The sequence below is a fragment of the Triturus cristatus genome, chromosome 5_1, assembly GCF_964204655.1.
Source record: "Triturus cristatus chromosome 5_1, aTriCri1.1, whole genome shotgun sequence".
NCBI lineage: Eukaryota > Metazoa > Chordata > Amphibia > Caudata > Salamandridae > Triturus > Triturus cristatus.
The window spans coordinates 467,231,357-467,303,445 of NC_140587.1; positions in this window are offsets into that span (position 1 = coordinate 467,231,357).

Below are 72,089 nucleotides of genomic sequence, written 5' to 3' on the forward strand. Positions count from 1 at the left end.
CTGAAGATTTGAATTCGCTGAAGGATAACCGCAATATTGTCATTAAATCAGCCGACAAAGGTGGGGCAATTTTTATCCAAAACACCTCATGCTACAAGTTTGAAATTTACACACAAATAAGAGATGGAGCCATCTGCACTAAACTTATCTCTGTACCCACTGGGGAACTTAGCAAGTTGATCATGAAAGTTACGGATGCAGGACGCAAACGGTTTCCTGTCCGACAATGAATATATCTCAACCAAAAGCAACCATGTTCACCTACCATCTACACTCTCCCTAAAGTTCACAAGAACTTGGAACATCCACCTGGCCACCCTATAGTTTCCGGTTGTGGGTCATTCCTGAAACCATTGTGTAAATATGTAGATTTTTTTCCTCAAACCCTGTGCGGAGGCCACAAAATCGTATTTGAGAGATACCATGGAGATCATTAGATTGGCGGTCAATCAGCCTTTCGACCCCACAAATCAACTCCTAGGGACATTAGATATCATATCTCTTTATAAGAGCATCCCACAACTGCCAGCTCTGGAAATCATCAGGAGTGTAGTCAACAAAAGATCACAACCGGTCCAGGTCCTAACAGACTTCATCATGAAGCTACTGGAGATAGCCATGATGAAAAATGTGTTTGTTTTCCAGGGAGAGTATTTCTTACAAACTAAGGCCGTGGCAATGGGCGCAACCTTCGCACCAGATCTAGCCATTTTGTCTATGGATGACTTTGAAAACTCCTTCATCTTTAACGAGACCAATCCACACATTCTTCATATAATGCTCTGGAAACGTTATATACATGATGTCCTACTCATCTGGACAGGTGATGAAATTGAACTTAGGAACTTTCACACATGGTGAAACGATAGATCTACAGACATCCAGATCACAATACACTCCAATTCACTAACAATAGACTTCTTGGATATTACCATTCAGGTGGAAAACAGTCTCCTCTATACCAACCTTTTCAGAAAAGGCATAGAGAGAAACACACTATTGAGATACAGCAGTCATCATGCCTGAGAGATAATTTACCCTCTGGGCAATTTCTTAGAATACGTAGAAATTGTTCACACAAGAATGATTACTTTGGAGAATCTGAAGGAATACTATATCGCCTACTTGAGAGGGGTTATCCATAAAGACTTTTAAAACGTGCACAGAAGAGAGCCTGGTTCAACCCAAGAGAAACCTTACTGACACCCAAACCACACACTGATTACAGCATGAATAAAATGATATGTGTGACCACATTCTGCACTCGTAGGAATGACATCAGACGGATAGTGAACAAACATTGGCCGCTAATCTCAGATGACCTAAATCTCAGGGATCTGCCAATCCACTCATTTAAGAAGGGCAAGAGTATCAGGGATAATGTAGTCCTATCCCTCCTGGACACCCCCACACAACCTTCCATTATGGCACTTTACTACTCCTAAACTGAGACAAAATCCTGACTTTACGACTCCTAAATGCCTTTTGTGGATACCGAAAGTCATAAAGTTAGGATTTTGTCTCAGTTTAGGAGTAGTAAAGTTAGGAATCCTAACTTTACTACTCCTAAATGCCTTTTGTGAATACCGAAAGTCGTAAATTTAGGATTTTGTCTCAGATTACTTTTGTGAATCGGGCCCTGTATCTTTAAAAAATGTTTACCGTGACTTAACTTTGTTCGCTGAGTTAGACAGACAGGTCTTTGTGTATAGACTGTAAATATTGTACATTCTACCTATCTTTCCCACTGATTCTTTCACATGAGCACTATTCTCAGCACACTATTATCACTTTTCCCTGGAACACCTTGTATGCTAAATTGTATTGATTACTTGCAATGTTGATAAAATACTCTTTAGAATTTGAAATCTAAGTGATTTATGTGGTTTTTATGGGTGACATGACTAGATTGAAAAAGGTTTTTCCACTGTGACCACATATTTCTGCACTGTACCTGATCCGTGTCCGGGGGATTGTTGGGTTTTCCTCATTATTTTGTAACAGTCACGCAAATGGTGCAGTGTTTTTATTGGCACAAGTGGGGTAATGCTGGGTATTAGGAATTTTGTGGATTCCTGAACATTCCAAATGTTACTATCACAGAAATGTAAGGAAAATTCATCATTTCAGGCAAAGTTCGAGGTTTGCATGGCATTGTGGGTAAATGTATGTTCGACCTGGACCTTTTGACAGGTTTATCCCCAAATGTTTTGCCTTTTGCCTCCTGTTTTTCTGACCCTGTTTTCATTGGCTATAGGATTCTGGGCACTGTATCACTGCTGATCAGTGATAAAGTGCATATGCTCTCAGTATTAATTGTCACAATGATTGGTTATCCATGATTGACATATTTAATTTACTAGTAAGTCCCTAGTAAAGTGCACTGTGTGTGCCAGGGCCTGAAAAACAAATGCTACTAGTGGGCTTGCAACACTGGTTGTGCCACCCAGATGAGTAGCCCTGTAACTGTATCTTAGACCAACCACTGTAGTGTCTGTGCACTCAGTTGTGAACTGCCATGTTGTCCTGGCAAGTGCAGCCACTTACCAGGCCCAAATCTTCCCTTTCTTTCCATGTAAGGCATCCCTAAAGTAAGAGTAAGCGGTTACCAATTGGATTTCACTGCATTTGGTTTTTTCAAATGTACGTCAGTGTGTAAGAAAGAAGACATTTTGACCCTCTAGATCATATGCTTGTACTGGTACCCACAAATTCAGAGATGTACAAATAACCACTGCTTCTGAAGTCCATATTTTGAGCACATCTCAGAAATACATAGGTTACCTTGCTACCTATGTTTCACTCGACATATTTCACCAGATGAATTGGGCTATACTCAGTACACAATGAAAAACCATTGTACGGTGAAGCTCAGTTGTTGGCTCTGAGTACCTCGGGTTCTTTGAGAACCTAAAAACCCTATATACCCCCACAACCAAAAGGGTCTAGTAAATGTAATGGTGCATTGCTTTTATAAATTGGCCATTGTGACAAAAAGCTACAGATAAAAACATTGTCAGAAATGAGTGTTTTGCCCTACTTGTTTTCAATAGTTTCTTTGGGAAATCCTTGAGAAATCTACACATATGACCCCCTTCATGAACTCGGAATTTTCTCTACTTTTCAGAACTATATAGATTTTTCTGATTACCCATGAGTTTCACACTGGTTTCCAATTCAAATCACAAATAGGCTGAAAGCACAAAAAATAGGACAAATGGGCTACCTCTTTCGAAATTGCCAAAGCCGTGTTAAATTTTTTTTGATTCAGCTCCACATGTTCCTGGAAGCCAGGAACATGGTGAATTTAGCACAACAAACCATTTGTTGATGCCATTTTTATGAATAACACAGACAATATTTATCCAGAGCACTTTTTTCCCATTTTTCCCAAAACACTGAAATGTTAGCTGTACTTTGGCTATTTTCTTGGTCCCCTCCAAGGGAATCCACAAACTCTGGGTACCGTTTTTTGGATGGTGGATTATTAGTATGTGTAGGTAGGTTCCCTTGCTCACCCCTTGGTAGCTGGCTGCAGGCAGGCAGGCTTAACTTAGGAGGCAGGCGTGTAAAGCCTTTAAAAACAATGATATTAAACAAGTAAGACACAACGCATGATAAAAATCCAGCAAGAGATTAAACGGAGATATGCATTTTTAAAGAATAAACACTTTCTAGTGCCTAAAAGCTAAAAGCGCCAACTTGGGACATCTGGTCGCACTTGATTGGGACAAAGTCAAAGTTTCAGGCTGACCGCGAAGGAGCACAAGTCGGATCCAGTGATTCAATCACTTTTTTTTAGCGTTTTCTCCCAAAGTCAAGGGAGGCTCCTCATCAGGTCAACTTGCAGTTCAACGAATGGGGCTTGGCTCAGTGAGTAGCCTTGGTCAACACCTGAAGTGTTGTTGTTGACAAAAAGCTACTCACCTAAATCCCAGGCGGGTTTGATAGGGTGATGCCAGATCCCTTTATTTCTCCAAGAGTCTACCTCCAGTGACAGGAAATGACACTGTACTGGTACTGGTCACAGGCCCAAAGTGGGAAGGGGAATGGAATTGAGAAAAACAAACAAGATGCTGTGGTACTCCTCCGTGACAGCTACAGTGGGGTCTCAAAAAGGCCTGCTACCCATCTTTTGTGAACACCTGATCGGAAGAGTATCTGTGAATTGCAAGATTAGTGTTTTATCTTAAAATATAGCTATTAAACAGAATCATCAAAACCTATTTGTATGTTCTTTGTTCATACCTCAACAGACATCTAGTAGTACTCTGTCTCTCCGGTCAGAAGACTTGTGTCATCGCAAAGTTGTAGCATGGATTCTTAATGAATCGTTTGCAAATGTCAACACAATTATCCTGTAGCGTCCCAAGTGCAGAAATCTCTGGACACCCACTTATCATGTGCTGAATCTTGGTCTCCCAATTGTAGTCCGTGTGTTAAGCCAGAATCCACCCAACTTGTACTCTTAGGGGGAGCTGAAAGTTTTACTACCAGGGAGGGTTATCCTTGGCAGAGCCCTGCCAGTGCAAGAGTCTATTGCGAGCTTCAAATATCAAAGGGCCATTCCGTATCTTAGAATCTAATGCTACTGAAATCAGCACAAGAAAAGATTTTCTTTTTGTGCAAAAATACCTGATGTCAGATTGTTTCTTTTGTTGTCTTTGTCTTCTTCTAGGAAATCCGATACTGGAGTGGTCGCCGGGTCAGGTCCGAATCTGGGAGCAGCTGTAGCATGAAGCGGAGAACTGAGGATGGCTAGAAAAGCGTGAAGAAGGACTTGGCGAAGGGAAGAAGGTGAATGCAGGACACAGGGTCCAAGCAGGAAACTGGGGTGGGATCAACCTTTTAACAGAAGCCTGCCACGTGATTCTAGAAAACACCTGTTGATTCTTGGCAGTTACTCCACGTGAGCTTGATTGGTATGTGCACCTACTATCAGGGTCATGTAAAATTCTGCTTGAGAAGAGTAATTAGTCTTGGAGTGCTCCTCTTGCTGCTGCCAGCGTCATGGAAAGGTCAACTTGAGCAGATTAATAAGTCTTGAAGTGCACCTGCTGCTGCCCCTAGGGTCATGGAATGTTCAGATTGGGCAGAGTAATTACTCTTGGCAGTTTCTCCTCATGAATGTGATTAATAGGTGCACCTGTCACTGTTGCCAAGATGGTGGAGCCTTCTATTGGAGATAGGAGTTGGCCTAACGGCTAGGGCGGTCGACCTCCAATCTGGGGAACTGTGTTTGAGTCTCGGCAATGACATCCTGTGATTCTGGGTAAATCACTTAATCTCCCAGTGCCTAACAAAAATGAATGTGTCCTCATGTAATGCAACTGGTGCTATGTAAAGTGCTCTGATACCCGATTCGGGTCAAGTTCACCCTATATAAAACTTTGTAAAATTAAAATTAATGGATTTTTAATGAGCAGACTATTGACTATTCAGTTTAGTCAACTGACTGCTAAGGCCAATAGTCCCCTCCATGTCATCAGGGAAGGCACACACAGCGACCCAAATTTCAGACTTGGGGAAGCGTGGAGCCTTGTGATTGCAGGGTTCTGGCTCTGACAGTTGGCCGGACTCTTGTATGGATGGGGTTGATGAATAAAGCCTCTGCCGTGGACTTACCTTTCCAGTGTCCTTGACATTATTTCACTGGCGACGATTGTTTGAGGAGGCAGGCTGAAGCAACCCCAACATCGGGAGGCAAAGCAGAAGCAGGGGAGAAGCTCGAGAGGCAGAACGGTAACGAAGTGCAAAGTCCAGCGTCGCAGAGAAGAGAAAACCGCTATGCTTACAGGCGGAAGATAGCGGGTGATGTGTGGAGCAGTTTTATTCAGCTTCTGTCCTTGGGAAATCTCTCCCAGTGGAGGCAAAGCGCCGTCTCCTGAAACTCAGAGCTTGTCTGCGCTTAAAGTCAGGTGACGTGCATGTCTGGCTGAGCCCTACCACCCATAGAAAAGAGACAGAGGGCTTGCTCTCAAAAGCACAGGAAAACAAGCCCAATCTCACGCAAAAACAGGTAGGAATGTTTGTGTGACTACGTCGGAGGCCATTTTGAGGCCTTGCATAGGAAAACAAGCCCCATCCATAAACAGGGATGAATATTTGCGTGACTACGTCAGAGGCCATTTTGAGTTTTTTTCTCTTTCTTCGTGTGAAGTCATTTAAAAGCTCACTTGAGGTTTGGAAATTTATGGTTTATCAACATGTCGGGCTTGTCATCAGGATGAAAAGCACACCTTTGGGTACTGTTTTCTGTGGCTATTTCCACACATTTAAAGATTGGAAGAGATAGTAGGATTTCATTTAAAAGACACAGTAGGAATCCATTTTCTTGGGGCATAACTGTTATTTAAATACGATTTAAATTTAAGTTTTAAAAGAAAATAAGGCAATATGCAAAATGTAGCTGCACCTCCCTTTATTCTGTCATGTCCTGGGGAGCCTCTGGTTAAGTGGCAAAAATGGAAAAAGATATTTGATAATTATGTAAGGGTTTGTGGCACAAATTTGTGTGCGGAGAGAAAACAACACTTTTGCTTCACTGTTTAAGAGGCAAGGGGCAGGATGTGTTATAGAATTTGCCTCAATTAAGCCCTGCAGTTCAAAGGGGGTTAAACGAATATGAAACACGTATTAAGCAGTTAGATGTTCGTTATTTGCCTAAAGTGAGTATCATCATGGAGAGATATTATTTTGGTTTAAGAGAACAAGGGAAAGAGGAAACAGTTGAGGAATTTGTGACTGCTCTCAGGAAGTTAGCTTCAAGTTGCAAATTTGGCAAGCTGGTTGAAGAGAGAATACGTGACCAGTTTGTCTTAAAATGCTGCGGTGACAAGATAAGGGAGGAACTTTGGTTGCGTCAAAAACATGCTGAAATGTGTAAGTGAGTTAAGCAAAGTGGCAAAATCTCCTACCCCTGCTGAGAAAGTAGAAGAGGTTGTGTGTCATGCTGTACATAAGTCCGACACTGTTAGTAATAAGGGTGGAGATGAAGAAAAGAAAGGTGCAATGGTATTTCAAGGAACATGTTATCGCTGCGGCAGATTTGGTCACAAAGCAAATGCAAGCTATTGCCCTGCTCTCAAAGTGGTTTGTAGTTGTTGTGGAAAAAGGGGTCATTTCACAAAGAACTGCCACAATCGCAACAAAAGGGACAGCAGGAATGAAGTGAAAGAGGTCAGTTTTCAGGTGAATGAGTGTGGTGTGGAACATCTTTAAGAGTGGGTCAAGGTGGGAGATGTTAAGATAAAAATGAAATTTGATTCTTGCTCTCATCTCACGTTTATTTCTAAAGAAGTCTTTGAGAATTTTTTTTCAAGTAAAGTCAAATTAATGAAAGCAGATGTAAGGCCAACAGGTTATGGTGGAACCCCCATAAGAATGTTAGGATATTTTCAGAGTTGCGTGGAGTGCAATGGAAAATTTACAGATGCGAAGGGTTACGTGGCAGAGAAGGGGGATAACTTACTGAGTTGGACGCACAAGGCACGCCTGGGCATCATCCTCAATCCAAATGGTAATCCCCCTGTGCAGGTACGGGCACTAGAGAATGTTAACAACAAGTTTGTAAAGAAGTTTGAGAGTTTGTTCAAGGATACATTGGGGCATTTGAAAGGCTATAATTACCAGATTAAACTGAAGCTTGGTGCCCAGCCTATTGCGGTAAAGGTGAGGAGGATTCCCCTTAGTGTGCAAGAAGCTGTACAAACAGAGATTGACAGGTTGCTAGAGTCAGGTGTGATTGAGCCTGTGGAAGCCACAGAGTGGTTGGCTCCCATAGTCGTTGCGAGAAAGAGCAACAATGAGATTTGTTTGTGTGTGGATCTTCGTGCACTTAACAAGGAGTTTGTGGTAGATAAGTTTCCGCTTCCTAATATTGATGAAATGGTATTGACTCAGGAAGGTGCTTGTTATTTCAGCACTCTAGACTTAGCTTCAGCATATCACCAGGTGCCCCTGGATAAGAGCTCACAGGAGCTGACTGCATTCATAACTCCTATGGGGCATTTAAGTTCTTAACCCCTTCGCTGCTAGGCCTTTTCCCCCCTGTGCTAAGCATTTTTTTGGCTATTTGGGGTAGTTTGCACTTAGGCCCCTGTAACATTTTGACCACATAAGGTATCCATGCCAAATTTGCATCCTTGTCTTCCAACATCATGGGCATTCTAAAGGTACCCAGGGTTTGTGGATTCCCATGAAGTGGTCCCAGAAATTAGCCAAAATACAGCAAATTTTTTTCTTTTTTTTGAAAAATGGGACAAAAGTGCTGCAAATGAAAGCGTCTGGACTTTTCCCTGCAAATGGTATCAGAAAAGGGTTTGTAGGGCTGAAATCACAATTTTCCCAGCTGTTAGGGAATGACAGACTTTTGTCAGAAAGCCAAAATCTTTTACACAGTTTTGGCATTTTTCTGGGACATAGCCTATTTTTGCTATTTTTTCGCTTTCAACCTCCTTCCAGTTAATGGTAGAAATGGGTATGAAAGCAATAATGGATCCTAGAAAGCTATACATATTTGAAAAGTAGGCAAAATTCTGAATTCAGCTTGGGGTCATTTGTGTAGATCCTTCAAGGTTTCTTTATAGAAACTAACAGTTAAATATAGGAAAAATTGAAAATTAGTTTAAAAACTGCTTTTTGTGTTAACGTTTTCACCTGTAACTTCTTCTAATTATGACAACTCTTTAAAATCAATATACCGTTACATCCGCAGGACCTTACTGGTTGTGGGGATATATAGGACTTGTAGATTCACCAAGAACCCGCCGAACCCAGAGCCAAAAACTGAGCAGCGACTTGCAATGGTTTTTTATTATGTAGCAGGTAGATAGCAATTACTCTGGGAAAATGTATACATGGAAAAATTGGTATGAAAGACACCTATGTGTTTCTGAAATGGGAACAAAATATAGAGTTTAGAAACAGTAGATATTTGCACATTTTCGAAATTGGGAACACTCATACTAGCATGAGAATTTTTCAAAATGACTTCTTTTTTACACATTGTCTTTCATTTGGAAGGCAGAAATGCATTGAAAGTCAATAGGTAATGACAGTTGCTTTACAAATCTGAATTACCCTTCCTAAGTCTTTTGATAAAAATGGTACCTCACTTGTGTGAGTAGGCATAGTGCCCGCGACAGGAAACGGCTCAAAACGCAACGTGAACACACCACATTTTCACAATGAAAAATTACCCTGTTTTTTGCAAAGTGCCTAGCTGTAGTTTTTGAACCCTAGCTCTGCCGGCACCTAAGGAAACCTAGCAAACCTATACATTTTTGAAAACTAGACACCCAGGGAAATCCAGGATGGGGTGACTCGACTGCCTACCTCCAGGTTCTGTTACCCAGAATCCCTTGCAAACCAAATAAATTGTCAAAAAACCCACATTTTCATCACATTTCTGTGGTGGAAAGTTCTGGAATCTGCGTGGATCCACAAATTTCCACCCACCCAGCGTTCCCCAAAGTCTTCCAAGAAAAATGGTACCTCACTTGTGTGGGTAGGCCTAGTGCCCGCGACAGGAAACGGCGCTAAACGCAACGTGGACACACCACAATTTCACCGTGAAAAATGACCCTTTTTTGGAAGACTGCCTAGCTGTAGTTTTTTAACCCTAGCTCTGCCGGCACCTAGGGAAACCTAGCAAACCCATACATTTTTGAAAACTAGACACCCAAGGGAATCCAGGATGGGGTGACTCGACTGCCTCCCACCAGATTCTGTTACCCAGAATCCCTTGCAAACCTAAAAAATTGTCAAAAAATCACATTTTCCTCACGTTTCTGTGGTGGAAAGTTCTGGAATCTGCGTGGATCCACAAATCTCCACCCACCCCGCATTCCCCAAAGTCTTCCAAGAGAAGTGGTACCTCACTTGTGTGGGTAGGCCTAGTGTGCACGACAGGAAACGGCGCAAAACGCAACGTGGACACAACAGAATTTCACAGTGAAAAATGACCCTTTTTTGAAAAAGTGCCTAGCTGTAGTTTTTTAACCCTAGTTCTGCCGGCACCTAGGGAAACCTAGCAAACCTATACATTTTTGAAAACTAGACACCCAAGGAAATCCAGATTGGGGTGACTCGACTGCCTCTCACCAGGTTCTGTTACTCAGAATCCCTTGCAAACCTAAAAAATTGTCAAAAAGATCAAATTTTCATCATATTTCTGTGGTGGAAAGTTCTGGAATCTGTGTGGATCCACAAATCTCCACCCACCCACGTTCCGAAAGTCCTCCAAGAAAAATGGTACCTCACATGTGTGGGTAGGCCTAGTGTCCATGCCAGGAAACGGCGCAAAACGCAACGTGGACACAACAGAATTTCACAGTGAAAAATGACCCTTTTTTGGCAAAGTGCCTAGCTGTAGTTTTTTAACTCTAGTTTTGCTGGCACCTAGGGAACCCTAACAAACCCACACATTTCTGAAAACTAGACACCCGGGGGGATTCCCGGGAGGTATGGCTTGCGTGGATCCCCCAACGTTTCCTTACCCATAATCCCCTGCAAACCTCAAATTTAGCTGAACAAAATCACTTTTTTCAAATTTTTGTGTGGGAAAGTTGTGACATCACCGGGCTGACACAAATTTCCTACCACCCAGCGCTCCCCCGGGACTCCCGATAAAAATGGTGCCTCACTTGTGTGGGAGGCCGAAGTGCCCGCTACAGGCAAGGGCCCAAAACATTTTGTGACAGGCAATTTTGGCCGCCGAGCACGGTTTACACCACACTCCTCAACTGGGAAGACCACTTTTGAGTTATTCAAAGGAAGATCTCCCAATACCATCATGTGTCTGGGGTGGATGATGCTGGATAAGGGACTTAAAGACAATGGTATTGGTCAATGGATGGGCAAAGGAGTTAGCCCTACAACAGAAAAGGAAGGTATATTTTGACTCTCATAAGTCTGCTACGATAACTGAATTCAAAGTTGGTGACATTGTCATGATCAAGGCTCCAGTGGGCTGTCAAAACTGGTCAAAGTTCACTTGCGAAAAGAGTGTGGTGAAATTATTCAAGAACTCAGTCAAAACCAATGATGGTCGGATCTGGAATCACAGTCGTGTGGTTCATGTAAGGCCAAGGAATGACAGTGCAAGTGAGTCGGAACCTTCTGCTAGGATTTCTTCTCGTTCGGAGTGTTTTGAACCTACACATAAAAGTGTCAGAGTTTGCAGAAGCCCAGTTTTTCTAAAAGATTTTGTGAGAAGTTAGTTGGCTATCTTAGGCAGGTCACTGTTATAGTGTTCTTCTAGGTTCCTCCACTGGTGCGCTTTTTTTTTTTTTTTTTGTTTTTTCCCTTTGTTTAAGGGAGAAAAGGTTTTGGGTTTCTTACTGAAATGTATTTCAAATGTAAAGGGGAAGAAGTGTGATGTGGCCTGGTTCCATGTTCTAGCGTGGAGCCTTGTGGTTGCAGGGTTCTGGCTCGGACAGTTGGCCGGACTCTTGTATGGATGGGTTTGATGAATAAAGCCTCTGCCGTGGACTTAACTTTCCAGTGTCCTTGACATTATTTCAAGTGCCACCCTGAATGATGACCACTTCCCCTGAAGTGTGACAAATTCTTGCCCCCGAAAGCACTGTTCTTTAAAAACCAAAGTGGAGAAAATCTCTCATGAAGCTTAAGGTCTGGCTAACCCAACCTACAGGTGCGGCTAACTTTCCCTAACACTCCCATTCTTCCCCTCTGCTAATTCAATTACAGGAGATTCCATCTGGTTGGGGTACAGGAAATGGGGGTGGGCCTGGGGCAAGTTCTAAGTGTCTTTCCCTCTGTGAATATCAGTTTCGCTACCCAGCCCTCTTCCTGCCTTTTGCTCTGCAGCTTGCAGATCACCTCCCACCAGATGTCTCTTTGTTCCCTTTTAGGCCATTTCATACCTCATCAGGGCAGCTTGGTTCAGCCTGTCAAAGGCTGGCCAATCAGGAGAGGCTACTCTAGAGTTGGATTTAGGCACATCATAAAAGCAAGTTCTATTACTTCTTTTCTTTCATAGCGCTGATAAATCTAACCTTGACAAGTTGCCGGACTTATTCTAACTAATATTTAGACACTTTTAAATATCATTTTAGGTCACACCTGTCAACAGTTAGACTATTAAAGTTGAAAAAGGCCTTTCAATGTTAGCCTATAGAGCTAATGTACTACAATGGGGTAAAACATAATTGGCAGTTTTTCCCTCACCAGGGCATATAAAACATCTTTTATAATGTCCCTTCTTATTGTTACAAGGCACCCTACCCCTGGGGCACCTAGGGTATACCTTAGGGGTGATTTATATGTAACAATAAGGTAGTTTAAGACTTTGGAAGTACCTTTAATTCCAAACTCGAATTTGCATATAATTTTATTTTAAAAGCAGCCTGCAAAGCTTAAAATGACAGCAGGCTATACAGCAGTTGCACACTTAAGTGCATTAAATCTGCTATGCCTTTAAACCTACTTGCCCTACTACATACTTGGGGCTTACAGGTAGGTTGTCATACTATTTGTAATTAGACCTAGTTACCTTTTAAACAGAGCACTGGCCTGGGCCAGGTTTGCAGAGTGTATCGCAAAAAAGGAAGAAGGGGGACTAGTAGTTGATAAAGGTCCAGTACCCGTGCTCCACAAGAATAGATATGTTTTCAAAAGAGGGTTACTGTTCCTAAAAAGGCACAAAAAGAATAAATGGTGGAGAGAGAAGTTCTAGGTGCTGGTCAGATTATGATGGACAGTCAACAAGAGTGGATCTTGTTGCCCTCGCCTATCCCTGGGGATGTCATGCTGTTTGGTGAGTGTGAGGGTGTCCTAGTGGGCTGGTGAAGAGTGAGTGCCAAAGTGAGTTAAAACTGGCTAGGGAATATCAGGCAGATTTTAATAAAAAGATTTCCCTGTCAGATTAAAAAACCCTTAGGTTGGCACTACTATGGGGCTAACAATGTCCCCTAGTGGCTGACAAGAGAGGTCAATATGTTTCAAGCCTTTATTGGTCGAAATGATCCATGGCGCTTCATCAAGACCAATAACAGTGGGAAGGTGGTGAGCCAACCCCACAAATATTCTCAGGGTGAGTGGTCCCCCTCTAATAGCGTGGTACCTACTTGTGACTAATAAAACTGGTGGTTCCACCAAATCATCATGTTAATCAAATTTCATGGGTTCACGCAAGATGGAATGCACAGTTGTGGGAATTTTGCAGAGTGCGCTCCTTGCAGCACCTACCCTCGACCATGCGTGCCAAATGGTTAGCAGAGCTTGGTTAGAAGAGTCCTGGGCACAATCAGAGTCAGCAACCACCAGTATTAGTAAAAAATGGGGGTCATCAAGGCAAAAAGGATGACTTTCTCACACCTTTATGATCCCCAGGATGTTGGAGAAAAAGGATTGAACTTAGCGTGGATACCTCCCATAGACAAAACGTTATGGGGGCCCGAGTGCGTACCCAAATAGCCAAGAAAGGGCTCAGCACTGGTAGGGAAGAGGCGCAGCAGTTACGGGGTCAAGACATTTCTTTCTTTTTGGGAGATATACAAGGACTTATCCTCAAGATCAATGGACTATGTAAATGTTTAGAGAAAGGTGAGGTGTGTGTACATATCCTGAAGGATGGACTTTGTGCTGGGTCTTAAAAAAATATGCATCAAGAGAAAGACTTTCTTTACCTGAGTATCCACTACTCCCAGGTGCAAAAGATGACACTAAAACAATAGGTGTCTGTTAGACATCCTGGGTGAGGCATTCCCACAAATGTTTTGTCTTCAATCCCTTATCTGGCTAAACTTGGTTTTCTTTGCATTACGACTCACACTAAAGTGCTGGAGCTCTCTCTTTAAAACAGGGTCAAATTGGTCTACAGCTAATTAGAACATTTAGTGTACTTGTAAGTCCCTACCTGTGCCCAGGGTGTTACAATTATATGCTACTAGTCGGCAGCAGTACACATTTGTGCCACCCACTAAAGTAGCCCTGTAAAACATGTCTCAGGCCAGCCACTGCAGCCTGTGGTGCAGTTTTAAACTATCATTTTAGCCTCCTAAAATAAAACTGTTGCCAGGCCTCAACCTTTCTTTTTAATACTTCTAGGTCACCCCTTGGTAACTAAAGGCTCATTTGGCAATGTGCCTGCTCTTGCCTTTGTCACCCTATATGGTTTGGAGCCAGAACCAGGGCAAGCGGAAGAACTGACCAGAACCAGTTTTGGGGGTATTGTTTATTTTTTTATTTTACAGAGTTTTATATAGCGCAAACTTGACCCGAATCGGGTATCAGAGTGCTTTACCTAGCACCAGTTGCATTAAATGAGGACACATTCATTTTTTTTTGTTAGGCCTGGGGAGATTAAGTGATTTGCCCAGAATCAGAGGATGTTCAGCATCATTGCCGAGACTCAAACCCAGTTCCCCAGATTCGAGGTCGACCGCCCTAGCTGTTAGGCCAATTCCTCTCCCCCTTAGATCAAGGAATTAATCCACACAAAGGTGTTGCAGGGATTCTGCTTATGCACAGAACTATGCACAGGAAACCAGGACCTCAGTGAATTGTGGTGTACCAAAAACTCACCTCAGAACCCAGAACCCCTTATCCGACCAGCATCAGTGTCCCATTCGTTATCCGAGGTTTATCTCGGCTGTCCCAATGTATAGACAACCCAGAACAAGCGACTTAGGGTATTCTCAGGAATGGTGGGAATCAGAAATACCTGTTCGTAATTATTCTCATATCAGTCCACAACAGAATAAACAGAGACACGGTAAAGTTTAAAGAGTTTATTTTATAAACCTCGTGTCCTAAGATGCAGTACTTTGGCTAACATAAGCAGACAAATGATTAAGATCAAAACCATCAGCATAGTTACAATACCATAGAAAATGAAAGGAGCAATCATACTAAAATGACAGTGGATATCAGCCACCTTCCTTTCGCTAATAAACTAATATTATTATTATTAGACTAATAAAAGGTCTCTAGGCTTGAATGGGGAACCCCATACCGTAAAGATCAGCTTAGTGGATCACATCACAGGATCAGCTAGACTCTGCTCCTGGGAAAGCTCTTCTTCCGAATGTAATGAAAAACATGCAACACTGCAATATTAAAAGCACCCGACTTTCAGGTATTTGCAGCTGCGTGCGTGTTATGGCTAAATAGTGGGCCGATCAACCTGAACCCAACAACATGCACAGTCTAGTGACCCAGACTGTTTCTTTCCACAATGTTCAGACCAAGGTCGCTGCTCACTGTTTGGGATGTGAACAACAGACAGTTCTCATGTGAAGCAAAGTCGAGCAAGCATTTCTCAATTAATAACATGTAACTACAGTGTCGTGTGCAAAAGCAGCAAAAGTGGCAAGATGGCTTTCTAACATCTAACGCGGTTGTGCTAACTTAGCATTGTACGTATATAGATAGCAATCTTCACTACACCCTCCCTTGATAGGACCACTAACCAGGGCGCACTTGCAAGAACGCAGAGTTCAAGTTTGATAGAACGGAACCAAGGGCATAAATTGTAAGTCTATATAAGGTAAGTGAAAAAGTTCGAAGAAAAAAACAAAGAGAAAAATAAAAAAGGATTGAAAAAACCCATTTAAAGGAAAAAAACAGCATTGAAGGACGTATCACGAAATGAAGGGGCAAAAAAGTAAATCCATCAATGTATAAGCACAATAAGTTGCAACAGCTTCCAAGAGAAAATCATTGGAACGTTCTGCAAATTTATCTGCCATCCAGTTCAGCAAGGGGAAGGAAAACACATGTTCCTCGACAACCGGAGCCTCCAGCACCATTCGAGGACAACTGGTGTGGTCTTCAAAATAACTTCTCGCTAAGAATTCAGCTGCAGCCGTTCCGATGTCCCAATTCCCAAGGACTCCATGTGCTGCTCCACAGGCCATAATCCTGACGCCAGAACAGTCCAACTCATGAGCCACTAAGGGGCTCATTAGCCGATCATAATCCGGGGCAGGAGACACTGAGTTCGACAGGCACAAATCCAGAGCCCATTGGAATGGACAATCTAGGCAATGAAAGACAGGCTGCACACAAGTAAAGTAGGGAAACAGGAAGGACAATCCATAGGCTATGCTTAAAGTCGCCAGAGGCAAAGTGCCATAGTATTCAAGCATCCGGTTACGAAGATGGAGCAGCCGGGACATGCTGTCGTGTGACGCAAGTTGTGCATCCATAGCGTAGTGCGCAGATCAATAAAAGCACCCCAGCTATGAGGGCGAGAAGCAAAAGGAGACCTCCGAAGATGCTGGAAAAAATAGAATGAAAAAATGCCGGGATCACACCAAAAATAGTTTGAAACGAGGTCACGAGGCCGGAGCCCAAAATTTTAAAAAAATGAGCCAGGCCACTTGTCGACGAGACATTAAAGATAGTCTGTATCAGGGCCCCAAAATGAAGTGGGAGATCAGTATTCAAAAGCGCTTGCACCTCTGTGCGCGTGTTTGCTACGTGAAGGACAAATGTTTCCCGGGACGAAATCAACGCGACTTCTTTTTGAGACAATAGAGCCCTTATTCTGCTCATCTTGTTGAACTCTGCTTTCAAGGATGGAATGAAAGGCCAGATGGATACATCGAGCTGTCCATGTGGGGGTGGGAAAAGGACTTTATTACAGCAAACTACCCTCTGCGATACAGTCACTATGTAGGGAATTCCCACTAACATCCCACAGCAAGCTTCATTATTTAACAGCAAATAACTACCGTTAGCAAGCAGCGTAAAAGACGGTGTTATAACTGGCACAGGGATCCCTTTCAGGACGCAAGCTAAATTAGGAGCGTGCACATTACATGCACCATACAATTGAATGTGCCTACACACTACAGAGTGGAAGTGCACTCTTCACCTTTTAAGTATACCTCTTTTCCGTCCCTCACACATCTATACGTGAATGGGAGTGACCAAACTTCGTGCAGGAAGACAGTACCACGTTTTTCATATCTGCCAAGGGCATAATGTTTCATGCACAAATTGAACTTAAACAGGGAGAATGGTAACGTTATCAACCCGTGGATAAGCCACACAGCGGAGTTTAATTCGGCAACAGAGAAAGGTAAAGGTTATAACTTTTCAATGTGCAGCAATGAATATGTCGCATCTTTCATGGACATAAATTGTTGTTTCGCAGTTACATTAAAAGGGAGGAACAAAGATGAAGTATTCATGTAATCCCAAGGGACTTTCCCAGCCTTTAACGTTTGCAATGTCCATGCAAACTGCATAATGGAACGCAATTGATTCTGACCATGATACAAAACAGACAAATCATCCTGCACAATGTCTATAACAGATGAAACAATATTATCTAAGGTATAAATTCTGGAAGACAGGAAGTTAATGCTATTATCTATTACAGCCAATACCTTTTCCATATTGGCTTGATCAATAGCTCGTAATCTGGATGCAGCCTCAATCTGGGATAGCTTCCAAACTTTGTTGCAAATAGCATAAACCCATCTTTTGGACCTGCCAACCGCAGGACCCTTAACAAAATCATTCAAATCTATTTTGTCGTTTAATTGTGATAAATGAAGTTTAACAGATGCTAAGGTGGAATGTTGCAGCCAAGATCGGCATAACTTCCCTACTGAGTAGGTAGTTACAGTGTGAGAAGACTCAAAACGGGGGTCTACAGAAACTTGTGTATACCCCGGTGCTAAATCCAGAAACCGATGTTGACAGGAATCTGAACTCGTTTGCCACACCAACCACCCTTCCGGATTCAATTCAGAAATATTGAAGGATGTGTTGGAAATGTATGACTGCAACGTAGCAAGGGACAGATCCGTATGATTACCCCAATTAGGATAAGCACCCAGACCCGGAATGGAGGGAGAATTACATTTTTTAGAAGTAGCCAATCCAAAACAGGTGGTCTGAAAAATTGATGAATTTAAAAATAACATGTGGTTCGGGATGAGGCAGGCACGATGCAAAGCTTCCGTTCCCTGTACCTGCCACGGTTTAGAACCCCAAACCGACTTAAGATCGATAGTAGCTTTCCACAGATCATATCCTCCAATTGCCAATTTGTCCATAAAGGACTTGGAATACAACAATTTGGTGTGTGTCAGTCTAACCTTAGATGCAGACTCAGCCGCAACCTTAAAATAAAAGGAGGCCGGGTTCGACACACTGAAATCAGAAAAATATGTGAATTTGTCCACTAACGTGGAGGAGCTGCCCAGCCTAGGGGCGGGACAGTGTTCCCATTGTGTATAATTTACAAAATTTCTAAACGTATTTGCTTCGTGTAGGAAATGCGTGCCATAATGTTGATAGCAGAATTGCTCATCATAATTAGCAGTATCTAAATACAAATCTTCAGCATCAAATGCAGCATAATATTTCAAATCAGAAAACAGTGCTTCTATTGCTTGTACATCCCAATAATCTGAGTGGATGTTCTGCTTGACTACATCACCCATAGAAACACGAAATACATTTGGCACATTAATTACTTCAGTGGGGCCATGAATTTGAAATTTTACAGCATCCCAAGCGATCCCATCACGTACAGGCCAGGCAGTAATGTTCACAAAAGTCTGGTCCCTTTTCATGATATGTGATGAGGAGTGGGGGGCCAAAGTTCCATCAATTAGTCGAATTGTAGATCTTTCTTTCAGATAGTGTCCATTGAAAAGTCTAAAAAACCCTACCACAAAGCCAATGGACATAAACAAAAAAATACATATGAGCACCAGCCAAATGTAAGTCCAAGGGGGAATTAAAAAATGTCTTTTGATCCAGGCCACAAAAATCGAAACTTTGGACGGGGCAATGGAAGTCATTGAATTAGTGTCAAAAGAGTATCGTGACTGGGTAACTGTCGTGGATTGTAAAACAGGCAATGGAACATCCGCAGGATAAGCATACTCAATATCTTCAGGTAGACCACCAGGTGTTGGTGGCAATAAAGGACCAGTAACTGTATGCATCTCGACGGCAACATCAGGCAAGGTGTCAGAAGCTGGGGCCACAACAGAATTTCTCAGCATCGAAGGGCAAGAAACGGCCGGTGTCATACTAAGAAGAATCGGCCACTCGCTGTAGCTTGACATTGTCAATAGAGATGTACCTGTTATCCTTTCGACCAGGAAGTGGAGGTAAAATGACTGTACGTGTACCCTGTACCCCAAGCACCGGAACTGGTGCACGATAAAAGGGGCCGAACTCCTTCTTGTTCTCCACCTTCTCACGGACCAGATCACCAACTCGAGGTAGCCAGCCGACTACCGGAATCTGAAGTGCAGCATCAGATGTCGAGGGTACGTGCTCCTTCGCTAGACTGTCTCTAGCTTCTTGAAGATTCTGCAATACAGCACAGTGATCAACTACGTCAAAGGGTGCGGCTGACGCCGCCATGTCTAGACCATCAAGGTCCGGGACAAACATCCGTATGCCAAAGAGCATCATGTATGGGGTCCGCCCACCCAGAGACCTTCTAGGGAGATTATTAAGTGCACGTTGCACGTCATACAAGTGGGCTAGCCAGTTCCGGCCAGTACCTAAAACCCTGGCTGTCAAAGATTGCTTTAAGTCACGGTTCATACGCTCCACTACACTATTACCCTCAGGTCGGTATGGAGACGAAAATTTGACTTGGACCCCCAAATTTCTCATGGCTTCTTTGTATGCCTTAGAGGCGAACGCAAGGCCCTGATCAGAATGAAAGGTACCACATGCAAAACTTCCAACAAAGACACGCAAATCCGTGATGACAGTACGGGCATCAGCACACCTTTGTGGCCACACCCACAGAAAATGTGTGCACGAATCCACTGCAACCAAGATGTATTTGTACGCAGTATCAGAGGTAAATGGACCGCAATGATCTAAATAAACACAACCCAGTGGTTTATTAGATATGTACAACTGAGTTTGTGATGGGCGCGCCACAGTTGAAGGTTTTATCTGCTGGCAAATGTCACAATTAAGAACATAAGCACGGGCTTGTTTATATAAACCACACCACCAGTAACGTTGTTGCAACAGAGATACAGTAGCTGCTACGCCGGCATGCGCGGACGCCATGCCCTCGTGAGCTTCTAATATCAAAGATGGTCTGCAGTCCGCGTTGGGAATCAATCTGTCACCAACGTCATTAATCCTCACTAATGGGACGTTATCAGGACTTAAGCGATAATGGTAACGAGAAGGGAAACCTCTTGGATATTTTGTTCCCTTCTCTGTAGCAGCAATAGCTGCCAAGATGTCATCATCGATCTTACTTTGTGATCTTGTAACTGCTGCTCCTAAGTATGTCGTCACTGCTGTTTTTGCCACCTCGTTGGCTAGGCTGTTGCCGACAGCATGGACACCAACCCGTTGGTGACCAAGAGTGTGAATTACAATCACGTGAGGCAGATGTTCTTTAAGTTCTGCCACTCGAACCCAAAGCTTTTTATGCTTAATCGTGCTACCTTTGGAATCATGGTAGTCATTCCGAGACCAAAAATGTAGATTGTCGTTGTAAGATTGGACACAATAAAATGAGTCACTCACTATAAGAGTAGTGACTCGGGGATCAGCAAACTCTAGCGCAAGCACCAGAGCACTAAGCTCCGCCAACTGTGCGGTACAATCACCCAATGACTGCGTATGCACGACATCGGATTGGAAATCACCATTCACGAAAGTACCGACCACAATTGCGCAAGCCGCTGAATAGGCATGCTTTGATCCAGTAGCCGGTTGCGCAGAACCGTCAGTGTAAATGACACAATGGTAATCCTCGAGCGGGCGCAAAGACAGGAGCTGGATGAACTAATTCATACTGTAAAAACTCCTGAGTCTGAAGAGCCGCGTCAAAGATATATTTGACGTCAGGCGATGTCAAGGAAGTGGCCCATTGTATCCACCTTGGATGCAAAGCCTTAGAATTAGGTACGCTTGCTTTCGTCACTGCCTCAAGGGCAGGATATGGTGTTACCACCAACATGTGTTTACCTTGCGATAGCGCTCGCTCTTTCAGAATCACTGTGAGACCGGCCTCGTGGCGTGGGCCCTCCCGACCAGCAAGTCACACTACAACCACGCCGAACCTCGTGGGCACGGCCTTCCGTCTTCCGTGGACCAACATCCCGAGGGCCGACCAGATCCCCAACACGCATGCACGGCCGAGGGAGAACGAAACCCCCCCCCAAACCAGACCGAGAGGCGCCGACTCTGTCACACCTCTGGTCTCTTCCCCGAGGGAGGTTTCGATCGGCCACCAGGCCCCCGGTGAGCGGGCGCCTCTCCTGCTGGGCGTCTGGAGTCCCTCCCGGACACACCTGAACAGATCAAGGGGCTGAGCGACAGGAAACCCCGACACACCGCCCCCAGGCACCAGACCCCTCTCCGCGAGGACTCCGGACTTCAAAGAGGAGGGGGAGTATAACAAGGGGTGCTGAAGGGACGAGAGCAGAGAAGACCTGGACTGACGAGAGCCTGCGGACCTGGTCGCGGCTCGATCGCTCACCGAACAGAAAAACGCTATCCGAACTCTGAAACCACCTGAGCCCTGCGGACGCTGTCGCGGCTCCCCGAACTCTGAACCATCTGAGCCCTGCTGACGCCGTCGCGGCTCCCCAAACTCTGAACCATCTGAGCCCTGCTGACGCCGTCGCGGCTCCCCGAATTCCGAACCATCTGAGCCCTGCTGACGCCGTCGCGGCTCCCCGGATTCCGAACCATCTGAGCCCTGCTGACGCCGTCGCGGCTCCCTGAACTATGACTCTCCGGTGCCTGCTGAGTGACTCGCGGCCCACTCCTCCAAGAGAATCGGCAGAGATTGCCGAGAGAAGCAACATCCCCTCAGCTCGAGGATTGAGAGCTGTGCGCCGGATACCTCGCAGAGACGCTGATTCTAAGACTGTCCCGCTACCCCTTTTCCCTCATCACGAGATCGCTGCCGCTTGTGGCATTAATTCTGCACCTGCCTGCCGGATCATAAAGATCCCTGACAACTACCGATAAAAGCTTATTGCCTTATAACGACCTACTGTGTGGTGTCCCTCTATCCGAAGAGAGAGTAAGCGCAGCGCATGCGATCCTAGGTGCGAGACCCTTCCAGGAAGGGCCTCCCTGCTCTTGCTCGGCCTAATTCTGGGAAAGGTGGGCCTCAGGGTGGTCGGGAACTCATTCCGCAGCCTCCCCGGGGAACGCCTTCCAACAATCACCATCTGTACTGCCCTCAGAACTTTCTCGATAGCGGAAAATCGCAGTTCAGCCGCAGTGAACAAGTGTGATTTGTAGGCAATGGGGACGGTGTCGCCCTCATTGAACGTTAAGTATGTGAAACCCACTGCGCCTGGCACAATTCTTATCACCAGGTTAGTGTGGTTATCACGCGTCAGTAAGTATTTTGAAGCAAGAAGATCAGCTTGCAATGATTGCAATATAGCTGAATGCTCTGGCAGCCAACATGATTTGGAAAAAGTAGGTTGTACCAAGGCACAAAGCGGCTTGATACGCTGGGCATAATCAGGAATGTACGTTCGACCGAAATTCAGAAAGCCCAGCAGAGATAGTAATTTCTTCAGTGTTGTAGGGGCACGTAGGCATGTGCACTTCTCTAGGAAGTGCGGAGCCAATCCTCGACCTTCATTGTTGAGTTCGTATCCCAAGAACAACACTGTATATTCTGCAATGTGGGACTTCGCAAAGTTGAATTTGTACCCAAAGTCTGCAAACAAAACAATAATGCGATCAACGCGACGGAGATGCGGTCCCAACTCGTCATCTGTGAGATAAATATCATCCACATACGAATATGCATCAGGGTCTATGCTCTCTAATAGAGAGACCACGCGAGCGGCGAAGATACCAGGGCTGTTTTTATAGCCCATCGGTAATCTTTTGAAATGTTTCTATTTGCCACCCGAGGTAAATGCCGTCCACTCACTACTAAGAGTGGACAGGTTATGGCTATAGAAGCCATTGGAAATGTCAAGTGTGGTTTTAAACCGTTTTCTCACGAGACTATCGACGAGAGCCGAACTGTGGTTATTCTGTACTGCGCATGTCCGGCAATGAGAGTTTAAATGCCGGTAATCCAAAACTAGGCGGTACGACCCGTTAGGCTTCGTCACAGTGAATAAAGGATTATTCATCGGTGACACACATGTTTCAATTACACCTTGATATTCCAATTATTCAAGGATAGCCACGACGTGAGGTCTTGCTTCGCGACGCATGGGATATTGGGGTTGTGGCTGGGGCGTGCACCGCAACAGAATTTCATGGCTGGGGGACAATTTATCCCAGCCTACCTGATTACGATACAGCGCAGGTGCAAGCACCAGAGCCCACTCCTCGGCGAACTTTTTAGCTTGGTCCTTTGGCACTGTGTGCGTGAAGGACGGGAGGATTACCTCATCCCCTCTAGGAGCATCTAAAACGAAAGCCGGGGGCCAATCTGCCTCTGCCAATAGAATATCATATGAAGTGGTCAGATGATCCCAAAAAATCCCTTTAACCGTGCGTTGTATGTCACCTTCAATTAAAAGGACTATATTATATAGTCTGTCAGGGGGAGCCACTCTAGTGTCAGCAGTTTCTACATTTATGAACGTATCAGTTGCTGTCGCCACCAGATATGGACGCAGTGCTTGTCGCACTACTGTAACTTCCGCTGCGCTGACGAGCAGCGTTAGTGCCCATGGCAGGTTCTGAAGCTGCGTCCACATTATCTGTGGCATACCTCTCTTTCTTCTTCTGATACGGGGGTCGTTGATGTGCAGACTCGTCCTGCTTGCCCTTGCCGCCAGTCTGGCGGGGTTGCTCACGACTTTGGACACCCCTTTCTTTCCCACGGTCTCCGCCACCGGATTGTGAAGCCGATGTTTCCTGTGAAGAACGAGGAGAGTGTTGTTCAGAAACCTGAAATCTATCAGGTGACTTAATACGCGATCGATCGTGCAGCTCATATGTGCGTTCGCTGGAGGACTGCACGGGTGAGGCAGGACGAGACCCCTGTTTCTGTTGCTGTTTCCCCTGTTTCTTTGCTCGCCAACTTTGTTTAGGAAAAATTAGGCGTTCGTCTTTAGTTGACGAGCTCACCTTAGTTTGCTGTACTATATCAGGAATTACTACGGCTGGTTTAACACCCAACGCACTACGGCCCACCTGCCTATAGGCTTGCACAATTATTTTAGCGAACTCCTTGGGCCTGTCGAGTTCATCCACGCTGTCCAGCTTATTAGCTACTTGGAACTGCATGGCATCGCCTTTGAGGTTGCCCATTACCATGGAAGCCACCACATCGAACACTCCGACAAGCCTCATTCCTAATTCAACAGCAGCCTCTGCACCGTGATTCTCTTGAACACGTTTGATGACGGAGGGTAGTACAGACATAGACGGAGTGCCGAAGCACTTCGAGTAGGTCGCGGCAAAGACCTTGCCCCAGTTTGTGCAATCAGCCATATCTGGGACTAAGTCTTTCGGTAAACTAATGGTGAGTATCCTGTGTTTCTCCACAGGAGTGGTATGCGGAAAAACTGCCTCCAGTTGGTCAAATTTCTCAGCAAGCCAATAAGGAAAATCATCCTTACTTTGGGGGCGCTTGCCCATTACCGAAGTAACCATAACAGGACTAATAACCACCGCGTGGTGGTCCGTTGGTTGTCCCGCAACTGCAGGTGCCCCCACCTGTACGTTGCGTGACACGTACTGCACTAAAGCCCTATGAACAGTAATCAGGGCTGTGTGTAGTACCCGCAACTCAGCCACCGCCACCGTGAGATAGCGGGGATGAGGCGTAAAGCCGGTCAGCACCGGCCATGTGGTCCCTGCAATAGACAGCGGGCCCATTCTTGCCAGTGCAATCACATGGGGAAGGGTGCCATTAAACCAAATGGTATGCTGCTAGGCAGAGATAGGGATTTCTTGTGTCCTATACGGGATATAGACCGCAGGCAGCTGCGTGGGAGTAAAGGAATGAAACGTATCATCGTCATCCACCACCGGAAAAGTTACCCAAGAGTAAAACAACTCATATGGGTAAGACGCATCAGCGCTCACCACAAAAATAACAGCCATCCCATCATCTGGCACCCCATACGTCGTCAAATGACGGCGTAGATGTGTACGACTATGCGCGGATATCTCGACCGCCATTAGGACACACTAAAGAGTATCAACGATATCAACAGTAGCACTGGGGTTCAGTAAAAATAACTTTTTTAATGATCAAGCTTGAATGAACCTATTAGTCGAAACACAGGTAGGTTAACAGTCACTCCCGTTAACAGGAAACTAGAGTGAGGGTGTTGAGGACTAATATAAGCACTACTAAGGCGTTTCAAATCAATAGACCAAACGTTAGGTGCGCCATGTTGCAGGGATTCTGCTTATGCACAGAACTATGCACAGGAAACCAGGACCTCAGTGAATTGTGGTGTACCAAAAACTCACCTCAGAACCCAGAACCCCTTATCCGACCAGCATCAGTGTCCCATTCGTTATCCGAGGTTTATCTCGGCGGTCCCAATGTATAGACAACCCAGAACAAGCGACTTAGGGTATTCTCAGGAATGGTGGGAATCAGAAATACCTGTTCGTAATTATTCTCATATCAGTCCACAACAGAATAAACAGAGACACGGTAAAGTTTAAAGAGTTTATTTTATAAACCTCGTGTCCTAAGATGCAGTACTTTGGCTAACATAAGCAGACAAATGATTAAGATCAAAACCATCAGCATAGTTACAATACCATAGAAAATGAAAGGAGCAATCATACTAAAATGACAGTGGATATCAGCCACCTTCCTTTCGCTAATAAACTAATATTATTATTATTAGACTAATAAAAGGTCTCTAGGCTTGAATGGGGAACCCCATACCGTAAAGATCAGCTTAGTGGGATCACATCACAGGATCAGCTAGACTTTGCTCCTGGGAAAGCTCTTCTTCCGAATGTAATGAAAAACATGCAACACTGCAATATTAAAAGCACCCGACTTTCAGGTATTTGCAGCTGCGTGCGTGTTATGGCTAAATAGTGGGCCGATCAACCTGAACCCAACAACATGCACCGTCTAGCGACCCAGACTGTTTCTTTCCACAATGTTCAGACCAAGGTCGCTGCTCACTGTTTGGGATGTGAACAACAGACAGTTCTCATGTGAAGCAAAGTCGAGCAAGCATTTCTCAATTCATAACATGTAACTACAGTGTTGTGTGCAAAAGCAGCAAAAGTGGCAAGATGGCTTTCTGAAGGTAACTCTACAGTGAGACTCACCTGGTCCCTATATCTGACCGGTGCTCCATCAAACTTGTGACTTTCCTCTGGTCTGGCTCGACCAGATGACCGAGAGTGACGGTTTCTGCTTTTTGGTGCTATTTTTACCTAAAATGTAATAAATTGATATCTCCAGTTCTACTAATTGCATTTTTGTCATTTTGATGTAATTTTTTGTATTAACGTTTTATCCATTTCTCTAAAGTGGTTTGGGATTTTTCTTGTTTTATGATCTTACTTTGTAACTGTTTGTTTGGTGCATTATTCCTTTACACATTGCCTCTAATTTAAGCCTGACTGCTTTGTGCCAAGCTACTAGAGGGTTAGGAACAGGTTAATTTAGTGACTTTTGTGGTTCACCATGGCAAGGATTGTGGTTGTCACTTGACTGGGACTCACACCCACTCAACTAATTACTTAGGGGCAGATTTATGAGGCCCTTGCGCCTCATTTACGCCGCCGTTGCGTCACTTTTGTGACGCAGCGGCGGCGCAAATCCTGTGCCATGCTGCGGGGTATTTACAACGTGACGCATCTGGGAGATGCGTCACGTTGTAAAGCCCTGCGCCAGCAGTAGGCGTACCTGTGCAGGGGGGGGGGCGTTCCGTCGCAGGAACGCCTCCTAAAAGTGGCTGAGTGAAATCTACAAGATACTTTTGAGCCCATGCTGCGTCAAAACCCTGCGCCTCCTTGAAGCAGGCGTAAGGATTGACGCAGCATTGTGAAGATAGGTCCCCCCAAAGCATTGCTGGAGCTGCGTCGCGCTTGCGACGCAACTCCAGCAATGCGCCACTTTTACGGCACAGATGCGTCACGCATCTGTGCCGTTTTTGCCCCATGGTGCTCCGCATTGTAAATGCGGCGCATCCATGGTGGCGGAGCTGTGGCGCACAATAACTGGCGCATCCCTGCTGATATGCAGGGATGCACCAGTTATTATAAATCTGCCCCTTGGTTTCTTACAGTGCCCCACCCGAAGAGAAATATTACACAGATTATAAAAAGACAAGGCATTGGACCCGAGGATTATTATAAGGACTATGAACTTGATATCTTTAATTGTCCCAAATGAGTGTATTTTTATTTCGAATAAATTGAAATTATTTCATGCGAGAAAGACAAACTGTTTTAAACTGGTGAAATATGAAAAATGCTTTGGAAGAAATTGTTCTTTTCACCAATAATGATTACATCTTTATTGGATTGAAATATATAGTGAATCGATCTCTGAAAGAAAGTCTAGGTTACTTGTATGAAAATTGGCAGAAGCTTCTTTAGCCGCTTCACAGGTGCCTCTGATGAGCGACAGCTTGCTGTTAATCAGCAAAATGCGCTTTTAAAGGGGCTATGTGATCATCATTCCGAAATTTTAAATGGCAAATATGCTAACATGGGACAAAAACGTCACACCTCCTCTATAAAACCTGCTCTCCCACACTGACAGAACAATTTTAATTTGACATATTCGATTTGATGTAAGATAACAAGCAACAGAGAAAATATATTTATTTTCATACATTGAAAGAGTTCACTTTTACAGAGGAATTAAGAATTACAGTGTTACCCATATTTCATGGAAGAACTACCCTCCATCATGATATAATAATTGTGGATACAATGTTGCATAATTTTGGTTGGCCTGGGAACCTTAATTCACACAATCTAACGCGGGGAGGGATTTGGCAACTATGGTGTTATAGAAGAAATATATTTTAACAATAAGTTAATATCTGCCTATTATTTGCAACATGCACCTTGCACGATTTTGCTTAAAGATTCTCAAAACCCTGCTCCCATGTTTTTGTTCTTTACTGAAAATATGGGAGCTTCTCGGAGCATCATTCACGAGCATCACTGAGATTCACTCTCAGAATCAGCATCGGCTTCTAAAGTGTTACTTCATTTCAAAATGTTGCCTATCCCTACCAAAAACTTGTTTTCTTCTCTCCAGTCTATATAAAAATATCTTATATTAATCCTGGTCTTCGAGGTTTATTGAGATTAAATAGTGTGCATGCATAGTTTTTAGCCCGCCTTGGCTGCTTCCATGTTCAACTAGAAATGGGCGACTAAAAATAGAGAATTCAATACCTGCTAAATTGTTGACTCTCAACATGCAGCATTTTCTTTATTCACTGGGTTTTCAAGTGCACACAGCATGCGCCGTTTTCCAGTAAAAGCACATTGTCTTTTGTTACCCAACAGGCACCTTTCACACAGATAGGACAATACAGCAATCTGACGTAATGGTTATACAATAACACATTCTCCGTTGTCCCAGTTTCGCATTCACTTCATGAAGAAACAATGCATTACTAAGAAAGGTATCATTGTTTTCTTGTAGCTTTCTATCAACGCTACCTGTGCGCCTAAGGTCTGGGAGGCACGAAAACATTATTTGCATTGTAAAAATGAATACATTTGCCATTCTACAGGATAGTTCCTACCACTCCAGTCGAAAGATCCTTGGAGAAACAGTGAAACTCACTTAAAGAACCAGATCCCTGCATGTGGCATACTTTGTGACAAGAAATGTGGTAATGTCACAATATGGTTGCAGCAATAATGCTCCAGTTGCTTCCCGTTAATCTTAATTACTCCGAGTGTAGTCTTTTTTAGTTCTGTTGTGGAGCTGAAGCTCACTGTGTAACTCAGGTTGCTAGGAAGACTTATGAGGAGGGAATGTGTCAAACACACAAAAGATGATGGGAGGAATACTTGCAATAAGTCTATCCACTGGCAGTTGCTTGGGGTAGCATTCCCACCCACCGGTCTTTTGCCCATCATGCCACATCCCAATTTAGGCCCTGGTATGTGTTCCCATTCTCGCCAACAAAAGGCTGCTGGTAAATTCTCCACTCAAAACTATGTAAAACATACAACAAAAAAGATTTTTGAACTTGTGGAAGAAATGAAGAGAAATAAACATATTTATCCATGTTTCGCCTCACCTCAGGAGGCGTACGGATTTGATGCCTCCCGAAGTTTAGATCACTTTGTAAATCTGGGGCACCGTCAAATTCCATGGGTGTTGCATGGGAAAAACCAATAAAAAATACTTCTCTGGTGCAAACTAAGGTGACACAGCGATTTGTGTTGTGTCACCTTACTCATGATTTATGAGACCATTGACAATCACAGAGGGAGGGTTTGCGTAGCTTCATACATTTTAATGAGAGCCCTGCATCACGCATGTACCACTTTACGTGGTGCACAATTGACGTAGGGCTCTCATAAATAAGCCCCTGGGTATGGCAGATACTGATACTAAAACTGGAAAAGGGGCAATGAGACACTGTCAAAGGAAGAAAGGAGACACACAAATTAGGTATTTTTGAAGTTACAGGCGAGGGGTGTAGAGGCCACAATAAGTTAGTAGAAACAGCAAGATATACCCAGGGTCAAAACAAACATGTAAAACAGGTCTATTTATGATGCACAGTGTTATCTGAGCTGTGACTGATGGCCCACTTTACATTTTGGTGGACAGCCTGTTCTTGGCCAGAGCGACGGAGTTAATTACTCCATTGACCTGATGGGGGTTCTGCCCGAAATTTTTTAAAAGGCCCGGCAGCCCGGAGGACATTTAAAGAATTGATAGAAACCACATTTATGGCCCTTACCACTAGGTTTTTACTTGAGGTTACAGGCATTGAAAAACGGCTTAATGTCTACCCATCTAAATTAGGCAGATGGACCTAAAGCCAAACCTCCGATGGCCCTGATTCCATCAGGCCGTCAGAGACATTTGACCTCATTTCTCATTTTCCACCATCGTCAATCTATGGTCCACCCGAATTTAAATCCAGTGGGTGGACCATGGTTTTGCAGGGGGAGGACTTTGTCACCATTGAGGTGGAGTTCTCTCCTCTCCAAGATATAAATCCGACCCTAACTTATGAAAACAAGTCCTGTGCTCCATCATGCAGCTGAGCGTTGTTCACAAATTATTCCATTCCATGAAGGGTAAGACCTCACCCATCCCTCTGCATTCTTGCATGTTCTGTTATACACAATTAGGCTTTCCTGTTTTCAGTTTCTATTTTTGGTCAATTCTGGTGGAGTTTTTTTCAGTGTTTTCAAGTGATTTCAATACCTTAAAAAAACATTGGTTATCAGTGGTTACACATTTTTGAGCCATTAAAAACAACATAAACAGTGTTTTTCCAGTGTTTATGGAATTGTTTTGCTTTTATTATTGCTTGCATTCTGCACTGATAGTGCATGGTATATAGATAGTGTACAAACAGTGTAAATGAGGTCCAAATACATTTTTACAAATCAAACTTATCGTAGTATACCATACAATACTTCTTCAGTGAGCCTTTGGTCATGCACGCTCGCTCTCTCCTTCCCATGTTAACTTTTATCTGTATAAAAGGTCCTCTCAACATTGGCACTTGAGACAGGCAATGCCAAATAGCCAGTATACAATTAGCTAACTCTGGCCACTGACATACCTTCCCATGCCAATACTGGTGCAACTGAAGATTGTGATTCTCTGCGACAGGTTCTGCAACATAGGCGTTGAACTGGGTGCATATGCCCTCAGAGTTAAGCGGTAAAAAATGAAGCAGCACTTTTGAAACTCCGGAGAAAATTTCCCTTTACGAAAGGGATCCATAACTTGTGCAGAGTACCACAGTGAGGCATCATTGACTTCAAATGCCATGGTTGGTGAAGGGCTATTTCTCATACATTGTAAAATAAAATTTCCTAAATTGCTCCTCAACTTTCTTTGCTTACCAAGAGGCAAGCACTCTTACATGGAATATGTTGCAGTGCCAAAGTCACTATAAGTGTCGCCCAGCCTACTCTCAAGGAGATGTTTCACATCTACACCAATTATGCTGAACACTTCATAGACAAGGGTGTTTTCAGGCTCTAGTATTTTTTATTATGTCCACCACATCAGTCATGCTTTCCTGTAAAAATCTAAGAATGCAGTCGAGTGTACTTTTTTCAAATCACTATCAATATGTGACCAAAGATCCTCACATTTCTTGCCTTTGGCATCATCACTAAGCTAAAGTTCTGTAAACGGTTGCCATATAGATAATATAGCATTCACTGCCTCTAGGACTGAGAACCACCAGCTAAATGACACAGTTGGGGGTGACTCTTTGATACTACACAAAGCACAAAATGAGAAATATTTGCGTTTTAGTTTCCGTGCATAATAAAACAGTGCACCAAAATGGACTAAAAAGTCAATAGCATTTTTCATCAGCTCTTAGGATTGTAAAGATGCTTTCAGCATACCATCTAACAAGTGGCAAGGATCTCTTACAGGGAAGCACTTCAGCTCAGGTATCGATTTTGACAGATCATCACACAACTTTTTCATACACGTAGCTACATTTCTGCAAATACAAACAAAATCACTTCAATCTTTGTTGAACTTGGTAAGAACTTTTTGCAGCAGCATTCCAAGTGACATTGCGTTCCATGTTTTCTGAAAATCTGGTGTCATGTTTTCACCAGTATCCCAGATGTGTTGTGACTGCAGTCTTTTCACATTTACATGTCACTATACCTTACATTGAATGTTTAAAGCCTGGGGTGTTTGGCAATTCACCTTCTATCAATACTCACTCACTATAAAAGGGGGTTGATGTATCAAGGGTTTTTATCCATTCTCTGTGGGTAAATGTGATGGTACATATTGGGAAAGATTCCTATGAAACCTACGTTTTTCTTATCACTGAAATACTCAAACGTAGCCAAAAAATCAAATATGATTTTGATATTTCCTGATTCTCTACAGTTTATAAAATAAAAAACAACACCTAAAACATGATCCCAACCCCTGTATCTTTAGACCAAAGACTGCAAAACTGAGAAAAGGAAGAAAAAACAATATTTTAGTGACATCCCTAAACAACAAAACTCAAGCACAATAATGTTAGCCTAGTCTTTCTTACTGCTACCTTATATGACAAAGCTACATTGTATTGGCCTCTTCAGGAAGAAATAAAAATGACTTTCACTCTCCTTTTTCCTTTCTTTGAATGGCATTAGGTTTGTGGTTGTGCAGAGTTTTTTTCTCAGTGTTTATATGTTTACACTGGTGAGGGCTATTTCCCTTCTTGTTGGGTTTTATCAGTTATTATAGGTTTACACCTAAAACCGGACATCCTATATATAATATGTGTGTCTCTACCGTGTCTCTGCCTGTCAGGGATCAGGGCACGAGAGGGTTACCTACTGATGCAAACAGAGACATATAAATAGAGGTAAGTGCAGACTCAGGTTATAGCTGGGATTGTGGCACATGGGTAGTTTGCATTTCCTTAAACATTTGTATCATCCCAGTTCTGGTGGTGCCAATCAACTATGACCTCTAAGGTGGCTAACGACCATCCCAAACAAAGGCTCTGACCCCTATGAGGCATCAGATCCAGGACTATTCTTGAAATCTCCAATAAGTAGTAGAAATTGTGGCTAGCAGAGCACCTTCAGGTCCACTTTCAAGGGTCCAGTACTGGGGTGGTCCCACTTGGCAGGGTAGGACTCACAGATGGCAGATTCCAGGTGCTGGATTCAAGTTTGTTGGTGCATTCTGTCCCTGAAAGGCCATCCAACTAGCCCTTGGAGTCACCTTGGGGTCCTGGGTTCAATAGATGCAGGTCCAGTCCTTCTCATCAAGGCAAGAGGACAGCAGATAGCAAGTCAGCACAGCAGGGTAACAATGCTTCAGAGCAGCAGTCCAGCAGAGTAGCAGTCCTTTCATCAACATGACAGTCCTTCCTCTTGGCAGCATCCGCAGTTTCAGAAGTGTACTGAAGTGTTGATGTCTGATATCAAATATTTATATCAGGTGACTCATTTGAAGTAGTAGAAGCTTCTATAGGTTTCCCTTTGAACTGCACAGGTTTCCTGCTTCCACTGTCCTTGCTCCAGGCTTACTACAGGGGGTATGCAGCACATTTTGTGGATGCAGGACACTGCCTATTCAAGTATAAGTAGGGGTGAGCTGAGCTCCACCCTCCCATCCTGCCAGTGATGGAACATCCAGTTACACCTAAGCTTGCTTATAAGTGTGACTGTCTAGGAGGAATACACAAAGCCCAACTGTCAGCAACTCCCAGTCATATGACCCAGAGACAGTCTGCAACAGCCGTGGTCGGTAGTAGGAGTAACTGCAGGGCGGCGACGTGGGGAGAGGGAGGGGCAGGGTGGGGGGTAGTAAACCTAGATTACGGAGGTTTACAGGTAAGTTAACATATAAATTAATAACACAAATTTCGTTGAGTGCACAGCATCGCATTTGGGGATGCAGTGCACGCAACGAAATTCATTTTATTAATTTATATGTTAACTTACCTGTAAACTTCAGTAATCCATAGTTTACTACCCCCCACCCTGCCTCTCCCCCTCCCCATGTCACCGCCCTGCAGTTACTCCTACTACCGACCGCGGCTGGTCTGCAAGTACTTAATGGCTGAAGCAGGAAAATTCCAACTTTCTAAAAGTAAAAGACACACAATTGATGAACGGAATGCAGAACAAATCAAAACATTCACCCCCAGTCAAGAGATCTGGGTTAAATCCATTATTCTTTTACTCACCATGCCACCCCAGTTTAGACCTGGCCATATGCAAATCAGTCTTGACCCTGTGCCTCGTGGGAACAGTAAAGCCCGAACTGCCAAGCCAGGTCCTCCGTGGACCGGAAACAAGCATCCTAGGACTGGTTTCGGAGTTTCACCCCTCTTCAGCCAGGATAGCTTGATTCCAGTGGCATAGTGAGCTCAGGACCCATGTCTGGGCTTACCTGGTGCACTTAGGGCGAGAAAGCAAAAGACACACAATTGATGGACGGAATGCAGAACAAATCAAAACATTCACCCCCAGTCAAGAGATCTGGGTTAAATCCATCATACTTTTACTCACCATGCCACCCCAGTTTAGACCTGGCCATATGCAAATCAGTCTTGACCCTGTGCCTCGTGGGAACAGTAAAGCCCGAACTGCCAAGCCAGGTCCTCCCTGGACCAGAAACAAGCATCCTAGGACTGGTTTCGGGGTTTCACCCCTCTACAGCCAGGATGGCTTGATTCCAGTGGCACAGTGAGCCCAGGACCCACGTCTGGGCATACCTGGCGCACTTAGAGCAGGAAAGCAAAAGACACACAATAGATGGACGGAATGCAGAACAAATAAAAACATTCACCCCCAGTCAAGAGATCTGGCTGATGAGGGCTGAAAGCCCGAAAACGGTCCTAGGATGCTTGTTTCCAGTCAAGTGAGGACCTTGCAGTTCGTGCTGGACTGTTCCCATTGGGTGCAGGGTCAAGACTGATTTGCATATGGCTGGGTCCAAACTGGAATGTCATGGTGAGCAAGAAAACAATGGATTTAGACAAAGATCTCTGTACTGGCGTGAATGATTGACATTGTTCTGCATTCTGTCCATCAATTGTTCTTTTTGCATTTGTCACCCTGAGTGGGACGGGAATGCCCAGACCTGGGTCCAGTGCTCTCCATGCCACTGAAGTAAAGATATCCTGGCTTATGAGGGCTGAAAGCCCAAAACTGGTCTTAGGATGCTTGTTTCCAGTCCAGAGAGGACCTGGCCTGGCAGTTCGGGCTGGACTGTTCCCATTGGGTGCAGGGTCAAGACTGATTTGCATATGGCTGGGTCCAAACTGGAATGGCATGGTGAGCAAGAAAACTGTAGATTTAGGCCCAGATCTCTGTACTGGGGTGAATGTATGACATTGTTCTGCATTCTGTCCATCAATTGTTCTTTTTGCATTTGTCACCCTGAGTGGGATGGGTATGCCCAGACGTGGGCCCCGTGCTCTCCATGCCACTGGAGTCAAGCTATCCTGGCTGATGAGGGCTGAAAGCCCGAAACCGGTCCTAGGATGCTTGTTTTCTGTCCAGGGAGGACCTGGCCTGGCAGTTCGGGCTGGACTGTTCCCATTGGGTGCAGGATCAAAACTGATTTGCATATGGCTGGGTCCAAACTGGAATGGCATGGTGAGCAAGAAAACGATGGATTTAGAGCCAGATCTCTGTACTGTGGTGAATGTATGACATTGTTCTGCATTCTGTCCATCAATTGTTCTTTTTGCATTTGTCACACTGAGTGGGACGGGTATGCCAAGATGTGGGCCCCGTTCTCTCCATGCCACTGGAGTCAAGCTATCCTGGCTGATAAGGGCTGAAAGCCCGAAACCGGTACTAGGATGCTTGTTTCCAGTCCAGGGAGGAGCTGGCCTGGCAGTTTGGGCTGAACTGTTCCCATTGAACTGGTTATCTGTTTCTACTTGGAAATTGCAGCTTATTAGATGTAATAATGTAACTCCATTGTTACCTTATTGGAGAGGTAGCCCTTGCATTACATGTCCACATTTGGAAATACACTGTACCCTTTCCTTGTGGGCTGTGCTGGGCCTACCCTAGGGGTGACTTATGTGTATCAAAAAGGAAGATTTGGGTCTGGCGAGAGGTTTATTTTGCAAGGTCAAAATGGCAGCTTAACACTTCACACACAGGCTGCCATGGCAGGTCTGAGATAGGTTTCAGTGGCTTACTTAAGTGGGTGGCACAATCAGTGTTGTAGGCCCACTGGTAGCATTTAAATTACCAACCCTATTTACATGTAGTACCTCTGTAATAGAGACTAATAAGTTAATTATTATGATAGTTGGGTGTGAGCTAAATCTACCATGTTGTAAGGAGAGAGCAAAAGCAATTTAGCACTGGTTAGCAGCTGTAAAGCATGTGGAGTCCTAAAGACAGCAAATCAAGAGGATGGAAAGCAAAAGACTGTCTGAGAACCACTCAAGAATGCCAGGTCTAACAGTCCCCAATCACCTTTAGCCTGGAATAAGAGTTGAAAATTGTTGGACTTGGCCCTTTTTGCAGGGTCATCCCTAAACTTTTTGCCTTCCTCCTGTATTTTTTCTGACCTGTTGTTGGCTGTTTTATGACTCTGGGCACCTTACCACTGCTGACCAGTGCTAAGGTGCATATGCTCTCCCTATGGTAAAATGTATACATTGATTGGTGTCCATGTTTGGCTTATTCGGTTTACTATCAGCCCCTAGTAAAGTGCACCAGGAGTGCCAGGGCTTGTAAATGCGAATGCTGCTGGTGGGCCTGCAGCACTGGTTGTGCCACCCACAGAAGCGGCCTTGTAAAATGTGTCTAGGGTCTGCCACTGCAGACCCTGCGTGCAGTCTGGTACTGTCATGCTGGCTGGGCAAGTGCACACACTTGCCAGCCTCCAAACCTTCCCTTTGCCTCATGTTAGTCACCCCTATGGTAGGCCCACGGGCAGGGTGAATTGTAGGCATAAGGTAGGACATGCCCTGATGTGTGTGGCATGTCTTAATAGTGAATTACAGCCATTTTCGTTTTTCACTATTGAAGGCTACCTGCTCTCCATAGGCCAGAATGGGCTGCTGGAGTCACTACACGCTGTGACCCCAGTGGACTCAGAGAGCATGGTAGAATGTCAAGTTTAGTATGCCTGAACTCAGAATAATAAAATACTTCTTGTAGTCAAGTTTATTTTAATATCCTGGGTTTGTAAATACTACTTCTAGAAAGTTAGTATTTACTGACCTGGCCATTTCAGTCCGCCTCTGCTGTGTGTGTGTGTTCTGCCTAGCAACAGTAAGGAGCAGGGTTGGGGAATCCCCAGAGACAGGTTGGCTGCCAGGTGGTGGGTAGAGAGATGACACCAGGATGGGTGGGAGGAGTACACCTTGACTCTTGAATAGACCTGTGCTCTGCCACCACAAAGCCGGCGCCGCCCCCTGTGGAGCGGCTGATGTCTCTGCCCTGCTGCTGAAAGGAAAGAGCAGAGTCACCATAACAAAGTGCTCCAGAACTGGACTGAGCCAGGCCCAGGCCCCCTGGCGCTAAAGAACAAAAGAATCATGGTATAAAAATAGGAGCCTGGCTCCTAAGAAATCAGAATCCTGTTTTACCACAAAGAACCTCTGCCCGACTAGAAGGAGAAGAAGACGCTGGAGGAGCTGGCCTGCTGCTTGCCTTGCTGAGAAAGGAGAGGAAGAGACTACTGAAAAGACTTTGCTACTTTGTGCTTGAACATTCTCCAAGGGCTTGATCTGAGCTTGCCCCCTGAACTGAACCCCAGGACCAGTGGGTTCTCTGTGCTTTTGCTCGTCCTCCAATTCGAGCCGTGTGTGCATCCCGCTGGAAAGAGACTGCGCCCCTCATCGCCCCTCCTAGGGCCGTGACACTCAGAAGCTTGCCTGCCTCAACCCCGTGAGAGCCCCGCTCCGTCCGGAGCCGCTCTCTGTCCCCGGGCTAGGTTGCCTGCATCCCTGTCACCGCCTGCCACTGGAGCGCGCTGACCGCGCTATCACCCCTCCCGCCGGAAACCGTCCGACGACTGTGATCTACGCCGGGTCATCCAGCTGCACTGACCATGCCCTGCGACCCCGCTTCGCTATCCCCGGACATCTCAGGCCGCGCCGCCCCCGTTGTGGAGACCCCCCTGCACCGCCGTGCTGAGGGTCGCTGGCCGCGCCTGCCTACCTGCCCACACCCGCTGATTGAGGACCCAAGAACACTTCCCAAGCTGAGAGTCGCACCGACCTGTGCCGACTCTCCACATCACGAAAGAAGTTCCAGTATCGGGCTCGGGGCCCGCAACGCCTTATTTCCCCGTTCGCCGGAGCCGATCTCTGTGAGTACTGGAACCACAAGTAATATTTGCAAGAGACTACAAAGTGTCCATTTGAAGCTACGAACAACGAACATTTGCCTGCTTTACAACTTGGTGGCATAGCGAAAACGTTATTGGTCTTGTGATAAGTCTGCTGAGATATATATACTTATTTTTACATAAAGAAGCGTATTTTTCTACATATCCCAGTCTGGTGTCCGTTTCTGGGGGGATTGATGTATTTACTGTGTGTGTGATTGTAAGTGCTTAACCAACAACGCCTGAGGAATCGCCTTGGCTGCTCACGCCACGCACCTAGAGGGTGAGCAAGGGTCATTCACAAGGGGTTATCCTGCGCCCTGACGTAGAGGAGAGGGTTCCTGCTTGACACAAGGGCAACCTTGCGCCAACCAGAGACCCCCAAGTCTAACAAAAATCAAATTGGGCTCCCAACTAGTGCTCCAGTACTCTTCAAATGGAAGGGGAATGGTGTGCAGGAGAGATCATAGGAGCCAGCAGATGTGGGCCATGCTTCGTGGCCTGTACATACATTTCATGCATGGCACCTACACAAACATGTATCTCTAGCTCCCTCTCTCTCTCATTCTATATATATATATTTTTTTTTTCACTGACAAAAACAAAGGTTACAAGGACGTTATAGTTAGGCTGACATTTCACTTGTACAAAACCAGAGAAATTCAGCAGTTATAGTTAGCTGAGCTAACTATAACTCGCGCCCCTGTACTGTACTGCTTATGACCTCACATATTACATCAATCATGGAACGGTCAGTGACATCACTCATGACATCTTAAATGACATCACTGATGACATTACTAAAGACATCATGTTAAATATACATACCAAGGTGTATTGGTGAATCAGTGGGTGTATGAGTGCCTGATTGGATGATTCAGTAGGTGCATGAGTAACTGTATAACTGAACAATTGTCTCGTTGAAAGTATGGATGAGTGCCTTGTTGTGTGAATCTCTGTATCTGTCTGTCAGCTGGTGTCTAACTGGTTGTATAGGTGTGTGAGGGGGTACATGAGTTTCTGTATGGTTGAGTGATTGATTATCTGAGTGTGTGTATAGGCGTCTCAATGTCTGTGTGGATGAGAATGCCCAGACCTGGGTCCCGTGCTCTCCATGCCACTGAAGTAAAGCTATCCTGGCTTATGAGGGCTGAAAGCCCAAAACCGGTCCTAGGATGATTGTTTTCTGTCCAGGGAGGACCTGGCCTGGCAGTTCGGGCTGGACTGTTCACATTGGGTGCAGGGTCAAAACTGATTTGCATATGGCTGGATCCAAACTGGAATGGCGAGCAAGAAAACGATGGATTTAGAGCCAGATCTCTGTACTGTGGTGAATGTATGACATTGTTCTGCATTCTGTCCATCACTTGTTCTTTTTGCATTTGTCACACTGAGTGGGACGGGTATGCCAAGATGTGGGTCCCGTTCTCTCCATGCCACTGGAGTCAAGCTATCCTGGCTGATAAGGGCTGAAAGCCCGAAACCGGTCCTAGGATGCTTGTTTCCAGTCCAGGGAGGAGCTGGCCTGGCAGTTTGGGTTGAACTGTTCCCATTGGGTGCAGGGTCAAGACTGATTTGCACATGGCTGTGTCCAAACTGGAATGGCATGGTGAGCAAGAAAACAATAGATTTAGGCCCAGATCTCTGTACTGGGGTGAATGTATGACATTGTTCTGCATTCTGTCCATCAATTGTTCTTTTTGCAATTTTCTAAAAGTGGCATTTTGATTTAAAGTCTGATGTTACCACAACAGGGGACTTTTCATTACAATTCCAAAGACACTAAACATGAACTGGTTATCTGTTTTTACTTGGAAATTACAGCTAATTAGATGTAATAATGTAACTCCATTGTTACCTTATTGGAGAGGTAGCCCTTGCATTACATGTCCACATTTGGAAATACACTGTACCCTTTCCTTGTGGGATGTGCTGGGCCTACCCTAGGGGTGACTTATGTGTATCAAAAAGGAAGATTTGGGTCTGGCGAGAGGTTTATTTTGCAAGGTCAATATGGCAGCTTAACACTTCACACACAGGTTGCCATGGCAGGTCTGAGATAGGTTTCAGTGGCTTACTTAAGTGGGTGGCACAATCAGTGTTGTAGGCCCACTGGTAGCATTTAAATTACCAACCCTATTTACATGTAGTACCTCTGTAATAGATACTAATAAGTTAATTATTATGATAGTTGGGTGTGAGCTAGATCTACCATGTTGTAAGGAGAGAGCAAAAGCAATTTAGCACTGGTTAGCAGCTGTAAAGCATGTGGAGTCCTAAAGACAGCAAATCAAGAGGATGGAAAGCAAAGGACTGTCTGAGAACCACTCAAGAATGCCAGGTCTAACAGTCCCCAATCACCTTTAGCCTGGAATAAGAGTTGAAAATCAAATTGGGCTCCCAACTAGTGCTCCAGTACTCTTCAAATGGAAGGGGAATGGTGTGCAGGAGAGATCATAGGAGCCAGCAGATGTGGGCCATGCTTCGTGGCCTGTACATACATTTCATGCATGGCACCTACACAAACATGTGTCTCTAGCTCCCTCTCTCTCCCCTTTCTCTCTCATTCTATATATATATTTTGTTTTTTCACTGACAAAAACAAAGGTTACAAGGACGTTATAGTTAGGCTGACATTTCACTTGTACAAAACCAGAGAAATTCAGCAGTTATAGTTAGCTGAGCTAACTATAACTTGCGCCCCTGTACTGTACTGCTTATGACCTCACATATTACATCAATCATGAAACGGTCAGTGACATCACTCATGACATCTCAAATGACAGTACTGATGACATTACTAATGACATCATGTTAAATATACATACCAAGGTGTATTGGTGAATCAGTGGGTGTGTGACTGCCTGATTGGATGATTCAGTAGGTGCATGAGTAACTGTATAACTGAACAATTGTTTAGTTGAAAGTATGGGTGAGTGCCTTGTTGTGTGAATCTCTGTATCTGTCTGTCAGTTGGTGTCTAACTGGTTGTATGGGTGTATGAGGGGGTGCATGAGTTTCTGTATGGTTGAGTGATTGATTATCTGAGTGCGTGTATAGGCGTCTCAATGTCTGTGTGGATGGGGGAGGGGATGTGTAACTGCCTGTATGGATGAGTGTGCAGGTGAGTCAGTGACTCTTTGGTTTAATGAGTGTGTGTGTAAGGCGCTGTATGTGTGAGTGAGTGTGTGTATGGCTGTGTCAGTATGTGAATGGATGTGTCAGTGGTATATGGATGCGTACCTGTATATGTGAAAGACAGTATAGGTGAGTGTTGGAATATATGAGTGACTGTATGTGTGACTGAGTGATTGCGAGAGTGGCTGCATGGGTGAGTGTATGCTTTTGTCAGTAACTGTATAGATGAGTGAGTATGTGTTAGTATCTGTATGAATAAATAATTGGGTTTTGCATATCTGTAAAGGTGAGTACATTACTGTGTGATTGACTTTATAGGTGAGTGAGTAGGTGTGTGAGTAGCTCTATGAGTAACTGACTGTGTATGAGTGGCTATATGGGTTTATGAGTGGATATGTCAGTGGGTGTTTGAGTGAGTGAGTTGGTGTATGAGTGGCTGTATGGGTAACTGAGCGGATGTGTGTGTAGACCTTTGAACCAGTGGGTGGGGGTGTAAGTACTGATATGGGTGTGTCAAATTTGGGGTGGGTGTATGAAAGGTTATATTGGGGTGTGATTGGGTGCGTCAGAGATTCTGTGGATGACATCATCAGTGATATCATATAAGATGTCATGAGTAATTTCATCAGTGATGTCACTGACCATGTAATGAGTGATGTAATGCATGAGGTCATAAGCAGTGTTCCCTGTAAGGTGCGCGCACTGGCACACCTATGCTCCCCTGGCGTGCAGTGCATTGTATGAAGTGCACACATCCTGCGAGAGACCATACAGTAAAGTTTCCCTCTTACAGCCTTTTGGGTTCAGAAGGGACAAGCATTCAGCAGCAAGTGGCTCCTGCACTTGCTGCATTCATTTTGTTAACAGAACGCGGCTGCGGGGTGATTGTGTGCTTTTGTGAAAGTATTCCTTTTTAATTGAAGCACTGCAATTAACATGAATACTTTCACAAAAGCACACAATCACCCGCAGCCGCACTCTATTAACAAAAGGAATGCAGCAAGTCTAGAAGCATGACATGTGCTTTCAGAATCATCTGAAAGGTCTCGCCTAGCATTGCCCAGTCAGGGATCGTAAACCGAGGCTGATTTTAACTTGGCTTTAGAGCACTGGTGGCGATGGGGGCTAGGAGGTCTCTGAGGGGCACAGCATGCTCTTACCTTTTAAGAACATCAGTTCCCCTACTTTCTTTCAAAGGTCATCTGTCCCGGGAATTCCAGGATTTGAAAAGCTTCAGCTAAAGGGTTATTCAGTGAGCCTCCTGAGCTGTGAAATTGAAGGAGGGGCAGACAGCTAAACAACCCTTTTTGGCATGTGAAGTGTAAAGAAAGAAGAGGCCAAGTAATTTAAATGTGCAGGGACATGGGCAAGGCTAGAGCAAGATGAGAAGGGCGCTGTTTCTGGCATAATCTCTTATGCACTACTAATACAAATTCAGACATTAGAGAACAATCTAAAAACACAAATTCAACTTACTGTTTTTATAAAGAAGTTAGAAGAAGCAAAAACACTAAAGTCAATGAATACAAAGGTTACTAAAAAAAATATCTAAAAAGGTTTTCATATGAACAATTTACCCGTATGTGAATGAAGAATACATCAAATGAAACACTCAACACTAAGAAAAACATATGGGAAGAAGGAAAGTTGATTCCTCAAGTTCAGGGAGTGAGAGCAGTGATACTGATTACAGACCACAGTCGAGAGGTAGGGGATACTATCAGAGAGCCCCTCAACATTTCCAACAGCCACCACCAGGGTCAGGATTTGGCTACCCTCCAATGTACCCCCCAGTTTATCCCTTCCAGGACTATCCTAATCAGAATATTTTTTAAGGGAAAAGCAGAGGGAGCGGAAGAGGCAGACAGAAGGGCCAGCGAGTGCAGTTGTAAGACTTGAGTCATAGGTCACTCGGAGCATGTCGAGAGAGGTCCTACCAAGCTCCTGCAGGGACACAGTTTGATTATGAATGTGATGTGAAGTTTAGGAAGGTGTCTTGAACAAGGGCCTTGGTTTTGTTCTGACTAACTGTGGATTTGTTCAAACTTAGATGTGAACTATCCGGGTTCTTTAGAAATATCATGCTTAGTGTTTTTTTTTGCTAATGACACACGAGGAAACAGGATATTAGAGGAAGATACAGGACTCCACAGGAGATCCACCTTTGTACCTACCATTGCCCAGGTTCCCCCAGAAATTGGTGTATTTGAACAGGCAGTGATACATGAAATTGAGAATTCTACTGAAATAAAACAGAAAAAAGCATACAGTAATTTAATGAAACTTGAATAAAAGGCTTTGATCGAACTGAAAAAAGACAGATGAATTGTAGTGAAACCAGCAGACAAGGGGGTGCCATTGTAATTCAAACCTCAGAGGCATATAACCAAGAATGCCTCTGCCTGCTAGGTGACAGGAAGAATTGTGAAATCCTCAGTAGAGATCCCACAAATCAATTACAGAAAGAAATCAACATCATCTTGGAGGAGGCACTTGCTAATGGGTGGATTAACCAAAAGGAGGCAGCCTTTTTAGTTAAAGAAAATCCTAAGACACCATATTTTTACACCCTCCCCAAAGTACACAAAGTCACCAGACCGCACCGAGGAAGACCTATCGTCTCTGGGATAGATTCGATCCTGGGACAACTCTCACAATTTTTTGATTTTTACTTCAGATCACAAGTTCAGAGAATGCCGGCTGATTTAAAGGACACTAGGGAGGTATTGAACTTAACCAAGGACCGAGAATTCAACTCGACAGAGGACCTGTCAATCGGGTTGGATATTGAATCACTATACACAAATATCCCCCAGAGGGAAACACTGAAGGTAATTAAGAGCATTCTTTATGCAGAACAGTGGGAATTCCATATCCCCAGGTCTTGAATTCTAAACCTAGCAGAACTGGCATTAACTAGGGATTTCTTTCAATATCACAACACCCTATAGTTACAAACCCATATGGGACATCCATGGGTAGTCCTTTTGCTCCGAGTGTTTGGCCCATTGCATCAACCTGGGGGTGCAAGATTTTCTTAAAAAGGAAGACATAGTCAACAACATACTGACCACCTGTGGTTGAATTTGTACTCATTTCAGCCATTATTTTAAAGCCCAGAAGCAGCTGCGGATTATTCAGTGTAATAATAGAGCACCAGTTGAAGCCCGGGTACAGGAGGTGCCAACACAATGGAACTTCACCTTTTCAATGCTGCAACATCTGTTTGAGCATTACAAACAGATCAATGACTATGTCATTCAAAGAGGAGGGATGCAGATGGGAAAGCTATGAACATGCATGTGGACAAATAGGACCCTAGCAAATGCCTGACACAGATGTTACTCCCTTTTGAAGTTTTCACATGGGAAGATAGCAAGGAGGACAGTAAAAGGCTAAGCTATCCCATTGTTGCATCCCCTCCAAGACCAGGTAAATAAGGTGTTTTTAAGGTTCGCCACCGCAAGTGTGAAAGAAAACACAGAAGCGCATGCCTTGATTGAGACCTTAGTCCTGCGCTTGGCTTCTAATATAAGGCTGTAACATGACATCATCAAGTCCAAAGAGTACATATGTGTCACACTACTTGATCCACGGTACAAACAAATTCTGCCCATTTTCAATCCTTATTCTGAAGGGGATTTTTAAAATACAAGAGGTGGATTGTAGAGCCAGCTAGAGACTTGGAAAAAGAACGGCTGGAACTTCGAGTCCCACCCCACAGTTCTGGGGTGCCGCCTTCAACTTCCAGAGAGAGCAGTCTTGGCTCACAGCTGCCAACAAAAACATCAACCAGAACAAAGGCAACAACAGCAACAGAAGGACCAAACCCAACCTCTGCATTGTAATGGTTTCAATTGGCAAGGCTCAAGTCCAGTGCAGAGGCAATGGCAAAACTAGTTGAGAAAGTGGCATCACCAATGACCATCCACAGGATGTTCCAGGAGTATATGGATGATCTAAAAGAGGTCTATGTGGATCAAAATCCATTAATGTATTGGTATGGGAAGATGAGCCAATGACCAGAGCTCAGCCGGCTGGCAATAAAGTATCTGGCTTGTCATGTCACCAGTGTGTCTGCTGACTGTGTGTTCAGTGCAGCTGGTGCAGTCATCACATTGAGAAGGACCAGTCTCTTGCTTCAAAATGTGGAGAGATTGACTATGATCAAAATGAACCAACATTTTATACCACACAATTACACCATTCCTGAAACAGCAGCACAGGAGGAGGAGGGGAGTCATTGGTCCGAAATTGAATCAAAGGTTGACCAACTTCAGGGGGAACCACCTGAGTTTGAGGACAAACTCTACTTCCCGGACTAAGTATGCCAGTACCCCCATAGAACCTTTTAAAACAATTCTCATTAAACTTAATTCTTTCTTTGCAAAAATTGTTTAAACAAAATTATCTAGGAAAATATTATTATTTTTGTGTCAGATTTATGCTGCCCCACTATTTTTATTAGTCACATATTTTGCCAGATTGCTGGTGGACCAGTGTATATTGAAGAAACCTCCACAATTCTTTCATGACATTGGGGATGATGTCTGCTCCCCTCGAATGCCTATTGCCTAATGCCTATACCTTTTAGCATCAATTAGCACTAGAAGGGCAGCCCCATAAAATTATTTTTTACCTACAAGACTGCCTGCCAATACCAAATTCCAATGTGTTGCCTGCATCAAAGATGATTGAATACCTACCTGAACTACCCATGCTTGGTTTGGATGAGGTAACTTCAACTATTGCAATGGAGAGTGTCTGATTGCATGAGTGATGATTTAAGTTACTTGATGATTCATGTGGTGGCAGTCAGTGAGGGAGGGTGTGTGTTGAACTGCAATATTGGAATTTTTTAAAATTAATATTGATTTGCATTGTTTGGGGCTTGAGTGATGGGTGCTCATTTTTTTCTATGTAGGTGATCAGCCCTTTCACACTTAGCCTGATTTAATTGCAGGCTGTTCTCCTTTTTTCTGGTTCTTCAGAGACCAGAACAGTCACTTTAGTTAATAAACAAAAACCTATGCAAAATACTGCAATACTGTTTCTGTGCTTGTTTTTCAACAGCAGTGCACTCCATGTCTATCTTGCTTGGGTCATCTTGATTCATGATGAGGATGATTGTTCTGTGATGCTGTTACTCAGAGTCAGGACTGGAGGAGTATCATGGAAGAACTCAGGGTAGTAGCTGCAGGACTACCTCATTAACAGCTAGAAGCAAGAAGCTATTGAGTGTCGAATTCAGTTTGAAGGTAAACCAATAATTTGATGGCGAGTACTCAGTTGTGTGGAATAGAGAGAGGAGCATTTGTGAAATGTCGCTCTCTGTGTGTATGTGTGTGTGTGTGTGTGTGCATGTATTTGTGTGTGTGCATGTGTGTGTGTTGGACTTGTGGCAAAAGTAATAGTCTGAGTTCCCCTTTTGTTTTTTCTGTGCTGCCTCTGAGTCTTCTTGATACACACCTCATGAAGCATACCTTCCTTCTGTCCTTCTCCTTGACTCTAAAATACAGTTTTTCTTTTACAATCTGCAGGTCTTCTTCTAGTCTCCTTCATGAATATAATGCGGCAGCTAGCTGAGCTCAACAACAGTCCTGTTTACCTACCGGACCAGTGTAGACAGGCCCCAAAGAGTGGACATTTCAGAGGAGAATGTAGACCTACCACCCAATTTTGCAAAACAGTATCATTTTTCTTTTAACAATCATATTAACTAAGAGAAGTGGGTGGGTGGGTTCACTCCCCAACCTAGAAGACAGAACACTTAGATATATGATAAATTGGATCTTGGGGTGGCAAAAGGATTGTTTGCAATGCATGTATCTGTACTCTGTTATACTCACTCCTTTGTTTCCTTCTAAGAACAGATTGATGGTGAATGATGTGCTGCTGCTTATCGCTCAGATTAATGTTGGCCTTGTGTTGCAGTGTTTGTTTTTGTCATACCTGTATCCCAATCCCATTACCCACCCATTCATCAAGCCCCTAACCCTGTTTCCCTGAGCTGTGTGATTCATTGAGGTGTGGCTTAAATTACCCCATCAACAGTTCACACACTTGGTGGGGCGATTGTGGTGAAAGCAACACCAACTTACTGTAGAATCTTATAAGCAGTAGCCCACACCAGCCCATTAGTAACCCGAGCATTAAAAATGATCCCTTTTATTTAGATATAGAATGAAGAACAACCGTCGCCAGCATCATCATTCAGACCTTGTGCTGCCTAACCGTAAGTACCTAATCTAAGCTTGTCCACTCCAGACTTTGAGTTCATTTCTTATAACTAGAGGATTTCTCAAATGATACTGCTAGCTCTACATTAGCCAAAACATACTAGCATTGCTATTTTAGCACAATAAAGCATTCTCACTGCGTCATCACGTAGTACTCAGATGGTGTCAATTCTTTGTATATCTTTGATAAATATATAACCCACTTACTCAGTCTTTCTACTTCCATTTAGTTGCCTACAATGGATAATCAATCAATCATTCAGACCAATCCTACAGTTGAAGCTCACCTGGGTGGAACTGGAAGTGGGACTGTGCTTGTAAAATTGTGATACCTCAACTGTTATTGCTGCATGTATATTCAGGTAAGATAACTAGTATGGAGGTAATTTAATTTAGCAAAAAATACATTATCTGCTACTGTTTTTTAAGCCTAAATAGTTCTACTCAATATAAGTCATCACGGCAGCATTCCCCATAATGGCCAAGATAGTTAGAAAAGTATAAGCCTAGACTCTATAACTAAGTGCTATGCTCTCTCTAAATGTACAAGCACACAAACAGGCTGTGTAAAACTACTTGAAGGCAGCAGTGCAAAGTAAAAATAAAAAAAAACGACTTCAGGCATAAATTTAGATAAAAAAATTAGTTTTCCCCTTTATTTATGTGCAAAGCAACCCACCATCTCTACCCAAACAACCTGCCCACCCCTCTCCCAAACAAACGGACCCAAGTCGCAAAACTAAAAATGTCCAAGAAAAAGTCTCTCCAGTCTCACCTCCCTTCCCAACCTCTCCACCCAGCCCCAACAAATAACAAATCCCTCCCACCAAACCAATTTAAAAAAAAAAAAATGCTACAAGATGGCATTATGGATGTTAGCCTAGAGCTGCTCCAGGCCCTGCTAAATTGTGGTGAGCCCCCCTCTGTGTTGTCCAGCTGCTGCAGGATGCGGCGCAGCACTGGCATGTTACCATTGTGGTGTGGGTGGCAGCAGTTGTCTGGCAGCGGTGCCGGCGATGGGATGGCAGGGAGGCTGGAGGCCGAGGGGGGCCGGCTACACTGGGGGCCCGGCTGTTGTGCATTCATTTCCTCCTCCTCCTCTTCCAAGACCACCAGCCGCTGGTATTCCTGGCTAGATACACTCCAGTCTCTACAGCAACCAACGGGCCACTCTCTCCTGCCTGCCGGTTGGTCCGGCTGGACCAGCAGGAGCAGTTATATTGAGAAAAACAAAAAAGACAAATTGTAAATAATGCTCTTTGCAAACAATTGTTTTAATTACTGAGTGCCACAGTAGCAGTATATTGCTGGTCTTCTAGGGACATTGGAATTTATTTGATGTGATTATGATTAGGAGAGTCACTTCAACTTTTGTTTGTCATACAGAGCTGGGGCTGAAATATTTAACGGACAAAATAAGGGCTGAGCCACTTTTATTATGGCATCGTATTTGGACTTCTTTAAAAACAACTTTTAATCAGAGTGTTATAAGAGATTCCCTAAAATTGGAGCAAGCCCTAGCTATCAGATGGCTGAAGTATATTAAGGATGTTATGACGGACTTAGGACACCCTGAATTTTTTAATGATCCATCAAAGATGAACAAAATTTCTAGGAAGGATTTTAAAAAACAATGTATGGCACATTTGGGAGAACTTAGATATGAAAGTGAAGCTCTTAAACTGTCGGTCCGCCAAATCAGTTGATTTTGGTGTCCGCAAAAATTCAACCCTATCTGACCTACCGTGGATCTGGTTATGATAGATTTGTATTGGTTCGCCTCAGACTAGATTCCTTTCACCGCCTAGTCTCATTCCCCACAATAAATGATTGGTCGAAAAACTTAGAACCCGGCCCCTGTGATGGAGTAGCTCTTCAATCAACAATTCATATTGTTTTATTTTGCAAATACTATGGGGAAGATAGAAAAAGGTGGATCCTCCCAATCTTAAAAATTTGGGGTTTGAGGCAATGTCGGCCGGCCTATCTGGCACTCCAATTTTTGGAGAATTAATGTTATACAAGAAATGTTGCACTATTTTTAAAATCTGTAATTAAATCTAGGAAACATATATGATTTTTACGAATGTATATAAATTGTATAAAATGTTTTTAAAGTATAATTTTATATGGAGCAATTCTTTTAATGAGAATACGTGAAACATGCGAAAATGAAACAGAACACAATATGACGGGCGCACTTTATAATGAATTGATCTAAAAACTGTATTATATATCTTTGTATCTTGCTTTTATGGTTTTTTTTTACTTGAAATAGAAAACCGAATAAAGTGGAATTTTAATTTGATTAGGAGAGTCACACTTCCAATTTTTGGTTTTACCCACACATGTTGCCAAACAAAAAAGCACAGCTTGTGTGGCAGAAGAGTATTAAGCGGCAGAGAATAACATCACAGGATTAAAAAAGACTGTGATTTGATTATTTTATTTATTCTAAAGGTGTTTAAAGTAACTATAAACACAAGTCAGAAACTTTGAGCAGATAAATAAATGACTTCCAATTGATGAGTATGACATTATGCACTTTATGGAGAACAAGTTGTGTGTGGTGCCAAAATAATGCCAACCAACACTGATGAAGCATGATTTTTGCAAAATAATATTGCTTGATTAAATCTTTTCATAACTGTGTTATTAACAAAACAATGACTAATGGTGTGAATTTTTAACATTGATGTACATGGGGATATTTGAAAGTACAACATGAAAATATGCAAGAAAGCCACAACATGTTTAGTTAAACAGAAGCTGCAACGTTTTATATGCGAAAGCATGGAAAATAAATGAAGTGTTTTCACATTGTGTCAACTAATGTTGCAAACTGAGGTGGAAGTGAGCAAGAGGACATGGAGTTATCATAATTTTCATTTCCTGCTTCTGAAGAGCGATGATGACATTCATTTTAACAAAATAATTTTAACAGAGAAACTCCGGATGAACTGACTGAGACGATGTTCACCTCATAAGCCTGACCAATGGAATTGCTTGGAACTGTGAAATTGCAACTCTAGGGGGATAGAACTTTTCAGCATTTTGGGGTATAAGAAAAAAACTTGGCAGTAACTGTTTCTATGAGAAGAGAGCCTTTGCTGCTGTACTCTCTATGCTACTCTGGCTGGCTAATATCCTTGCAAAATCCTGAGTGAGACCATCTTGCACTTCATCAGCTGGTGATGTTGCTTAAGCTATAACTTTTCAGCCGAAGGGTTAGCTATTTCTGACTTTTGCACGCTGTGCATTAGTATTCTCTGATCTAGGTTCTTATGAAATTCTGAAATGCATACTGATTTGCAATGATTTATTCTTTGTTCTCACTCTCTCTCCTCTCTTGCTGTTTTTGATTATATGATGTATTCGTCAATGAACTGTATTTCTTTGCTGTGAACTTGCCTGTAATATTGAATAACACCACATTTATGATTCGTATGCACTTATGTATTGACCATTCATATTTTGAAGTATTTAGATGAAAGTAACTTGATAAGTATCCAGAGTTTTTCTTTACTTATGGATTATTAGATGTAATGTATACTGTGATTATGATTGTTGGACAGGCTTTTCCTTCATTGCAGGTCCTCATGAGGGAAATGGCATTCGTCTCTTATCATCGAGTCCCTTTTTAGCTCTACCAAAGATCTATCGGAGGACATGATATATGTAGGTGATTATGATTATAGAGAAGTTCCTGATTATAAATTAGGGATAAAGTGAATGATTATAAAATGTATGCCGTTTCCGCTTTATCAACTCCATGCACAGTTTTCTCATCAATAATTATATTGCAAATGTTGCAGCAATATTATTATTGATGTAATAGAAATATCATGATGGATGTAATGAACAGTGTATGATAAGTGCACGAGTTATAGTCACCTTGGGGCAAGGTATAGTTACCAGCTTGTGATGAGGGAGAGGAACAGGAAAAGGAAAAGATCACCTATGATGTAGTGCAAATTCCAATTTCCTATGTAGGGGTCGATTATAATCACATGTGTAGACTGCATCTGCATATAACCCTTTGTCATGTTAATCTAGTGTTTGGATCTTGTAATGTAATAACATGAATGTGATGTGTGGAGAGGCTCTTTCACCTGCCTACCGGCCATTCCAGCGTTACGGAAGACCAGGTCCTCCATGGTGACTCCTAAAATGAAAAGGAAATGACCCATTAGGAAGAAGGAAAGGACACATGGGGAAAGATAAGTCAAAAACAGTGATAGAAAAGAGACTCATATTCTTCCCACAGGAAGAATCACAATAAGAGAGCTGGACGGAGATAGATGGACAGGAGCAAGAGGAGGTTGCACAGAGAAATAAGTGAAGAGGAGACAGGACGCTGCATTTCATGGAGCGTGAGGAAAGGCTGAGTGACAGCTGCTGGACTACCGAGGAGTAGCCAGTGGTAGCGATGTACACTAGTGAGGAAATGAGATGGACACCAGATGACTGTTAACCACCCACTAAGGAACCCGAGGTGAACAAATCAATGGAGTAGGAATTCGAGAGGTATACGATTAAGGTGCAGAGCCTCCCATGGGTCAACCAAACCAAAGAGGTGCTCTGCCCTTGTCACGCTCACAGAGGAGTGTGACTCAATCAGGTAAGTGCCCGTTTACGGGAACAAAGGGAACACTCATTGGGTAAGGATGAAGGATGTGGAAAATCATAATCATTAGTAGCCCAGAAAGGCAGTTGAGGCCTCAGGAAGGAGGTGATTTTTAGGGGGTTTTAGTTGTTTGCCTTCTGCTTACACAATCGTTTTAATCCAGAAAAGATAGCTTACGCTGGAAATTGTTCATCTTTGTGTCGTTTTGGTTTGTTTATTACTCGCTAGCTAAGAAAAGGGAAATGAGCTTGATTGTACATGAAGTACAGAGAAATAAAAATAAATTAAACTACAGGAAGTACAAAGAAAAGGAGAAGAGGTAGGAAAAATCAGAGGAATAAGCAGAAACGGAGAAACAACTAAATACTTACCTGTCACTTCTCTCTGTTTTTTCTGAGCGATCCAGTCTGCCAGAAGGTAGGTCCCAAGAAAAAGAAGAGCAAAACTGTCAAGACAAAAGATCTAGAGGAAATCAATGGAACAAAAAAACGAAGGGAAAAAAAAGTCTTTAAGTTCAATAAGTTGAAGCTCGAATAAAGTGCTTGTGTTAAACCCTTAACCCCTACTGTATGAACTGAAGCCTTCAATCGAATGTGGTTCAATCACAAAGCGTTAATTATGACTGGTGAATTTTAGTGGTTTTCTATGTTTGAAACGTTATGTTGTCTATGAAATTCTCATCTAACTATAACATTAACTTAACCTTCGTTTTTGTTCTAGTGAATATATATATATATTTAAATTTATATATATTTATTTATGAATAATGTTTGATATTTTTATGTTAATCATGTTGTTAACGTTCGCCTGTCCTAATATTTGTAATATTTCTAGGAAATATATTCTAGACTAGAATAGTTTAGAATAAATGAAAGAAAACCACTATAAGTCTTCTTTATTGTGTGTTTCCACTAATTTTGGGTGCTAGCTGAGGAATAGGTTTTATAACAAATTCCCTGCAACATGTTTCTATCAGTTTCCATTGCTTCTCTACATATTCCTATTTCATTTATATGGCCTATAGTGGATTTGTGAAATACCTGTTTGATTTTCCAGTTCAACGGGGTCAGTGACTATTCTGTTTTGCGTGTCTCTTAAGATATCATGGAACGCGATAGAAGAACATGATCATGAGTCTATTATGTATTGGAAATTATGAGTTAGGAGGAAAGGAGAGAGGAAGGAGTGAGTCAGTCAATGGGTGGCTGACATATAGCTGAGTGGTCAGTCTTTAGTTTCTGCCTAAAGCATACATTGAGTGGCAGAGCCTGGGGCTCAGGGGGCTCATGGGATAATATACAGTTGTGCCCTGTGCTTTGGGAATACTGTTGTGCCACGGGCCATGGTTCACCCCCCGGCGGTGCCCGCTTCATCATCGCCGGCTGCCCTCATGGCACCTCCCTCTTCTCAGGTGCATCGCAGGGCTGCACAGTGGCCCACTGTTCCAGAATCACTGTTACACTTCGCAATGCTCATGTCAAGTCGGGCACGCCGCAGCACCATGCGGCGGCTTGTTAATGCTCATTAAACATATTAGGAAACTTCCAGCACTTCTATGGGACATATTTTCAATCACCTTTTGGTTTTGAACATTATCAATGCAGCACCAGTATATTATCTTGATCTTCTTCCCATGAGTCCTCAGTCCTGTTTCCCAGAGGGCTTTGGGAAGGTTCTTTGTTTTTCCATTTCCATGATGACAACCTTTCCTATTCCTTATGATTCCTTTTCCCTATCCAAGATGGCAGCTGCTTATTACCTGTTACATCACTTCCTGCCTATGAGTATTTAAGGAGCTGAATTCTTCATTTCCTTGTGTTGCAACGCTCCATGCTCCTGCTGGTGTGCCCTTGCTCCTGTTGGTGACCTTTGCTCCTGCTAGGTATAGGTTTGCTTCCTGTTGGTGTACTTATGTTTCCGATTGACGCTTCCTGTTTCAGTTTAAATTCCTTGAAGCCTTCTACTAATATTTGGAATTCTTACCTTCTATTTTTCACTCCTTGCTGGTGTTTACACTTATTTGTGGGTTTTTTCCTTCCTTTCTGTTAGAGGAGTCTCCGCCCTCAACAAAGGTTTCTCCCTAAAGGGTTTTTTCCTCTTGGCACTCCTTTTGTAATACAGAGTTTGCTCAGGCTTTTCATTGTCGGCAGGACTGTGGTTACCAGAAAGGGTCACCATTACCTCAGACAGACCAGAACCCTCAAGAACCAAAGTCGAGAACCTCTCTAGAACTGGTAAGAATATTACTAGTCATGACAACTGGATTCAGTGCTTCATTTTGCAGTTCCTTTAATGTGTGTGCTCCTTACCCCGTAGCTGTTGCCTCTAGCTCTATGTTATATGTGAGCCCAGCTTGTTTCCTTTAGTGTATGTGCTTGCATTGATTATTCATGAAAGGGTTCATCCAAACTCTGACTGGTGGTCATTCTTGACCTACAACCTATATCCCAATCATGATGCTTAGAAGCAGGTGCAGACTCTGACAGGATTGGAGTTTGCTTTCCAGGTAGCTGCACACCCTGGGAGATAGTCTAGGGAGATATGTGCAAATGGTACTTTGCGCTTTAGCAAATGTGCTTGTAATCACAATTGCTATTGGAAGCATTATGCGCAAGCCGGCCTTTCAGTCTAAATCACTCATGGCACCTGCATGTGTCAATTGTCTTTGTGGCTATGTTACACCCCACATTTACATATAGAATCTGATTTCAAATACATTTCAAATGTGGTTTGTCCCTTTGGTTGCTTCAGTAATGTAGTTGACATATGTTATTTGACTATCCATGTACCAGTATTAGTTTTGTGATCATATTGTAATGTAAGAGCTTTGAATGGCAGGACACTGAGTGATGGACAAGGGGCATACACATTTGATAATGGTCGTTGGCAAAGCCGGATTGATTATGTTATTTGTAGTTTAACGATCTGGCATCTGATGAAAGATATGAGGGTGGTCAGTAGACAAGAGAGTGATCACAACCCCCTTTGTATTACGCATTTGTTGTGGGGGGGGGACCTGGAGGGTCAAAATATTATAACAGAAGTGATGGCAGGGACCGTTCCAACGAACGACATGAGGCGAGTCAAGTGGCCCCAAATTGTGGCTAATCACGAGGTGCTATTAAGTATTAGCACTAATCTGGATCTTACCACCTCTGCTATGGAAGTAATTTTGAACACGAGATCGAGGAGCAGAACAGATATGGCTGAGATTACTAATCTACACTGTGAATTCTTTAGCTCAATAAGGGGTCATTTCTACAGGGCAGTACGCTCGCACCCGGGTAAGAAAAGTCGTCCTCATGTGGCAGGGTGGTATAACGCCACATGTAGGGCAGCTAGAACTTCTCTGGGGTTGGCCATCAAGTCCAAAGATCCAACCTCCGTCAGGGAAGCAAGGCGGAAATACAAGTCCAGTGTATCTACAGCCAAGAAACAATGGGACGAGCAGCACTGGCAAGATCTCAAAGCTGCCAGTTCCGCAAAAGATTCCAGATTATTCTGGAATATTGTTAAATGGGGGAGAGGGGGTCTCCCAGAACCACCTTCCAACCATGTTTTGCAGAGCAACTGGTTGGATTACTTTGGTCCCCAATATAGGTGCCGTCCGGAGGACAGGAATGGGGAGTCTGTGCCCCATGTTACATTCCAAGTTCCTCCTTTTAATAACGCGGATGTAGCATTGGCCTTGGATCTAGTCACACGGGGCAAGGCTCCGGGCCCTGATGGGGTGCCTGCAGATGTATTTCTCTATGAGAAATCATGCTGGGGCAAGTATATTTTGAATTTGGAGAAACGCAGTAGCACAAGGGGCTCCGGTACCAAAATCCTGGCTGGGGGCGGTAATAATCCCTATATACAAAAAAGGGGGCAAATCTCTACCAGGGAATTATCAGCCCATTAGCCTTATAGACACAGTACAGAAGGTCGTAGGTAAAATGATCTTGGCAAAAATCATAGCCTGGGAGGAAGAAAATAATGTTTTATCTCCTTACCAAGCAGGTTTTCGTAAATTGACTAGCACGGTAGATCAGATCTTCCGGTTCATGTTACTGCACTGGAAGACAGTAGAGTTGGCGAATGGCAGTCTCTATGCTGCCTTCATAGACCTACATGCAGCTTTTGATCTAGTTCCTCGCTCCCTGTTATGGAAAGTTTTAGCTGAGATGGGCATGCCACTTGAAATTCTATCGCTAGTGATGAGATTGCATGAGTCAAACACCGCACAGATTCAGTGGGGGAGACATGGGCAATTATCTGACGAGTTCCCGGTAGAACGGGGGGTACGCCAAGGCTGTGCCATGGCCCCGATGCTCTTCTCCCTTTACATTAATGGAGTAGTGGAGCGTATGTTGTCTGCTTCTGTAGATGCTCCAACACTGGATGGAGTGAAAATCCCAATCCTATTATTCGCAGACGACACGCTCATTCTATCCAAAACTCCCAGCGGTTTGCAGCGTGCCCTGAATATCTTCGAGGGCTTTTGTTTTGATCAAGGCCTAGAAGTAAATGTAGCTAAAACAAAGCTCATGACATTTAATCCCCATTCCAGCTTTAGAGGGAAACTCTTCATGGATGGCCAAAAGGTAGAAATGGTTTCAGATTTTGTCTATCTGGGTATTCACATAGCCAAGGGTGCAAAATGGGGGAAACACACAGAAATGGCGGCTCTTAAATTCCGCCAAAACACTGGTGCTATAAGTGCTGAACATAAAAAGTCTTTGACCAAACCTATTGCGCCAGCACTCCAAGTATATGAGGCCAAAGCCATTAGCTCGGTGCTTTATGGCTCAGAGCTTTGGGACTATGGCAATTTAGCACCATTAACGCTTGCCGAGAACAAATTGCTTCGAAACCTCATTGGCCTCCCCAAAAGCACACCCATGAGGCCTCTGCGTTGTGAGTTAGGCAGGAAAGCCATTTCAGATATGGCTAGACTAAGACCCATTTTATACTGCCGGCGTATCTGGGTCACCCCTGAACTCGCTCACTACGCAAGGGGCTTCCTGGATTTAATTAACTGTGATAAGTTCCATAAGATAGGCTGGCTGGGGGATTTGCGTAGAATGCTGGGGATTCTAGGCATGTATGAGCTATGGGAGAATCCAGAGGAGGCCTTGTTCCCGACTAAAGCAACTATAAAAGCAAAGTACTGGGAAATTGTAGTACATCAGGACTGGAATGAAGCCGACCCTTCCACTATGGAGGGAATATATCTTGAAGTAAAAGCTTCCCCTTTCCTTGAGCCCTATTGGGATACAATAACCAAACCCCTGGACAGGAAGCTATATTTCCAGCTTAGAGTGGGGTCTCTCCCAATTAGATCACTAACTGGAAGATGGGCAGAGGGTAGCTCTCAAGCCTGCCCAGTCTGCAAAACAAGTACTGAGACCATTGCCCACTTACTCTTTGTGTGTGGGGCTTATTCAGTCCCCCGACGTGTCTGGATGAGGGCTATGTGCAAACAGCTAGGCACGAGAGCGAGTGACATGGCTCTAAGGATTATCTGCACCAGTCCTTCAATATTCATTGCTGTGGCAGTTGCTAAATTTCTGGGTTGGGCTTGGGCCATTAGCAGGAAATCTCTTGCCTAATAGCAGGCTAGGTGAAATGAATTTAGACCATTGCCTGCTCTCCCAGCCAATAAGAACGTTGTCTTTTAGTGTTTATACTGGCTAAACAACTGTATGATTCTTAGTTTCTATTGATGATTTTTAATCTTATTGATGTCATGATGTTTTATTATTTTAAAGATTTAATAAGAGATTGCAAATATGTTATAAATGTTTCATGCTTTTATGAGTTTTTACCTCGAATAAAGCAATAAAACTATAAGTAATGTTTCTCACAAGTATCCCACGTGTTGGTGACCTTCTCCTTTTTACCTGATTATTTTTCTCCCTGTAAATTGTATTCACTGCTGTTCCCAATTGTCTTTTTAAACCATTCATCATGCTTGTGATCTAGCACCTCAGCCAATCCCAGTAGATGCATTATCACTTGTGTGAAGTATAAATGATCTAATACTTCCATAGATTGCTTTCATTATGTGAATCATATGGTATCTAATAAATGACAAGCAAATTCATGGGACGTGGTAGCCAGCTGCCTTTCTATACTTCTTCTGTTTCTCAATAGGGCTTCACGGGTCATTGCTTAGATCTTTTCTTGTATGGGTCTAGTAATACGCAGTGACTTTACTTGTGTTGTCTTTTGGTGTTTGTTTGCCAAAATAAGCAAGGTGACTATGTTGTGGTCTGATTTCTTTATATATGCTTTGTTTCTTTGCAGTGCCTATGCATCTTATGTTCAGTGGCAGCAGGTACGGATCGGGAATGGCAGGGCGGAGGGCGAGGTGGGAGAAGGGTGTAAGGAAGAGGAAACAAAATGTACTTGACCTCGCCGTTGTCCCTCTTCATCATCCCTCCACTCTGCAGGAACCACAGCCAGGCTCCACTGACAAATCATAATGCTGCAAAGCAGCTTTGTTATTGGTCTGGGTGCTGTGGTTCGGCGCTCAGCCAGGGAATGGGTTCCTGGGCATGTTCTCCACGCATACTGTAATGCAGCTTTCATGGAGAACATTCAAACAGTCATTGCACACTTAGGAGGGTGCCACTATTCCTGCCCTGCTCTGAGAGCAAAGCAGACCCGCCCCACCCACAAAGCTGCAGCAGGAACAATTAAAAGGATACTAACAACCAGTTATTATCCCATTTATTTTTCCTTTATTTCCACTGCCAGAAGCAGTGGAGCGACGCTCCTCCGCCTTAGTGGAGGAGCCGCCACTGCTTATGTTACTGAGCAGGGTGGAAAGTGTTGTGACTATGCAGCCATTCCCATTCAACATTGTTTCTTCAGGGGTAATTTGCCTCATTAACTACTGATGAGGATTTACACTGACAGCCTAAGTTGCTTATTATCAGTTGTGTCTGTAGTGTAGTTGTAGCCTCATATACACGCTATAGCAGTCATTGTATTGGTTATTTCAGTTATGCTAGTTCTGTTGATCATTTCCTGAAGATTTACTTGATTGGTTGATTTTGCGTATATTCTTTATGGCCTCTTTAGATTTTATGAGCAAATGTGTTTCAAAGGTCCTTATGAATGAAAATATTGTTGTATGGTCAAAATAGATGGCAGTTTTACAGCCAGTTTAATTCTTTGTTAGATAAATATCTTCCTTTTCTGGAACATACAACCATAAGTATGTGTTGTCTTCACCCTCCTGTTTTCTGAACCTGTTTTTCTTGGCCTTTAGGGTTCTGCACTTTACCACTGCTAACCAGTGCTAAAGTGCATGTGCTCACTCTTTAAAACATGGTAACATCAGCTTATCCTCAATTGGCATACTTAATTTACTTAATTTACTTATAAGCCCCTAATAAAGTGGTATTAGACGCACCCAGGACCTGTACATTAAATGCTACAAGTGGGCCTTCAGCCCTTATTGTGCCACCCACTTAGGTAGCCCTTTGCGTATGTCTCAGGCATGCCATTGCAACCTGTGTGTGAAGTTTTAAACTGCCGTTTTGACCTGACAAAATATTTTGCCAGACCCAAACCTTCATTTTTAATACATGTCACCACTAGGGTAGACTCTGGACAGCCCAGAGGGCAGGGTGTAGTATATTTAAAAATTTGAACATATACATTTAAGTATTACATATCCTGGTAGTGACAATCCTTTACATTCGATTTTCACTACTGCAAGGCCTATCTTGCCAATACGATAATATTAAAGTTGCCTTATTATACTTAATAAGCTGTAACTTCTAAAAGGGAAAAGGTAAGCAGTTCATGTTTGGTGCCTTTGGAATTTTAATGAAAAGTTATCTTTCTTGGTAAAGTCAGATTTTAAATTAATGCAATTTTTAGAAAGTTGACATTTTCCTGTCTTAACCATTTATTGCCTGCAGCCTGTCTCTGGATCACATGACTGGATTTAGCTGACAGTTGAGCATTGTGTATTCTTCTTAGACAGCTACGCACAATAGACAGCTTAGGAGTGCCTCAATGGGCCATCTGTGGCAGGATGGCAGGGTGGAGCTCGGCACAGCCCTGCTTACACTTGAATAGGCTGTGTCTTGCCTCCACACAAAGGGCTGCATACCCCCTGCAGTTAGTCTGAAGACTGGGCAGTGGAGGCAGGAAACCGGTACAATACAAAGGGAAACCTACTAGAAGCTTCTACCACTTCAATGGAAGGCCCAAGTGTAAATATTGGCCCTCAGACACCAACTTTGCAGTACACTTCTGGAACTGTGGATACTCTACCAGGAAGAAGAACTGCTGTGCTGCTGAAAGGTCTGCCACACTGCTGAACTGTTGCTTTGATACCCTGCTGTGCTGACTGGCTGCTTGCTTGCCTTCTGCCTGGGTAAGAAGGACTGGGCCTGCAACTATTGAACCCAGAGCCCAGAGTGGCTCTAAGGGCTAGTTGGCCGGCCTCTTGACTAGAGCGTCAGGCACAGGAGGCTCCAACAACCTTGAACCCAGCACCTGAACTCTGCCATCTGTGAGTTCTATTCTGCCAAGTGGTGCCATCTCAGTCCTGGACCCTTGTAAGGGTGCCTAAAGGGGCTCAAACACCCCATCTGTGGACCCAGCAGAACCAACGCATCTCCTCTGCTGCACGGCGCATCCCCGATGCATCTCTTCTGCTGGGAGCTTTCTCTCAGTGCAAGTACTCTACATCAACCTCACAGCCCACATCGGAATCACTGCTGTGTGAAGCTTCACCACGCAGGCCCTTGCATCCCAAATCTCTTGTCGATGGCAGCCTGAATGATGACACAGGTTCTCGCATCACAACCTCGAAGCTCTTTGGAACCAATGAATTGCCTCAACTGTGCAATGCAGCCATGGTGAGGGACCTCACAATGCCTGCAACCAGGGTTTAAGGTACTCTTCTTCAGGGGGCTGAGCTGCGCCTCTGTAGATACCCGTGCTTCATTGCAATGGGCTTGAACTTGTGACTTTGTGCCTGTCAGGCACAACCAGATATCCACAGTTGGATCTTTGAGCAATTTCACTGAAACTGTTAAAATTGCATATCTCTGGTTCTACTGATTGGCTTTTTGTCACTTTGATCTTATTTTATTTATTTAAAATTACTCTATTTTTCTATTCTGGTGTTGGATCCTTTTGTTGTGTGCTTTGCTGTGTTACTGTTTGAAGTGTTGCACAAATACTATACATTGCCTCTGAGTGAAACTTGACTGCTCTTTCCTAAGCTACACAAGGATTGAGCAGTCAGTGTTTTTTCTTTGAAAATGGGAAAGTACACTTATTAAACATAGTAATAAATATTACATATTAGCTTACAAATATATACATCAGGCATATGGAAATATCGTTGGTGGCATTCTGAATTCACAATTGATCGAGAGGGGGTCCTTACCTTGAAAAATCCCAATACCCCTCCTATACCAGGTGCAATAACACAACGTAATGGGGTCTCATTTGCAATGAAACAGACCTATTGGCTTTATTCATCGGTCACTACATTAATATATAAGGTAGCCTATTGGTTTTGTCACATAATCACAGTAATATATAAAGGAAACACTGGTTGACTTTCTGAAGGAGTCAACACATTAAAATATAAGGCAAGCCTATTGTCTTCATAAAGGGGTCACCGCATTATAAGAACAGCAATCACATGTTAGAACTAAGAAATCTGTTAAAAATATGGAGTGCAATGTTCATCAAGCATTATTATTAGCAATGTAATTCAAATAAAACAACAAAATCCTATCTATCGTGTGCCAGAGTCTTTCTTTTACTCATTAGGCCATAAAACTTGTCCCTGCATTCCCAAGCTGTAGATTAAATGATCCAGCCTCGGTAGTGTTTTGAACAAAAGTCTCCCCAGGTCATGCATCCCATTACCTTGGAGACATAGAGTTATTTATTTAAATGAAGAGGGGGTGCTGCATCTGTTGCAGCCCCTACAACTCTTCTAAAATATGTTGAAGGTGCCCCTGCCCAGAATGGGGCCACCACAAGGATGAAAACCATGTAAATGAACCCCTCATGGGGCATTATGGGGTGCTCCACAGTCTGTTTTTATTAATAAAAGTTGAGCAGCTTTTCTCCTGCCGCAAGTGAGTGAGGCATCCTTGCTCTACATGTTTCTTTCTTTTGTTTTGGCCATGAGGAGGGTGCCCCGTCCCACTCGCGACACCCAAAGCAGTGTACATAATTTGGAGCAGCACATGAAACCCACTCCAGTGCTGCTAGGCCGGCTCCCAGCCTGGCCAACACTGTCTCAGGCTGGCAAAGAGAGCCAGCATATTCATTTTCCCCACTCATGACCTCACAAATGGGTAACTGCTGGTACTGGCCTCCCCAGCCTCCCCAATCAGAAGCCCTCTCCTCTTCCTCTACTGTTTCAGGGAATAGGGTCCCTAGGGCAATGTTTGCGTTGGATCTCAAGCGATGGGGTTCCCAGGGTTGAAGTCTGGATCAGGGATGAAGTTTCCAAGCCCGTTCCTCTCCCCAAAATAAATAAAGTTGCAACAGCTGCCGGGTACTGGCTCACCCTAAGGCAATTACTCAGATATATGGTGGATTATCATATCCCAGTCTGCCTGTGCTCTTTGTTCCCATTTGCTGTCCCTGTTTTCTAGTTGAGCAGATGTTGTGCATTTTATTTAGGCATTCTAAGTATGTTAGTTTACATGCACAGATCCAAGATCTGTTTATCTAAGTTCAAATGCTTGGAATTTCTGTTTCAACTAACAAGTGGTGCTGAATAGTTAAACACCCCTGTTTCCTGCTGATCTTAAGGTTGCAGATATGCTTGCTTGTTGTTTATTTGTTCAGCTGCCCTGTCATCTAATTAAGGCCTCCATTATCTGCCCAGATTAGTTAAAATACAATCCTCTGTTTCCTGCTGACCTCAAGGTTACCTGATATGCTTGTTTGTTGTTTAGTTGTTCAACTTCCAAGAATTTTGACCACTCGAACCTAGTCAATCAGCTGGTGCTGTTGTGCCCCCCTTGCCTTAGCCTATGACCATCTTTTCATCATTAGGTGCTTAAGCAATTCCAGCCCATTACACAGACCTCAGGGTAGTGCACTAACTGGTCTGATTCACATTTTGGTATATCTTTTATCTTCAAGGACACCCTTGCAATTTAAGTTTGAAAAAGGTAGCCTTGGATAAAGTAAAAGAAGTAGCTGTGTGAAGTAGCACAACATTAAGGACAAATAACGTTTTTGGAATCATCTGAGCAAAGGCAATAGAATACGCACTCAGGATGCAGTACAGGGGTCAATGCTCAGGGCCCTTCACATGGACTCTATTTTTTTAATAGCAATTCTTGTTATGCATGTTCAATTAAGGGCTCACACCTCAGACTGAGTGCAAAGCATTCACATATGGTTGTATGAAATTATTGTGTTCTTGTTACAAAATACCTCTGCTAACTGATGGAGTGTGGCTTGCCACTAGAACCTGAGAAATCCTGCTCAGAAGGCATAACATCCACCCCCCATCCTTGTCACTGGTGCTCCAGGAAGTCCTTAGTCCATCAATGGGCATCAAGTGATTTGTCCTTCTAGCTGTCCATGATTTTGGTGTCCTCTCCGTCCCGTTCCAGAGTATTGCTTTTCATCGCTTCCTGGTACAGGGGTTTTTAAGTGTGGGCAGTAAGTTCTAGATGCCATGCAACCCTGGCTAATCCTAGGATGACGCATCATCCATTCTGGGTCAATCCAGTATGGCAGAACTCTTCTTCTCCTAGTCAAAGCTCCGTGTTCCCACCCAGAGGAGTGGCTGTGATAATGGGCAAACCCTCCCTTGTGGTCACTTAAAATCGGTTCTGGTGCAGCTCCCCCTCCCCATGGTTTTGGAGTCAAGTTGGCTAAAGTGGCAAAGGACGGTGGCAGGCCAGGGGTCAGTTTCATCTGCTTGTGACAGGAAAGGCCCCTTTGAATGGGCACAGCACCTAGGCCATCCTGTCAAGGAGGGAAACTCCCTCCCCATACCCAGGGCCCTTTGTCTACTGTCCTGGAGCAATACATATTTCTTCACAGGAGAGCTATCCAACTGCCAAGTGACAGTTGAATGCTTACAAGCTGTAGGAAGGAGAAGGGTTTTGTTTTAAAACTACCTCTTACTTAAGCATAAGACAACATTGTATTTCACCATTAAATTGTATTTTGAATAAATATAAAGATGAGCCCTTGAATTATTTCTGCTACCAATCTGAATTTATCATTTTATAAATGGAACAGTTTAGCCCAGGATTTCCCTGAGGAAGCAGTGAGACTTTCTACAGGGAAAAGAACTTTTGGGGATATCTCATTTTGAGGATATGTTGAACATTCATTTCTACATGTCATGCTTTTAAGTATCTTGCACCTTGCCTTAATGGGCAATAAGGGCTATTTAAGGTTGTTTTTTTTGTAAATGTATTTGTTTGATTTTCGATTAACAACAAACAGTGATGCATTTAAACGGTAGACAGGAGGTGCACACATTTCTTCCATTAAAGTGAACAATATAATTTGCAAAGAAGTACATAGCATTGTTAAGCATAGTACATCAGGTGAGCATTCATTGGTTGACATGCGCTGAAACAAAACAGTTTTTTCAATCAGCGACAGTATCCAAGGAATCAGAATCCAGAGTCAAGAGGTTCGCTCGGAGGGGTGCCAAAATGTCTTTAGGCCTGGAGGTTGGGGATTGCAAGGAGGCATAGAGCTCACTGATCATGTCACAGCATTGCATATCTTTCAACCAATCATCAGTGCTGGGTGCTTTACTGGTTCCCCATAAAAGGGCTATGCGTCGCTTAGCCAAGAGCAGGGCCAGGGCATTAAATCATCGAAGTCCAGAACTCCAAGGATTGGCATGAGGGGATCAGGGTCAATAGTGTGATCTAGCATAGTATATATTAAAGCAAATATGGAAGTCCAATACATTTAAATAACAGTACGAGTCTAAGTGAGGTGCACAAAGTCGGTGTGATCAGCCGCACACTTGGTCGCACACTGGGCCATGGGAGTGGTGTACACCCGGTGGAGGTACTTGTAATGAAGAAGTTTGTGCCCGCTATTAGTGGACAGATATAGAATGAAGCCTTAGCTCAATAGGGCAATCCAATATTTTAAGAGGATTAAGCGTATGTACAAGAGACCTCCACTGTTCAATGGTTGAGCATTATGAGCCTAGGAAATTAAAGATTACTGGGTTACTGTAGTACATGTATTATTGTTCCCTTTTACGAGTTTAAGTTCACCATGCCCTAACCCATACTACCTCACTATGTAATGGCTGCCGCCACGATGGAGTTCCAGACTAGACCTACCAGTAGGTGCACAGTGCGTGCGTCGCCAAGCTGTGGTTTTTTACACTTGCGCATTGGTAGCAGGTATAATTGCAAGCTGTCCGATCACGTGTGGCTGTAAACGTTGCCGGTTCCAGCGCCCCGCCGCCGAGCGGATTAGGTAAGCTATCCAAATCTATATCCTGATACTATCTGCATTAGAGCTTTTGCCTCTCTATTCGTGAGCCGCAAACTTGTAATTGATTCAATCTACATTTTAATTTGCCGCTCTAACCGTGACCGTCTTAATTATTTTCAGTTCCCTGGTGGTCAGTGTCTTATCAGATTCCACGCTTCTTGACTCATGGTATTGAGGCATGACCGTCAGCCACTTACACCACTAATTAACTAGTAAGGTGAGTCTCCCCAGATAGTGACATAATCATATTGTCCTGTTAGCAGTGTGCATTGCCAGATACCACCCTGTACTTTCATAGTTACAGGCTCCATTTCCAATACAATTGACTTCCACTGCTACTTTCACCATCCTGACGGACCCAGTGTAGTATTGATAGCGGACCTCCAGTGGTTATGAAGTGCTGCCCTCACCTGGGTTATTACTCACAATTAAGTTTTGGTGAGTATATGGCGGAACTAATTGTACACATTGGAACCAGCAATTAGATTTTGGTTTAACTCAGTCTCCTATTTATAGGACCTACAGTAATCTCTGTTACTGTGAACTTCATCTGAAGCCAAGCTGTGGCTTTCCCTTTAATGGTAAGCCATTCCTAGTGCACTTTCACATCTATTCCTACTAACACTGTGATTAGCAACTGTGCAGATAGTACATTATATTCCACCTTGTCATTGATAGGAACTACATTTCCTTACCTTGAGAAGTACCCAGGAATAAATCAAGAAAGATCCTACTACTCAAGTGCCCTGATTTTGTTACTTGGTAAGCCTGCTCTAATTTTTATCCTTTGGCCCACAGTTCCCACCTCTTTTTCACCAATACTGAATTTGTGTCCTGTCTTTAGTCCCCAGAATCTCTGTCCTGAAGAGACCCCGTAACGCGAGAGGGTCAAAACGTTGTTGGCTAATAAAAAGGGAGAGCCCTTGACAAATCATATAGTTGCTTTTGAAGAAATTGTATTACATCTCCAATTGGCTCCTCTTTTATCTGCCAATAACCACCACCACAAGTTTTTCAATTGCACCTTTTATACTCCACTGGCTTGGTTATGGTTACTTCACTGGGGGTCACAAATCACTTTCAAATGTGAAAATGTATATAATGTAAATACACAGACAGTAACAAATCTTTTAATGCCTTTTTGTATGTAAAAAACGTATGCAAAATAAATAAGACTCACTTTGTCTGAAGTGAGGACAAAAACATTTTAAGTCCTGTGGGCTGTAACGCTTAATCCTGTTAAAATATCTGTATGCCTTATTGAGCTAAGGCTTCATTCTATATCTGCCTGCTCTGTTTCAGTCAAGCAGGATACATTAATTGCTGCGATAACTATTGAATTTTTATGAAAAATGAGTTCCTTGTGAACATTGTCTATTAGCAGTACCCAGTGCGCAAGGACATATGGGTCACTCTGGTATTTTGTGAGAATCGCTACTAGTGGAAACAAGTTTGCTTTTTGTGCAGCAAAAGGACCAAGTTTTGTCTGGGATGGATTATCCCAGGTCACTCCCCCAGGCCGTCCAGGATGAGAGAATACGCGTCTGTCTGAGTGCAAGACAGCAGTGATATAAATAGGATACCATTTAGCACTGTCGGCAATGATATTACTAAAGTTAGGGGGGAATTCAGCTGGTTCCTCCGGGTTAGTGGGCAGTTTCTTGTGTAGGGTTACATGAAGGTTAAGACATATGAATTTATCAATGGAGGAGGGGGTTCCCGTGGTCGTGAATGCAGTATGCATGTCGACTTTACCATTTGTTAAGAGGTCTCCCACAATATACAGCAGATGAGCTGTTGTACCAGTGTTTCCTGAGTAACCGTTAGCCACTGATTATTTATGAAGGAAATACCCAGTGAGTATAGGAATTCAGTGCTCAGATACCTATGGAGTTTTGACCACCCCCAGCATGTTGTGGAGAGAGTGATTGTGTCAGAAGGTTCACACGGTAATCCATGGGTAAGATAGAAGATAGTGGTAGTTGCCCTGCCTGGTCCTGCTCTGGATTAAGGTAAGGGAGTCTGGCATCATGGTGAAGCAGTAGTAGGAAAATGGCACTGCGCTACGAGATAATGCACATGGAAATCTGGAACAATGAAACCTCCCTATGGGAGGGTTAGCATCTCCCATTTGATTAATGGGACGGGGACCAGCCCAAGGCTGGTCTAAGAGGCTGCACAAGGGGGCAAAGAAAGAATTAGTCAGTGCAATCAGTATGTTCAGGAACAGGTAAAGAAAGCATAAAAGCCCCACATCTTAATGATGGCAACCCACCCCGCAATGTAGAGTGGCAGCGAGATCCACCTGTCTACCTGAGTAGTAAGTTTGACAACCACAAGTCCATAGTTGTGGAAAATTACCTCTTCCCTCTGCCTATGTAGTATGATTCTGAGGTATTTAGGGGGATCAGTACACCACTGAAGAGAGTATTCTAACGTACATGGGACAGTGGCGTCCATGAGCAGAAAATTTCAGACTTACGCCAGTTAATAAAGAGACCAGACAGTGCCCCAAAGCATATTTTTTCACAGATGATAGGGGAGAGATGCATGGCAGGATCTCGTACAAACAGAAAAATGTTATTGGTGTAGATGGAAGAAAGCAGAAGTCCTTTAAGGATCTGAAGTCCCCTGTTCATATGGCGCTGCTGCAGGTGATGGATCAGGGGATCAAGAGCAATAATAAAAAACAGGATCACTGACGAGTACCCCTTGTAATAGGGAAAGCGTCAGTAAGTCAGGGGCATATTAACAAGGGCCAGCGATAATTATCGCTGGCCCCACATAGCGGTAGAAATATTATCGCCGGCTATCGCTGAAAATTATCGCCATGATAACGCTACATTAACAATACATAGCGCTATGGCGATAATATTTCAGCGATAGTAGTGTTTACCATGGAACATCGCTGGTTTTCCAGCGATGTTCCATGGAAAACAGCGATAACATTGCTGATACAACTACCTACCATTATTAGTATGCCTTAGTCTGGAATTTAACAGACGTTAAATTCCAGCGTTAAAGCAGAGATAGCGTGACTTTTTTTATCGCTGTACCTCCTTGTTAATATCACGAAGCTGCCTTCACGATATTTTCATGTGTTGTTTTCACAGCCATGCCTTCTTTGCATCTCGTTAGCGATGCGAGGCGAGGCTGTGAAAAAACGTGCTCTACATCAAAGAAACACGCGCTAGCGTGTCCTTGATGATAATTATCGCCACTTATCGCCCAAAAATGGACGCTAAAGGGGCGATAATTATATCGCCAGCCCTTGCTAATATGCCCCTCAGTTGTTTACTCACAGCCGCGCCATAGGGCTAATATGTTGGAGCATGATGCGGTCACAAAAGTTGATGGTCAGTCCCAATTTATTAATGGTTGATTGGAGGAAGTGCCACTACAGGGAATCTAAGGTTTTTTCAGCATCTGGGAGGGCCACTGCAGCAGGGAGGATTGGGGATATTTGATTCAGGACTGCAAATATAGTGCAGAGATTTTTGGCGGTGGAGCGATGCAGCATAAAGCCTGTCTAGAGTGGGGAAATTCTTTGTTCTAGAAGTAAGGCCAAACGTATAGCCACAACTTAAGCCAAGATTTTGTTATCACAGTTAAGGAGGGATAGGGGCTTATACAAAGTGTAGAGATGAGCAGGTTTACCAGGTTTAAGGAGGAGGGTGATGACCACCTCACGGAATTTGGGCAGGAGCACACCGTCCTCAAGGACCTCAGCATAAACATCAGATAGACAGGGGAACAGAATATGCTTAAATGCTTGTTGAAATTTGAGTGTAAGGCTGTCCAGGCAAGGAGCATTGGAGACGCCTAGGGCATCTATTGCCTGTGTGATTTCCTCCTGGTTAATGGGGGATGCAAATCATTGTTGTTGCCCTTCTGTCAACCTTACCATCGCAATCTCCGACAGGTAAGAACCCAGTTTCCCATTGTCACCAGATAACCATGTGGTGTATAAGTGCTGATAGTAAGTTAGGAATGCCTGAACTATACTGGAGTTGTCAGTGGCAGTTGTACCATTTTTGGTGAGAAGGTCAGTGATGTAGGTGCTCTGGTATTTGGAGCACAAAAGACATGCCCGGGTGTGTCCAGGATGCTCACCTTCGCCGCTTCACCGAACCTGGGCATATTTGCCCAGAAAGACCAGTTTACAATCTGCTAGATCCCGGAAATGTTGTAGTAGGGTCGAATGCCTGTGTGATGGGGGCCTGTGCGGTGTTCACCATGGCAGAGTCGATGGTTTGGAGTTCTCTTTCCACTTTGGTCAGATCCCCACGGATACTCCTGAATGCTTGGATATACAAATACCCTGGATATCGGCCTTAAGGGCCTCCCAAAGTGTTGTGTGTTTAGAGACCAACCCAGAGGTCAACACACAAAATATTAATTGATGGCATCAAAAAGCCCCAACTTGAACACAGCATTGCGTAGTATGTTTTCAGGGAAATGCCATTGCTGTGGCATGCAGTTAAGATGAGGGACTGACATTGTAAGTCGAACCGGGGCATGATCAGAAAGTCTGTAGGGTAGGTGGGCGACGTCTGACAGCCAGAAGAGGGCACTCTGAGATATGAACCAGTAATCTACACGGGTCCAAGTGGGGCAAAGTAGAATGTATGTATGTCCCATACCATGGGGATAACGGGTGCACCACATCTCAGAAAGTTGGTATGTATTAATAATGAAAGAAAACAGTATGAAATCTTGGGGTCAATAGACAAACTATTAAACAATGTGTGCAGGTACTATTCAAAATGTAACAACCTTACAGATACACCAATTGCAACAGTGAGAATTTGATTTACTTGATCACTTGCCCTTGTTCCCTCCGGTATGTAGGGATGACCACACGTAAGGTCAAGACCCGCATCTTAGAGCACAAGAGCACGATTAGATGTAAAAAAAGTGCAACGAGGTTGACCAATCATTTCCTGACGGTCCAACATGGCCCACAAGACCTTCGGTGGTTGGTATTAGAGAAACCCTTTATCCCCAGACATATTGTCGATGTATCCTCCTTTCTATTCAGGCGTGAACAGTGGTGGGTACATAAACTTAAGACAGACCTGGAGGGTCTCAATGATGATATTCCATGGGTTTCTTTATGATTTACCTCTCTAAGATTTTTGGATGCGGTCTTCAGTAGGGACTTTTGTTGGTTTTGTGGATATGAACCCTGTACGAACAGGTGTTGATCCACCTTTGAAAAGTATGAGAATCTGATGAACTCAGAGAGTGTCTTAATCATATATGAGTGTTATGCTGCTTGTGAAGTCCTTGATTTTTATTCTCTGGACTGTCTCTAGTTTTGGGACCGTAGCTTATTGTATGATTAGGCGACAACCTACCCATGCAGGGCAGGTTTGCCAGGAGAACTTTAGGACTTTCTTAAGGATTTGACAGTATCTTTTTTATTGAGAGTCCTGTTTCGTTAAAAAAAATTCCTATGTAGTTCCATTGGTTCCACAAGACTATTGGTGCTTGATCTATTGTAAAACAACATTGTTTGTTTTCGATAGTACTGACGCTGCTTTGTGCCATTTAAGTCACTTTGATTATGAGCTCTGTGACTTTAAGAAAGTAAGCTCTAAAGGACTATCGGTGCTTTATTCATTTCATCGCAACATGTGTCTTGTATAGTTCTTGCATTGTGTTTGGCCGCTTCATGCCAATAGAGCTCGTTTTTCAACCCGCGCATGCGTTGTGCCAGAACTTGATGTTGATGCACAGCGCACGTGCGACGAGGAAGTGTTACTATCACGCCGCATGCGCGCTCAGAATGTGTTTTGAAACTGAACACATCGGTTCCTGATTAACGTGACTTCCTTCTGGCATATATGCATTACGTACCGCGGGTTACTCACCTCCGGTTACAGGCTCATGTAAAGCCCGGAGTACCGACGGAGAGGTGAGTGGCCCCGCAGTAAGGTTTTAGTTGTCCATCCTCTTAGAAGCCATCCGATACACACGTTGTGTAGCGGTCCACGGGGTCTTTAGCTCCCTTGAGGTTGGGAAGTAGTTAAAGGGTTACAGAGCATAACGTTGGATTCTTCCTCGTCTTATGCATGTTTTCGAAGGCATATGCGTTGTGCTAGCAGTTTGTTGAAAGCGACAGGTGGAAGAGCCTTAATCTTAATTAATCTTTCTTGCATATGGCCACCATATACAATCACTTTTGAGTGGTCTGTTTATATTGGCAGGAAAAAGATATTCTATTGAGGTGAACATCAATCTCTAATGAATTCTAATGTATACCAAATGTGGTTCTCTGCCTACTTATAGACACACAATGCCACCAGTTGGTTTGAATGTGTTGTTACTTTTTAATTTTGCATTTGCGGTTTCTTCTCCCTTGTTTTTACACTACCAACCACATGAGGTTTAGAATAGGAAGAATGTTTTTCCAAGACCTTCATGTAGGTTGATCCAATAATGTTTTTCACATTGTTTCTTTATAGAGCGGTGCCCCATCCTGAGCCGTCGCCAGGTTGAGGTGAAATGGTTACCCAGCAGAATACGGGTAAGCCGTGTTTTCGATTTGTAGTATCACTTACAGTGTTTAGAACTTTGGCATTTGATAATAGAAATGGAGATGATGTGTATATGATGCTGTGCACTGTTTATTGTCTCCTATGTAGGTGTTGGTTTTTAGAAGAACAGACAGACTGCTTCA